The sequence below is a fragment of the Phoenix dactylifera genome, chromosome 11 (genome assembly GCF_009389715.1).
Source record: "Phoenix dactylifera cultivar Barhee BC4 chromosome 11, palm_55x_up_171113_PBpolish2nd_filt_p, whole genome shotgun sequence".
Lineage (NCBI taxonomy): Eukaryota > Viridiplantae > Streptophyta > Magnoliopsida > Arecales > Arecaceae > Phoenix > Phoenix dactylifera.
Genome location: NC_052402.1, coordinates 26,870,958 through 26,943,046, shown reverse-complemented (window position 1 = coordinate 26,943,046; position 72,089 = coordinate 26,870,958). Strand labels below are relative to the sequence as shown.

Here is a 72,089-nt window from a genome sequence, read left to right as displayed (position 1 = left end):
ATATAAATTTATTAAATGCATAGATTTATTTTGTGCTAGATTAGTGTTGACCCCCTAATGGATTTTGATGAATACAAAACACTAGAGTATAATTCCATTTATCTTAACAATTTAATTGAGAAATTCATGTGTTTTATTAAGAATATTGTTAAAAAATGTCTAGGCAAGTTCCCATAATTTTTATGAATTTATTGAAGAATTTTTTGAGATGAAAGAAAAAGTTCAGGGACAGCCGAGACGTCTCCTGATAGTCTCAGAGACGTCTCTGGCACAAACAGGAAGAACTTGCACACTTGGAGATGTCCCCGGCACCAGCAGAGTCGTCCCCACAAGTAAAAAGGAGACTTCCCGAGTCGTCCCCAAGATAGCGGAGACGGCTCTCTCAGGGTTTTCCAGAGAATGATTTTTTCGGTGATAAGGCAGCGGAGACGTCCCCTGAAAGAGCGGAGTCGGCTCTCTCAGGGAATTCCAGAGGACATGTTTTTCGGAGATAAAGAAGCGGAGTCGACCCCGAGACAGCGGAGTCGTCCCCATTCAAAAAAGTGCAAACAAGCAGAGTCGTCCCCGTAAAGTGCCGAGTCGACCCCAGACAACGTAAAAAGTAAAATCTTGTAGCCGAGACGTCTCTCGTTGAAGCGGAGACGTCCCCGGAGCGCCTAGGACGCGACTGACAACTTTTTCAGGTAGATTTGAATTTCAAACGGTCATATCTTTGTGTCTAACGGCTATATTTGCTTTTTGGGCTATAAAATGGACCTCTTAAGTGCTTCTCAACAACTTCTCACCAACCCAACACGAAATCATTCAAGAGAGAAGAAAGAAAAAGAGGTTCAAGGGAGTTAGAGCTTTCAAGAGGAGAAATCAAGTGCATTCAAGCTTTCCCATCTGATTTCGAGCTCATCTACTCACTCCCACTTGGCAATCAAAGCTCGCATTCAAGCCAATGTGATCCACATCAGAAGAACCACCATCATCCACGCTTCCAACGGCAAAAAGGGTTCTTCCGATTTTATTGTTTCTCATTGTTATATTTGCTTCTTAAGAGCTTTCAAATCTTTTGTAAAACGTTTGAATATTGAGCTTGTTTCAGTCAAGGGACTTGGAACAAGGGATAGGCGTCCCAAGCCTAAGTTAAAATTGGGGGATTGTAGGGTTCGTTGTTAGCCCGGGGTAAAACAACGAGTTGGGTAGTTCACTCGAAAAAGTACCGGATTGTAGGGTTCGTTGTTAGCCCGGGGTAAAACAACGAGTTGGGTAGTTCACTCGAAAAACTACCGGATTGTAGGGTTAGTTGTTAGCCTGGTGTAAAACAACGAGTTGGGTAGTGCACTCGCAAAACTACCGGACTGTAATCTGGAGGATTATAGTGAAATTCCCAAGAGGTCTTGGGGAGTGGATGTAGGTGCTGGGGTGCACCGAACTACTATATGTTTGTTGTGTTTGTGATGCTTTTTGTCATTGTCTAACTTGCTCACCTACTTACTTAGATAAATTGCTTGCTTAACTCTTATCCGTGCATCCTTTAGTTGCAAGCATATTTAATTTACTTAATCAAGTCTCATTCAATAAATTAAACTGTTGCTAAGTTTAAATTCCACTGTGCATCTATACAACTTAGCATAATTAATTGAAAAGTTTTGGAAGTAGTACAAAAGTTTTAAAAGACCCAATTCACTCCCCCTCTTGGGTTGTATCTACTGGGCAACAAGTGGTATCAGAGCAGGTGCTCTTCTATTGATTATAGTCTTAACCGACTAGAGCTAAAGATTATGACAACCCCACATAACATATTATTTGCCGAGGGACTTTCCATAAACAGACCTCCACTGTTTGATGGAACTTACTATATTCAATGGAAAGCTAGAATGAAAATTTTTGTTCAATCACAAAACTATAAAATGTGGAATATTATTATAAATGGACCTCACACACTTTCTCAAAATGTCAATGAAAAAGACTTAGTACAATTGAATGCTAATGCTATGAACTTTCTATATTGTGCTATCCATGAATCCATATTTCATAAGATTTCTGCATGCTTATCTGCTAAAGAAATCTGGGATACTTTAACAATTATTTATGACAAATCTCAAATTAGCTCACATGTGCTTCAATTGCGTACTAACAATGAGATTGCTGAATCCTCCACAATAGCCGAGTCGACTCCAACAAGGCCCGAGTCGACTCAGAGGCAGATTAGTTCAAAAAATAAAGAGTACGGTGATGGAAACAAGGATCCATTTCCGAACACCGAAAGATTCAAAAGCTTCCTAAAGACAAAGAAGAAGAGGAAGCAAGAAGAAAGGAAGAAAGAGATAAAAAGCAAGAAAGCCTTGATCAAGGAAGAGTCAAGCAAAAAATTGAAAGCTAGAAGCAACAATGAACTACAAGAGGTAACTAACTTATGTTTTATGGCATTAGAAGATAAAGTAGAATCTGAATCTAATTTTACACCAAATAAATTTTATGAAAAATATTCTTATGATGAACTATTAAATGCTCTTCATGATTTGTATGATGAATGTAGAAAATTAGCTATCAAAAATAAAAATCTTAAAAAGCTAAATCTGGAAATCTCAAAAGAAAGAAATTCTATTGCTAAAATATATGACAAACTGAATTCTGAAAATGAAAGCTTAAGGTTAAATTCAGAACAATTGATTCAGAAAAATCAGAATTTAATTAAAGAAAATCAAAACTTAAGTGAAGAAATTAACCAATCAAAATTTCTTATTAACAAATTCACTGTAAGTTCAGAACGATTAAAATTGATGTTTGAAAGCCAATATGTTGCTTATGATAAATCAAAACTTGGCTTGACTCCTTTACTTAATAATAAATCTCTAGAGAAAAAGGTTATCAATGCATCAAGCAAACCATTAAATAAGATAACTTATTTCAAACATGAAAAGAATGGGCATAACAACTTTTTCCATCGTTCTAACACAATTAAATCAAATGGTAAAGTTATTACTATTAAACAGATTTGTGTTCCAAAAGGAACCATATGTCCTAACTCTCAAGGACCCAAGCAAGCTTGGGTACCCAAAATGAAATTATGAGGATGTAGACATAGGTGTACCAAGATACCCATGGAACAAATAGAACTTTCATTCAAATGGGTGCTCTAGACACACGTCAAAAATGAAACTTAAAATATACTTATGAAAAGTAATTTTAAATAAAAAAAAAATAATAATAATGAAATCAGTAATCCTTGCATCTCATCATTATTTTGCTTTAGTATTTGATTAAAATCTGAATTGCAAGTATTGATCAATTTTGTGATATAAAAAATACTTTTGGAAATATAATCAAATCACTTCATTTTATAGTATGCTTTACTCACTATTGGATAAGTTGCTAAATGATTAATCAATTTATTAAGAATAACTCTATGAATTCTCTATATGCTTGATTGAGAGTTTTTATCCATGGCATTATTGTTTATTGATCATAGATATGATAATGTGTACTTGGTATGCTTTTGAATATATGCACTATGAATACCAAGATTAAAAAAACCATCTTTGGCATATAAAATCAACTCATGCTAGTATGTACTTAATCTCAAAAGACCTTGCCATTGCCTTACTTAGATTATCTTCTGAAAGGTCAAAGTTTGCTATGCATGTTAACTAAGGAAACAAACAAGAATCAATTTCTAAATCTAAAGATGTTATTTCCATCACTAAGTTTTCAAAAGCTTACATTGGATTTGTTCTTGGCAAATAAAATTGAAATATTTTCTGTATTTGCTAAATCTTGTAAAAGTGTTTCAAATGATAAAGGTTTCCAAACTGTGAAGATATCATGGCACAGTGTTGAAAACCAAAATCCTGATAAAGTTTATACAGAAATTAATTATTTCAGCACCAAGGACACCTTAAGTAAAATAGGGTTAATAGAATTCTTGAAGAAATGAAAAAGACAATTGTGTATGATAGTCATCTACTTAAATAATTTTTAAAAGCTATCATCACTGCTTGTCATACATATGATTTCTATTAGATCTATTTTCTTATGAAAACTCCTTTTGATCTTCTGAAAAATGGAAAATGAACCATTGCATATCTTTCATATTTTTCAGTCATACACGTTATGCTTGATATGTTCTTTTGAAAATAATGCCAAATCTAATAAAGATACTTCTATCTTTGGATATCATTCATCAAGCAATGCATATAGAATATTCAATGAAAAGATCCTAGTTGTAGAAATATCAATTCATTTTATTCTTTATGAGACTAATGATCTTTCATCAAGTCACTAAAATCAGATTATATGTGTATATGTTAATCTTTTTGCTTGCATATAACAATCTAAAACTAAAACACCTTAAGAAGAATGAGCAAGATTATAATTGGTCAAATTAAACTAAATCATTTTTTAAAAGAGAGAGAATTTGAAATCTTGCCGATAAAATCGGAAAACTTGTTAATAATTAGAACCAAATTGAGTTTTCAGAAATGCACTTAATGAAGAAAAATTGGTGACTACTAAAAGATTCAATCAAGAAAAGATAAATTAAATCTTGATGAAATCCTTGCATGATTAGAAGTAAAGATCACCATTATCATTTGTTTGCTTCATGAGCTTTATATTCTGTCAAATGAATGTGTAGAATGCACTCCTATGTGGTTATTTCATTAAAAAGGAGATCTATGTTAAATAACCACCATATTTGAAAACACTCATTACAAATATGTTAAAGCAATATATAATTTGGAACAAGCATCAAAAGCATGATATAAAAGCTTAAGTAACCTTTTTGATAGAAAGTAATAATGATAAATCTATACATCAAAAAGAAGAATTTGTGATATCTTATTTGCTCAAAGTATGCATTGATGACATCATTTTTGGTTCTACTAATGAAGAGTTATATGAAGATTTTACTTAGCTCATGTAAGGTGAGTTTGAAATATGTATGATGAATGAATTAACATCTTCTCTCAAACTCCAAATTAAGACAAATAAGAAAGGGGATCTCCATTGACCAAAGTTAGTCCACAAGAAAACTCTTATAGAAGATTAGCATAAAGAAGGTATGTCTATGACCCCATCTTGTAGAATTTGAAAAGGATGAGCAAAGTAGATCTATTATTTTAAAGCTGTATTGAAGCATGATAGAATAATTATTTTATCATACAGCTAGTAGACCAGATTGTATGCTCATTATGTGACCTTGTGCAAGACTTCAATCTAACTTTAATGAATCATATTTTATTGATAACAAATAAATCATAATCTGAATTTTGATAGAAACAACTGTTTAAGATAAGTTGATTAAAACTTAGCTAGCGTGTCTTATTGATAATTATCTTAAGCAAATAAAATCTAAACTAAATCGATTTTGAAAATAAGAAATTGATTTGACCTTGATAAATCTTCCTATTGCTTCACGTGCTTGTCCTTGAACCATCTTGGTTAATGAAACTATCTCTTTAGTTCTAGTGATATGTGCTTGCTTATAGTTAGGCAATCTCTTGAGTAAAGTGACTCAATATTCAACTATTGTCATATCTTATATTGAGTCATCTAGTTAAAAATATGTTGGATGAATGGTTTGTATCTTAAAGAAACTAAAGACTTTCTTTCAAGAAAGAAAAGGAATTTGTTAATAATGCAGGATCCTTGAGTAAGAAAATGAGAGATTTCAACTTGAAGGACACCTCCACATAAGATATAATAAACATTCACATGCAAACAAGAGAGAGGACCTTCTTCAGCCAAAAGTTCATACATAAGAAATCTAGTAGGTATTTGACTTGAAGAATGCAGAATGAATCGGTAATTTTAGATACCTCTCTCATAAATTAGCTAAGCAAAGTCAATAACTTAAATCTTATTGTGGCATGATTAAAATCTTTAAATATTAATTTCTAGACATCATGTCTATATATGCATTAATTGACTTATGCTTTTAGACAATAGTTTCATGGTTTGCTCAAACTAAAATATTTCATTGCCTATATCATAACCATGAAATACACAAGTAAATGATTAAAATTTTGATTTAAAATAACTTGTGAGAAGTTATGAATCCTTGAGCACAATGAAAATGTTGTTTGCATGATATACATCTATATGATACATAAGATTATTTCCTTATTCTGCTCTTTCATGCAAATTACTTGAGAATAACAAAAAGAGAGAGAGATAAAGAAAAGAAAATGGATATTATTCAAGAGAAGTAAAATCTAAGTAAAGGCAATTACTCCAATCTTAAGGAAAAGCAAAACAAGCATAATATATTCGGCACATTTGTGAGACTTGTGTGAGCATTCTTTTGGAAGGGATAAAATTCGTAATTAATTACACCTAAACAGGAAGAGTTTGAAGTAAACATTTTAACATTTCTATATTGCTCATCATAGGGATGGTGCCAATGGGGAGGCTAGTGGTAGTACCCGGCACTATTTGACCCAACTATTCGGTGTAGGGCATATTAGGGACGGCACAAGAGGGAGGCTAGTGGTAGTACCTCGTGCCCCTTTCCAACTCCACCGGATAGGGAGCAAATAGAGTATAGAGCATAAGAAAGTTAAAAATGAAAGACAAAGTAAATGAAAGTATATAAGAAGAATCAAGTCAAATTTTTAATCACTTGAAAACACACTTTAAGGATGAAATCAGTGCAAAATTATATAGGGGGAGTTTATTTAAAAAGAATTGATTTTGATCCTTGACATTCTTTTTCTTAATATTTTAATGCATGACTTAACACATAATATATTATGCATGTGGCATGATGTTTTGAATTATGGGTTCTCAATATTTTGTAATGCTTCATAGTTGGATAATTTGATTGAATGTTTGAAATACTGCATAAATTTTTTTTGGTATTATTGAAAAGAAATTTCAGATTTGTCGGTCACAATCATCTTTAAAATCTGAAAGTTGAATAAATCTGTAAAAAGAAGAAGAGAAAGATATCTCTATTTAGGCAAAATGAATTGATCTTGATCTATCTCTCAACTTGCCTAACTTTGATATATAATATCCTAATACTTGTTAAAATATCCTCCATTTTGTATCGAAACTCAATATTAAATACAAAGACTCTGAAAGTGATCTAATGTTATTGAAATATGTGTTTTCAATCTTGGTAATTTAAGATGAGCTACAATGTAGAAGATACATGTCTCAAATTATAATTTTGAGATTCTTCTTGGAAATTCTTATGAAAACTCAGAATCTGATTTTGTATAAAAGCTTAAACTTAACTTAAAAATGCTTATATCGTTACATCTTTGTAACCTTAGTCATATGCTTCAATGATCGTGTCATTTAGGAGAATAACTCAATATGACTTCTAAATGAAAACTTTAACATAAGAAAAACAGAATTAATTTTGATGCCTTGGTTGATTGCTCCGATACGCATCCGAAACATATCATTTCTTATCTTTAAAATGTACTAAAACTGGTTTAAGTGATGTATTTTTCAACGATCTTGATTGCGAACAAATGTTTCTAAATATATGATTTTATTTAGATATTAAAAAGATTTATTGTGTTTCATGTATACATTGATGAAAAACTATGATTAAGAAATTGAGTTCTATAAATATATATACCTCAATGATCATCTATATATTTTTCTCTCCTACATTCTTAAAGACTTCCATCAGAATTTATATATAGAGTGAATGATCTTAAAGCTAGAAATATTTCAGCTCACTCAAATGATTCTTAAAAGAAAGAAAATGTAAATGCTTTTGAAAGAAACTGAGCTTCAAATGAATCATTTTCTGATTAATATTTCTATACATTTTCTCTAAGATTAAGAGAAAGCATAACTTGTTCTTGAAGGATTAGAAAGAGTAATTGCTACAAATTTTGAATAATGCTAGATTACTCTACATTCTCGATATCATAGAATTTCAGTTTTATTCACGTTTATCATTAAAATCTGAAATTCAACAATAGAAAAGAATGATTAAAGAAGAATGCATCTTTTGAGGGGGAGCTTTAGATATTCAGTATCCTATCCTAAAGTTACTTTAATTTGAAGCATACCTTGATTTTTATGGATTGATTTTGATGAACCTCCTTATATTGCAAGACTTGCTTTAATTATATAATAAGTTTATACCTTGAGATGAGTTCTATAAAGGTTGTCTTATCTCAAACCTTGAGTCTTATGAAAATAAGCTGAAACTTATAGAAAATATATTTTTGAGATTGACAATTTTATTGAACATTATCTTCAAATTCTAAACTCTTAAATGGAATGATCAATTGAGGGGGAGAAAGAAAATTTCAGAAGGAGAGATCTTATGGAACTTAATCGCATAAATCTATAACTAAAGGAGAGAGAAAGAATACTAAATGAGAAGTGATCCTAATACTCTCCAATATGTATCATTTGAAATTTAAATCTGAAAATCTTTATGATACACCTTGAGGCTTGTTATTTGGTTAGTATATCTTATGCATCAATCATGAACCAAATTACAATTCAAACAGTTGATCTTAAGATCCTCTAGTTCAATGAAATAAGGGAAGAATAATGTGTTGAATTTTCTTGAGTGTCTCTCAGAAAATCTATTTTGGAATTCACTAATGAGTCCTAATTGGCTTGCTCTTTAGAACTTCAATTTAGTGCCAATTCATATTCTTATATATCAAATTGTGCTTATTTTTTAAGGAATAAAAGAAAGTCTTTAAAAGAACTCTAAAAGAACTTTCAAAGCCTTGCATTTTATGAATGCTCTAAGATATATCATAAATTTCATGAATTCATATTTTGATATGTATGCCACAATATTTTTGTTCTTATATTCTGAAAATTAGTTCAATTGCTCTCATGTTGCTAAAATACTTAATATATTGGGCAAAAGATCTTAAATGAACAAGCTTTCATACTCATTATTGAAGAAAAGTTAAATTTCCATTCGTGCTTTCCTTGAATATCATTTTTGGTACTTCTTGAATTAACTTGAGAAAGATTCCACCTACACTTGATTTGAAAACTATCTTTGGAACCACATTCGATGTGTTCTCATTATAATTGGCTCTGATCTATGCTCATTAATCTTTTTCTAATATTATTGCCTTGAGTTATATGATTCATATTCTTGCAATAATTTGACATACAATTTCTTTTGAAACCCTGTGTACATTTCTAACTCTGTGTATGTGATTGTGTATGTGATTTTGTGATGTGCCATAAAAATCTTATCACATACCTTGAGTGTTCAAATTTGATACAAAGAAACAATGCATATAAAACAGAGGGAGCACATCTTGTGATAACTATACTAAACAAAAAGATGAGTCTGAAATGAATTCCAAAACAAAGGGGGAGTGATATGAATGACTGAATTCATTAATAGAAATGACTTGGACAGGGGGAGCACAACTTGAATATTCTTAAGTGGTTCATGGAAATATGCTGAATCTTACTAGGAAGTATGCTTTAAGCACCTACAGATAATTTGTCCCCTTCATTGTTGATGACAAAAAGGGGGAGTAGAACCCATAGAACCAATATGGATAAGGGGAGTAGAACCAATATGGATACATTGGAATACAAAATACAAAATTCATGCTTAAAAGTTGAATTAGAAGAGATAAAATTGAAGAATATTGGCTTTAAGATAATTGCCCTTCTGAAAAAGAAAGGGGGAGTCAAAAAGAACTTAGCTTTCAATTATCTTTAGCATCAATATTTCATTTCACATTGTATCTAGTTCTAATCAAAATATTATACCTGTACATCTGAGCAAATACTGTGTATATGTTTAAATTTCGAATTTTGCATATACTCAGTGTTTTGTCATCATCAAAAAGGGGGAGATTGTTGACCCCCTAATGGATTTTGATGAATACAAAACACTAGAGTATAATTCCATTTATCTTAACAATTTAATTGAGAAATTCATGTGTTTTATTAAGAATATTGTTAAGAAATGTCTAGGCAAGTTTCCATAATTTTTATGAATTTATTGAAGAATTTTTTGAGATGAAAGAAAAAGTTCAGGGACAGCCGAGACGTCTCCTGATAGTCTCAGAGACGTCTCTGGCACAAACAGGAAGAACTGGCACACTTGGAGACGTCCCCGGCACCAGCAGAGTCGTCCCCACAAGTAAAAAGGAGACTTTCCGAGTCGTCCCCAAGATAGCGGAGACGGCTCTCTCAGGGTTTTCCACAGAATGATTTTTTCGGTGATAAGGCAGCGGAGACGTCCCCTGAAAGAGCGGAGTCGGCTCTCTCAGGGAATTCCAGAGGACATGTTTTTCGGAGATAAAGAAGCGGAGTCGACCCCGAGACAGCGGAGTCGTCCCCATTCAAAAAAGTGCAAACAAGCAGAGTCGTCCCCGTAAAGTGCCGAGTCGACCCCAGACAACGTAAAAAGTAAAATCTTGTAGCCGAGACGTCTCTCGTTGAAGCGGAGACGTCCCCGGAGCGCCTGGGACGCGACTGACAACTTTTTCAGGTAGATTTGAATTTCAAACGGTCATATCTTTGTGTCTAACGGCTATATTTGCTTTTTGGGCTATAAAAGGGACCTCTTAAGTGCTTCTCAACAACTTCTCACCAACCCAACACGAGATCATTCAAGAGAGAAGAAAGAAAAAGAGGTTCAAGGGAGTTAGAGCTTTCAAGAGGAGAAATCAAGTGCATTCAAGCTTTTCCATCTGATTTCGAGCTCATCTACTCACTCCCACTTGGCAATCAAAGCTCGCATTCAAGCCAACGTGATCCACATCAGAAGAACCACCATCATCCACGCTTCCAACGGCAAAAAGGGTTCTTCCGATTTTATTGTTTCTCATTGTTATATTTGCTTCTTAAGAGCTTTCAAATCTTTTGTAAAATGTTTGAATATTGAGCTTGTTTCAGTCAAGGAACTTGGAACAAGGGATAGGCGTCCCAAGCCTAAGTTAAAATTGGGGGATTGTAGGGTTCGTTGTTAGTCCGGGGTAAAACAACGAGTTGGGTAGTTCACTCGAAAAACTACCGGATTGTAGGGTTCGTTGTTAGCCCGGGGTAAAACAACGAGTTGGGTAGTTCACTCGAAAAACTACCGGATTGTAGGGTTAGTTGTTACCCCGGTGTAAAACAACGAGTTGGGTAGTGCACTCGCAAAACTACCGGACTGTAATCTGGAGGATTATAGTGAAATTTCCAAGAGGTCTTGGGGAGTGGATGTAGGTGCTGGGGTGCACCGAACCACTATATGTTTGTTGTGTTTGTGATGCTTTTTGTCATTGTCTAACTTGCTCACCTACTTACTTAGATAAATTGCTTGCTTAACTCTTATCCGTGCATCCTTTAGTTGCAAGCATATTTAATTTACTTAATCAAGTCTCATTCAATAAATTAAACTGTTGCTAAGTTTAAATTCCACTGTGCATCTATACAACTTAGCATAATTAATTGAAAAGTTTTAGAAGTAGTACAAAAGTTTTAAAAGACCCAATTCACCCCCCTCTTGGGTTGTATCTACTGGGCAACAATTAGATTTATTTTGCATTGAAATAAAATTATTTGGATGACGAATAATATGCATGTATATTATTCCCTTTAAGATTTTCCATTAATTGAATTAATAGATTTATTTGTTTATTTATATGATATATTGCTAACAGGTTGGATACATCGATCTTCGACCAAGAAATCTCTAAAAGCGAAGTGATTGGGAGAGTTCCCCAAAAACCACCAATCCCAATTTTCATGGGCCTGGCAAAAATGCCAAGTCATCGATCATAGACATAATGTCGAACGAGTCTCCCAAGTGGCCATCAACTGCACCATATTTATGTGGTGCAGGTTTGACGAGTTCCCCAAGAGGTCACCAATCTATTATCTCTGTGGGCCTAGAAAAATACCAAAACACTGATCACGGATGAAATGTTAGATGAGTCTAGCAACGACCACTGGCAGTGCCACACTTGAGTGCCACAGGTCAGGACGAGCCTCCTAAGAGGCCATTGGCCTTCTATCGGCCAAGAGTTGATGAAAGATCTAGCCAAAATTAGACTCGGATGGGAGGAAGCTCTTAAGTCCTGGTCCACTAAGCACTAGCTATCTAAAAACCCCAATTGACAGAAGACCTAGAGGGCCAAACGACTCGCTTATTCAGGAAAGGGGAACTAGGCACCATTTTGAAGAGCTGAGCTCCAATCAAATGGTAGAAAATATGGAGGGCCAAATCACCTGCCTTTCTAGGAAAGAGAAATCAGGCATCGGGATAAAGAACTGAGCTTCGAACAAACAACCAATGACCCAGAGGGCCAAACAATGAACATTTTAGGAATGGGGGATCAGACACTTGGATGAAGAGCCGAGCTCCAAGCAATGACCAAAGACCCGAAGGGTTAAACGACCCACCTTTTCAGGCAAGTAAAACCAAAGACCAAGATGAAAAGCTGAGCTCCAAACAAATGACCGATGATCTAGAGGATGACCTGCTTTTTCAAGAAAGGGAAACCAAACACCAAGATGACAAGCTGAGCTCCGATCAAACAATTAAAGATTCGGAGGGCTAGATAAGCTGCCTTGTCAAAAAGGGGAACAAAACACCAAGATTGGAAGGGGAGTTACAAAGGAAGGACAAATTGGGCACGACCCACCGACAGTATGGAGACACTGGAGCAATTGTGTCCACAGTGTCTTTGATGGACGAGTCTTGAGTCCACAGTGTGGAAACACTGGAGCAATTATACAAGTGCTTGTTAGAGAACAAGGATACTGAGCGTGACCATAGCAAGTAGTCACTTGAATGTCTATCCACTCGTCAGTGACTTACTTGATGCTGTAGTTGTATGACTGGTCCTTTGACCTGCGATACCTCGGCTATTCACAGTGAAGTTGCTGTAGTTGGACGAGCACATAAATATGGGCCCTATCCATTTGGATCCTTATGGTGCAGATTGGCTGGAATAGGTTCATTATAAGAGTAGGGGTGCATCTAAATGGAATCTATCGACTTTGATAGATTAGGAGAGATCCTATGTGATTTATAAGACTGAGTTCGTAAATCCTTGGCCAAGGTAGTTTTTAAAAAAAGAGTTTTCTAATCTTGAACTAGAGTCGAATAAATCTTGACATATGGCAGATAATGGGGTTTGACGAGTTATCCATGACCTCCATCCTTTTGGGATCCATGATAGAGGGATTGTATCATACACTAACTGCACCTAGAGGTTCATTTATTTCATTCTGCTGGATAGCCACTACATGCTGCTAGGTGTCACTGGTAGATTGTGAGACTCAAAGGCATTCACTTGATGATCAGTGAATCCGAATTAGAAAAGTTGAAATTGTTCCAACCCATTGAAAAGAGTTTCAATGATATTGTGATAGGGATCACAATATATCTCACTACCACACAGAATAGAACCTATGGAGTTACATATATTAGAGGTATTAACCGATTCCATGGTTGAATTGTGATTTGGAATCACAATAGATTAAGATTATCAATTTGATTGATAATTAGTTTAACCCACTAAGTATTAGTGAGTTGAAGAAGGAATAGTTGCAATTGGATTGCAATTTAATTGAATCATTGAACTTAATTAATTGGGCTTGATTTTATTAAATTAGAATCCTAATTGGATTAGGATTCCTAAAGTCCTAATTGGATTAGGACTAAAATTATATGAGTCCTAATTGGATTAGGATTCCTAGAGTCTAATTAATTTTGATCTAATAAATAAGATGACTTCTAATTGGATTAGGATTGAAGAGTTCAATCGAGTGATAATCTTAATGGGTCCTAATTAAATTAGGATGCTTATGATTGGGCCACCTAATCCTCCTTAGAGGATTAGGACTCACCACACAAGAGGAGGGGTGTGCGCCGCCCCTCCTTTTCTTTTTCTTTGCTGCGGCAAAGCGAGGGGTGTACGCCCCCCATAGGGATAAAGATGGAGCTCCTAATTTTTAGGAGCTCCACACGCCAAATAGAAGGGTGATAGGGGTGGCCACCAAAGGATTTTTTCTCTCCCTTTTCTGCCTAAACAAAAGAGAGAAAGTCCCTCTTTTGAGCCGTGAATAAGCCCTCTCCTCTCCCCTCTTGGAGCCGCAAGCAACAAGCAAAAATATAGGGTGGCGTGTGGCTCTTCTATGATTCTTTCTTCCACCAAAAATAGAAGGGCTGCAAGGGTGCTTCCTTTTTATTCTTTCCTCTGCTCTTCTTCTTCCTTAAGGGAGAGCAATCAAAATGTTGGTTGCTACAGAGGAGAGAGAGATTCGACCATCTCTACAAGGGAGCTAACATCCCGAAAAGATTCAGGCATTTAGATTGGTCCTCTGCCTCGTATGGATATCCGTAGAGACCGGACATGTATGCGGCTTCAAACGAATCTTCCTACAATACCACGATCATCAGATAGCGGTAAAGATCTACCCGGGGTTTGAATCTAAAAATTTTGATGGTTTGAATCCGAGTGTGCAGCAAAAAAGTAGTGATCTAAATTATTTTTCTAAGTTGGTCAGAAGTATTATCTCTTTGATTTGGCAAGTTTTAATAACAAAAGACTTGATCTATTTTCTTGTGTAATAAGATTTTCTTAATAAACAAAAGAAAAAATATTCTTTTTTTTTTTGTTGTTGCTGCACTATCTTAGGTTTTCCAATTTTATGTCACACTAAAAAAATTCTTAACATCTTGAGACTGGAATTAATGGATCATTGATTTTGATCTTAGATCCGAAATATTTTGGTGTAGACCTCTTTTCTCCTAAATGTGAAGCCTGAACTTCTTCAATTAATATCAACCCTCCATCTAATTAAATGAGAATGAGGTTATCAATCAACTTTGATGAATATTCTTCTAGGAGTGGATTAGGGTTGTTTGTGATCTAATCTTGTGATAGATCGGTTAATCAAGAGCAGTTAATATTTTGAGAAACAAACTTGATATTCTTATTTAGAATAAAGATGTTGTTTTTTATTTATAAGAGACAAGCCTGAAGAATCAAGTCTGGAGGTATTGGACCTTATTCTTATTATAAAAACTAATGATGAAGTTGTATTGATAAGTAGGATTATCGAAAACTTGATGGTGAGATTAGAACTATGTATCTTAACCTTTTGGAAAGCGCAAGAAAGAAAAATTTCGTGGACGAATTTTTTTTTAGGAGAAAGAATGTGAAACCTAGTGGACTAGGCCTAGTCTACTTGACCAGCCCAACCCAAAGACAATAGGGACGAAGACTCCGGCTGGAGTCTTCTTCCTCCTCTCCAGTTGCGATGAGGATTCCTCCCCAATTGTGATAAAAATGAGAGGTTCATAGCAATCGTGATACCACCAGATAAATCTAGAAAAACTCTATTTATAGAGCTCCTCCTCCCTCCTTTGAGTTCTCTAAGATCGAGTCACCGACTTCCAGCTTCTCCTTCAGTTGTTTTTCTCGACTTGTCATCGAAAGGAGCCACCGGACCACCTCACTAGACTGAGGTAAGTACTCTTCTTATTCCTCTCTCTTTCTAGCTATGTTTAGACGAGTTTAGGCCAGCAAATTGCCAAAAAACTATCTGAAACAAGGGTGCTCTATTTTGGTCCATTCTCCCTCGCCGCCGGCCACCGACTACCATTGATCGCCATCCACAGTGGGCGGCTGTGAGACCAAGGCACGAACACGGTCTTGTTCTCGCGCTAGCCGTGGGGAGAAGTTCTCCTGTTTCACCAAAGAAGAAAAAGAGAGAAAAGAAAGAAAGAAAGAAAAAAAGAAAAAGAAATAGAGAGAGGAAGCGAGAGTTCAGCTTCTCTCTCTCCTACTCTCTTTTCTCTCTCCTTCCCACTTTCTCTCTCTTGACTCATGCTAGACACGTTGATTGATCTAAGTTGACTTATGCCATTGACGACCAAACCCAGACACCTAAATAAATTCGGACTGAGATTCTCTCTCTTATCTATTCTTTCTCTCTATATTTTTTTTCTCTACCATACTTTCTCTCTCTACCGTAGTTTCTCTCTTTAGGACAATTGGATCTAGTAGAGACTCTTCACAGTGATTTTGAATTGACCCTGGTGAAGGGTTCTGATCCCAAGTCGTCGGGCGGTGTGTCAGCTCCCACCCTGGTTCTTGCCAACCTTGTTAGATTTGATCACCCTCGATCTTTGTTAAACCATCTATACTCTAGTCCGAACAGGATTCAATGAATTTCAATTTGATCGAATCGACAAAAGTGTCGAGCACTCTTGCCTGGTCAGCCTTGTGAAGGTATTCAAATTAGGGCTCTATTCTTGAAATAATCATGATAAATTCTGAATAAAAATATAATTTTTGAATACTAGGATCTGAGAAGGATTTTTGGGATTAATTGAATCTATTAGTTGGATTGCATTTGCAAGGTAAGTAATGATATGTCTTTTCAAGAATCTTTATTTATATAATATTATTTTTACATTGAATAAATTGTTAATAGATTTATATGAGATTTATGAATTTTACGAGATGGTGATTCAAATGAAAATTAGATATATAAATTGGAGTAATATTTTTTATACTATTGTTATATTTACTATTCTTGCACTGTATGTGCATATTATTTTATAAAAAGAACTTTGATGTGCATCAGATTTGGAACGCTCAACTTGACTATGTTCTGAACCCTGCCAATTGAAAGTTATGCATTGACAATTCTAGCCCCACCACAGGGTATAAATGTGGTATTCTGGCCCACTTCGCTGGTTATAAGTGTGGTATTCTGGCCTATTCCACAGGATATAAGGACGGTATTCTGGCCTACTCCGCAGAGTATACGTATGGTTTTGTTTCTAGCCTAGCCACAGGGTATAAGTGAAGTCGTAGTTAAAGGCTGTTGAGTTTTGAATCAGATTTATGCTTATGTATACAGATCTTTGAAAGATATGGCTTTTTGATTTGAAACGGAATTGCTTATGTTTTTATACCAATTCATCGTAACTTGTATTTATATTTTATGTTATTATATGAATTGTCTAGTTAAGGTATTCATTACTTACTGGGCTGTATAGCTCATTATACGGTTTTTTATTATTTTTACAGATCCGAAGAATTAGCTCGATCTAGAGTTTTTCAATTTGTGAGAATGACCAAAAGAACTGTGGCACAAGTTATCTTAGATTAGAGTTTATTTAAATTGACGCATTACCTTAAACTAATGTCAGAATTGCGAGGCATTGTAAGTTGAGTTAGTTAATGAAATAAATATCGTATATTATTAGTTTAAATTGTTTCGTTGCATATTGATGATATAGCGTTGAAACGTCTTGCATGCTCATGGAGAGAATTTTCTATAAGCGTGCAGCAGTTGCCATGCTCACAATCTCGGATTAGGAGCATGACAGAATATTTGAATCCTATAAAGTTTTCCCAAAGCTGCTTAAGACTACTGCAAGCCCATTGTGTATGGGGACTGAATTGAAACACTTTAAAATATTTTCAGGCATTAAGGCTGAAAGCCTGTTGTAGCTTTTTTTAGGCAAGTCCATACTTGGTTTCATTTTTGTCAGGATTGAGTTTTGCCTGCAGGCTACAAATCAAGCTGCACCTGGCCCATGGATATACGTTTACGTAGTTAAAGTGGGGTACTAGGATAAACCAACTTAAAATATACTTTGGATTGGGCTGGGCCAACATAGAATTCGTCGGGCATGGGTTAGAATTAAAGTTGATCATGGGCCAAGTCTAAGCATAGAAAATATCATCTATAAATAGACTCGGCCCAAAACTTGACTACAAGAATATAGTTTTAGGTGAGACATGATCAGCTCTAGTTAGAATATGTTAATTCAAGTAGGATTGGGTCCGTTCAGGTTGTAGGCTTAAGTAACTGAACTTAACCTAGGCCAACCTGGAACCAACCACAAGTTTTGGATGACAAGGCTGCCATCTTAAGATACCTGCATCCGTTTTAACCTCCCAATTCATCATAAATCAAATAAAAACCCCTGTAAGGTAAAATCCAACAAGACCCAACCTAGCCTGAACCAACTCTAAGTTGTGTTTTGGGTTGAGAACTCTGCAGTCTGGTTAGGTTTGGACTAAGGGTTGCATTAGGTTTGAATGTGCTTTTTATGAGGTTGGTCTTTGGGTTTTTTTTTTTTTTTGGCTAAACAAAAAGGGTAGGGGGAGGAAGAGACAAGCCCACCCCTGCGTAGCAGTTTTCACTGGACCTCCGCCGCGCTAGAGGAATGTTCGACGTGGGTAGACACCATTTTACTAATACCCTCTTCATCCGAAGGTGAATATGTCACATCTGACATTACCAAAACTACCAGTGGATCAATAAGCATTCTTAAACTCCAAGTCCAAATAGTGTCATCATATTTTAATCGACGCGCTGGACGAACCGAACTTGAAATTCTGCGGTTAGATGATTAGGTTCAGTTTCACCCGACTACCATCTTGGTGGGGTTGGTTTTTGGATTTGCTCGGCAAAAAGTAAGTACTCCAATTTCTTCTCAGCCATCATGCCATCAGTCGCATGATGGGTCAAGATGGATGTCCCCACCAAGCAGCCGAAAGTCAGAGCAAACTTACGGACTCGTAGCACCTCCTTCCCCAGTCCTAACCATCATCATGACTCCATTCAATTCCTCCTTTCCCTTTTTTTAATTTTTTTAATATGTAATCTCCGTCCACGTTCAAGGCTTAGCGCCGTCCTCATTTAAAGAAGCTTTTTGCCTTCCATTTTCTTTTGACAAGGGAGATCAGCGCCGAGATGTCAACAACGTAGACCGATAGAGGGAGGGCGGAGATTATGGTAGCCCAGAATTTTTATAGGTAAAATGTTTACTTAGATGAGCCCCACCAAATTTATCTTTTTTTTATTTATCTTTGTACATGTTAGTTTGAAGTTGAATCTGATCTATTCAATTATTTTTTTATAAAAAAATAAAAATTATTAATAAACTTTGGTTAAGAAAAAATATATATAACTATGTGGATGTGGACTGAGGTAAAGCTTACATCCGTAAGAGGAGACGGTGTAAAAATTATTTTCATACAACTTTTAGTAGCTTACGCACTCATCCATGTCTTCTTTTTTTTTTTATTCTACTCCTTAATAACCGAAGATGTAAGTTTTGGAGCTCAATCATGATAGCTCATTCTTCAATCAAATCAGTATAATTATATAACAAAGAGATATAAAAAAATTCGTGGCATCAAGGATACCAGTTATCTTCTTTTAGATGCTATATTATATGGAATAATTTCATAGGCCGTACATTTTGTATGCTAATAGATATTTTATAACAAGGAGATCATATGATTGGATACTAGATTTGATGCAACAAGAACGTATGGCTGCTACGTGAATATTTTGACACCAAATGGTGGCTTCTGGAATAGAACAAGCATATATTATAGTAATATCCATTTGAGCATATTTGATTGATGAATATTTCTAATATGGCTCGCATTTTCTATTTCTAGAATTTCGCCTACCAACTCAACCTACCAATCAGACGACGATATATGTCTAGCGAAATCAATGACTAATCACATCTCCAAACAATCACCATGATTGGTTACTGCTACAGGTCGACACAATCTTACATACTTAAATAGGATAATGTAACCAACCAAATTAGCAAATAAGAAAAGGGCCTGATCACAAGGCACCTGAAATATTATAACTGTTGTGATCAATGGATATATAGAAAGTGCTCAATGCTCATCTGCAAATAATGCGATCCTATTCATGTAGATTCACACCTTCTTCTCTATAAATGCTAGGCACAGGGACCCCCTAGGTATAGAAAAAAAATTCGAATACCATACTCTTATACTTTTATCTCTCTTGTTTTTTTCTCGAAACTTTGCCAAACTTCAGCATTGGAGGGTTCCCAATCGGGTCCATTCTGGCAACCTCCTAATTATTTTCTATGGTTGTAGTTCAACTCCAGCACCGTGCAACGCTCCTCCAATATAGCTGAGTAGAACGGCTTGCCTGTCAACTTATCCGTCCATTAGCATCCATCTCCATCCTTGAATGATGATCTCTCTCCTCATCCTAGCCCTTCACCCTCTCACTTCATCCTATTGATCCAAAGTAAAGAAACGCATCGTCCTTAAATCCTAGCCCTACACCTTCTTACCCCTATTTTCTCCCTCATATCAATTCTAGCCACTAGATCCAAAAAGCTATAATCCTAGCCCTTAGATAATGATTTTGTATCCTAATCCTTGAAATTTAGAGAAATACAACAAACACACTCTTACTCAATCCTATCCCTATGCCTCTTGAATCCCTTCTTCTCCCTCTCTAGCCCATGAAAACCCTTGATATGGTATCAGTTATAGCCACTGCATATAGAGAGCCTTAATCTTACCTCGTAAACTAAAATCTTCTATCCTATCCCCTGAAATCCAAACAAACACAATACACACATTCTTATTAAATCATAGCTCTTGAACCTATGCACTTGACCATTATTTACCCTTACATTTTATTCAATAGGATCAATCCATCTAGTACATAATATCAATCCATAGATCTAGGGCTTTCTCACCCCCTCCTAATTCCTAGCCCTTACGCCACCCTGCTCTCCTATAAATATTCTATCATTCTAACCCTAAACAATATTGTGATACTCATTTCCTCAATGTGTCTAGGTTTTCTTTCTGGTAAACCATTTGGTTCATAAATATGAGGACAAACCTCGTGTGGGGCTAATAGTTTTTATTTCCTATCTTATGCAAAACCTTTTTTTCCTTTGCTTGGCCCATCCCCTTCTAGGAGTATTTTAGTGATAAATTCTATAGAAATTGCACAATCCTTTTTAGTCAAATACCTCACGAGAAACTCCTATATTCCTTTCATTAAGGTATTTTCGTATAAGCTTTTGAATAATAGGCCTATAGGTTATCTAATTGATGATATTGATGATAGTAATGATATTGATGGTCACCTTGCAATAGAGCTGCAAACTATGATGAATGTACTAACATCGTATATGAACATGGAAATAGACAAACTTGATTTCGCCCTTCAATTCAAATTAGCAAAATCACTCACCTTGCGTAGTATGGATTATTTAGCACCATCACATTGAAAAATTTTAATTTTATTGCCTAATTAATTTCCAACCATATTTTGAAAATCTCTAAACAAGCAATGCTATCAGATTTGTGCTTCATAGGATAAATTCATGCAAATTTGCTAATATCATCAATAAATATATATAATAATGGAATCCAAATAGCCCTAAAATATCACAATGAACTGACTAAAGAGTATTAGAAATAGATCTATTTAATAAATTAACCAAAAGGCAAGTGTTTATATTTTCTAGTTTGAACAAGGCTTTTCCTATGTTATTCTGGGCACTAAAGTAGAACCACTATCACTGAATAAGGCTTTCTATCTGTATAGTTTTCTACTAATTAATTGCTCCACATCTTTAGCAAAAATCGATCCAGGAGGAACATCGACTTGATGTAGACCACTTTGGCTACTATGAGTAGGCCTGAATACAAACCAAGAGTAAGATTCACCACATCTAGTAATTCGAGTTGCGTGCCATTTTTGGAGGTCATAACTTGATAACTTTTCAAGATCTGCGACTTAGCGCTAATCTTTTAAAAGATTAAAATAGACCAAAATTCCATTATTTGGACCTCGAAATGGGATGGTCAAATCAAAAGTATCCTTTTTGAAAAAGATTTTGATGGAAAATATCTTTCAATCCATGAAAAATTAGATAGAGTGACAGGAGGCAAAGTTGATGTAGAAGTCAATATCTATCTTTTAGAGAAAAAGATTATCCAACTCATGAAGATCATGTCTCGATTGATAAGGCCTTCAACATAAGTACTAACAACTCCTGTAGTGAGACTAGCTCACATGTTTGGAAATGAGGATATATCCTCTAGGAAAGAGGATGAGCATCCTATAAGCACTTAGAATCCTCCTCTTCAACCTTTTAAAGTCAAAGGTCAAATTGATATCTTTGTATATGATGAAACCTTCGATGCAAAGAAGCTGGATAATTGGCTAGACCAGTTAGAGACCTACTTCACTATCTATGGATACTCTAGTATCCAGAAGATAGCTTTTACCTCCATCAATCTTTCCAAACACTCCCTCATCTGGTGGAATTTGTACATAATAAACAACGATGTCTCTAACCTAATATGGAGCAAATTCAGGGGTCTAATCAAGAAGTAGTTCTACTCAATCACCCATGAGGAGGACGGTGGATCAAGTAGTGGCAGTACCTGCAGTAGAAGTATGATCAATGTATTCAGGATTATACCATTGAGTTCGACAAGCAAGCAATCTCACTCAAAATCTCCATTAGTGATCATGCGGTCTTCATAAAGTATGTCGCAGGTCTCCATGAGAGTATTAAAAAGAATCTAAAGCTCTTCAAAGTTGAAGACATCAGCAAAGCCAGCATGAAGACCATAGGGATCAAAGAGAAAAATCATCCTAGGAAAGGCAAGAAGGGCGACAAGTTTAAAAAAGACAGTGGAAGATCAACCCAAAAGAAGCAGAGCTAAAAGCAAGCCAACATAACTTAGAAAAATTATTACAACCAAAATAACATCGGTGGGAACACAAAGAAGAAGTATTAGAAGCTTCACTCTAAGTTGCAGTCTAAGAGAAAGAAGTCAAAGGACAAAAATTTCAAAAACAAAGAAAAGGTGATCCTCAATATAATAGAGGTTGAGAAGCTGCCAAAACTCGAGCAAGCAGACTCAAAACTCAGCCTGATGGTGAGAAAATCCAAGACAACAACTGAAGCAGGCCTAGAGATGTGAGATGATCTCTTCCACTTGAAGATTTAGGTGAAGCAGAGCATCATCAGGGCTATCGTAGATCCTAGAAGCCAAAAAAATTCCATAACTGAAAGCTTGGTTCAGAAGCAAGAGATGAAGCCTCATCCACATTCTTACCCTTTCTGCTAGATTCAGAAAGATATCGAGTTGGAGATTACTAAGTAGTATACCTTCAAATTCGTAGTTACTAAGAGGTAATTGACTAGGTAATTTGCACAGTAGTTTTTTTGGATATTTGCTAGGTCATTCTTGGGAGCCTGTACTTTTAAGATCCAGATGTAGTCCTCTACAAGTGGCAGAGGAAGTATCATCCCATAAAGAACGAGAAAAAATTTATGATCACTGCCTTTAAAATACAAGCGATATAGATGGTTCATTAAGATCAGGAGCAAAAAAGAGCAAAGCTGGAAACCATCTTCAAGTAAAGCCAAGTAGTTCAATCGTGAGGCAAGGAAATAGGTATTTTCTACCTTCAATTCTAATTTAGTATGAGCTAAATTTTCTAAACAAGGAGAGCTTTGATCTAGTAGGACCACCAAACTTAAGGTGGACTAATTTAGCCACTATAAGTAAAGTTAGATATGGTATAGAAGCAAGATCCATCATATTGGAAAGTTGAATCATGAGCCAAATTTTTAGAGGACTTAATTTGGTTATATGACGCCAGACCGAGACGATCTTTTTTCAAAAAAAATCAAGTAACATTTCAAGATCTACGACTTAGCGCCAACCCCTTAAGGGTTAAAATGGGCTAAGATTCTATTTTTTGGATGTCAAAATAGGTCAACCAAATCAAAAAAAATTTATTCAGAAAAAATTTCATCGGACATATCTTTCAATCCGTGAAGAATTAGGTAGAGAGATAGAAGGCAAAGTTGATGTAGATGTCAAGATCTACCTCATATAGAATTTTAGTTTTTCTTCATGTTTATTTATAATAGTCACGTTTATTTTTGGAAAGCTAGTCCTATTCGAACTATTTAAATGCATATTAATTTTCAATATATAAAATTCATATAGCTATTCCAACACCAAATGCACGTCGAATAAACATTCCAAACTAACAACTATTTATATTGCAGCAATTAAAGCCAAAATGTATCCAATGCCTTTGCATGAATAAAATACATAAACAAATTAAAAATATACACAAACTCACATCTTCAAATAAAGTAGAAAAATAAGTTCTCGATCACATATGCCCAATTTGTAAAAGTAGTTTAGAAGAACCCATCAACTCATAGAACCTAAAAGGAAAATAAAAGTATGAAATAGATGAGTCATATATGATAATAAAAATATTATTTAAAAACATCAAATAGTAGTTGTTAATGTTACTATTAGGTCTAGTAGATGGAAGATCATCAAAATATGCAAGTGAGTGTAACCAGTGACCTATAAAGAGGGAATCATGATAGCAGCTAGCATCATGAGCTTAGCATATTAAAAAGATCAAGTAGAAATATTAGGTTCTACAATTGTCAAAACAAATATAGGTTATGATGGAAAAAGACTTAGAGAAAATTTAATGTACAAAATGGAAAGAAAAGAGTGTCTTTATGTTCCAAATCACATGCACATTGAAATATATAGTTAAAATCCATACCTTTGCTATAGCTAGATTGTTTGCAGTAGCCTCAAATCTAGAGACCAACTCCTATAGCTGGTCTATCTTAGTATTTATGCTTGAAACCTAATTGCAGAGTTGCTAGACATCATTCTCATAGGCTTGCTCCTTCTTGTTTATCTTTGCAATATTTACTTTCTAAAACATCTTTAGAGTTGGTCTAAATCTATTGTTTGTACACAGCCACATCTATTAGGTCCTATTATGTGAGAGAGTATATACCCTCCCAAGGTGCAAACCCACCTTTGGCATGAGAGTATGGATAAAAGTGGACCAAATAATATACATTTAGATCTATTTTTATATCCAAATCTATCCGAATATGAATAAAAATTTGAGCATCCGACTAATATCCATAAAAAAAATGGATAAGAACATGGATAGACAACTATCCGATCTGTATCAGAATATCTGATTTTATTTATAATCCTATTTAATTTTATATAGTACTAATAAACTTTTAAGTAAAATATATGGCCATATTAATATGTTATTAACTTGATTTTTATCCATTTAGTAATATCTTTGATTCTATAGTCATAAAAATTAATTATCTACTTATATATGTATTTATATCCATACTTCCACCATCTAATTTGTATCCATAGTTTTTAAAAATAAATATAGATATTAATTTTTTACATCTAACTAAAATCTATATCTATATAGGTGGACGTCAAATAAAATAAATATAGATATATTGATATCTAGTTTCCACACTATCTGAGAGCATTCATTGCGTGCATCCTGTGCACATGCTTCAAATATTTGACAACAAATACACACATTGGCTATTGACCATATTTTTTTGTGCAAGATTTATCACACATAATATCTCCTCTCTTATATACAATTAAAATTGTTTATTACTATTGAATCACATAAAGTGAATGACGCATGCTCACCAGACCTCCATCTCTTATGTAATCATATTTTTTTCTTACTCAGTCAGTAATTTATCAATTTAACATATTACCAATCATAGAAATGAGTCATTTATGCACCCTTGCCTCTTTCCTCTCTTGTTAGGATTCTCATCACCATACTTTCCAATATATTTATGAATGATCGTTAACCTTGAATTTTTCTTTTTTTAGGTTTTCTAGCTACGAAATAAAAAGCACATTCCTTCTCAACCTTTCTCGGTTGCTGCCAGGTCAGCTGCATCCATTAATTTCTGATGTCCTGATGATATACCCTTTGGAAAGATATCCGGTTAATATCCTCATTTGGATATCTCCAGAAAGATATCCCAACGTCATGACTCCAATATCCACGGTTCGATCACGATCCACCATCCCGGTCCCCCATCCATGGAAGGAAATTCTTGCGCGGAACGCTCGGAGATTTTACTCCCTTTCCGGAAATGTCCCTTTCTTGCCGTTGGACGTTTCTAGGAATCCCGCTTGGACAGCGATTGATGGATTCCTATAGGCCTAGTTTGGTAATTTCAACACCAACCCCATTGGCCCACAGACATGGCCGTTACTGCTAGGACAACTAGGAGTGCAGATTTAAACAAAGTAAAAAAGACAAGAAAAAAGCCGGCCATGGCTTCGGAGATCTCGACCCCCTCTGTCTCTTTCACCTCTTTCTTAACGTTTGAATATAGCTGATCATGCCACCAAGGTGGTAGCCTAGTGGTACTGGGCAGCAATTCTAACCATTAGGTTCCAAGTTCGAATCGCTGCGGCGACGATTAAATTGTGGACTAGAGCTCACTACTTTGGCCACTGCTTGGACTTGTGGTGTAGGACCGCTCTTGAACCGCTAGTAACCGGGGTGGTGCCGGGTGTGACGTACTCACACGTGGAACTCGAGCCAGAGCTCAGAGGAGTAGCTGAGCCGGGCCTACGGGTGGGGAGGGTATGAGTAAAACCGGTCGGGGTGCCCAACACACGGCCATTTCTGCCCGCATCGAACATTCTCCTGGCGGGGCGGGGGCCCAGTGGGGGCTGCTACGCGGGGGTGGGCTTGTCCCTTCCTCCCCCCTATCCCTTTTTCTTTAGCAAAAAAAAAAAAAATATATATATATATATATATATAGCTGATCATCCCAAGATGAAAGGTAGTATAGATAAAAATAAGAAAATTATTATATTTAGTTGTATTATGTTCCTATCTTTATAGGCATCTATAAATTTTCTTGGGAAGAGTTGACGTTTGAGAATAAAAATATCTTTCTATTTAATCAAAAAATAATTTATTAATATAAGATAAATATATATTATATTATATTATATTCATATTATCTATATATTATATTTATAATATACATTCTATTATAATATATTAAATATAATATTATTATTTAAAAATAATTTTAATTATGGTACAAATATAATATCGTATTTTATATAATTATTTAATATAGTACTTTTATTTTTCTTATTTTTGTAATCAAAATAAATCTTAGTATTGAAAATAATATATTTAAAGATAAATAAAATTATTAATTTTATGATAATAATAAATATATTTTGATAAATTTAATAATTCATAGAATTAATAAATAATTTTTTTATTTAATATATCGATAGATTTTGATATTACATGATAAGTAATTTTGGATACATATAAAATATCAAACAGATTATTCATAAATATTTTAAAATTTTAAAAATTAAAATTATTATACTAAATACGATGACCGTGTTACCCTACCGGTGATCTAAGGTGACTTATTTGGGTCACAAAACGCTACCGTTTGTGTAAATCCGTGTCTCCTTCCTCGTATATTCCCTTCTTCATCGCGTTTCCCCTTTTTTCTGTTTGGCTTCGACGGTCTTTCCCCCAGATCTTCGCCCCAAAACCTCCTGGCGATCTGCAACCATTTCTCCGCCGATTTCGCTGCGCAAACGCGGATTTCTTTAGATTTTTGGTCTCAATTTGGTGGAAATCTGGATTTCTTGAGGCGACTCGGTGTTTCTTAGTGGTGGTGGTGGCGGAGGGTTTAGGGTTCCGGCGGGGATGGTGGCGAGGATGATGAGGTGGCGGCCGTGGCCGCCGCTGATGACGAAGAAGTTCCAGGTGAGGATGGTGGTGCAGCGGATGGAGAGGGTGGCAGGGGTGGAGGAGGAGGAGGCGGCGGCCGTGAGGGTGACGGCGGAGGTGCGATGGAAGGGGCCGAAGGGGAAGCTGAGCTCGCTGCGGCGGTCGGTGAAGAGGAACTGCACGAGGGAAGAGGAGGTGAGGGATGGGGCGGTGGAGTGGAACGAGGAGTTCGAGAGCGTGTGCACGCTCACGGCCCACAGGGAGAACTCCTTCCATCCATGGGAGATCGCCTTTGCAGTCTTCAATGTGAGTTCTAATTTGAGCACTTTGACGTCTTCATTGATCTCTTTGTTAGATTTTACATATTTTCTGATCTCGTGTTTCGATTGTCTTTGCAATTGATCTTTCTGTCTTGAATGATCTCGTGCTTCGATTTTCTTTGTTATTGATCTTTCTGTTAGAGTGTAAGAGGTTTAGTTTCTCTGTCTATTTTGAGTATTATGATTAGTCTATTTGTTACCGCAACTATTTGATTTTGTTGAGAAGATGGTTGAATTTTCAATCTTACTCGCACTTTTGTTGGGGATAACTTTCTTTATGAATCTTTCTATTCGTCCAACCTTTTCTTGATTGAAAAATCTTGTTTTAAGATGTCTCTTCGTCTACATTAGCTATATTCTTTGTTTGGCTTTATCCATGTGAAACGGGTTTCTATCCTGATCTGTTTATAGGTGATATAATCCCTTTATAATGCTCTGATTTATTTGATACAGGTATTTATGAATATATGTTCCTTCATATAGAGCTTCTGTTTTGGTGCTAATCATTGTAAGGCCTTATAAATTATTCTCGATTGATATCTTTTTCAATAAATTTGAATCATCATCTGTATCTGGCTATGCATGTCCAAAGTTTTTTCCCTAAATTTTTGAGGCGTCCCAGTCCTAATTCCTATATGTTTAGATGTTTGGTTATTTAAAGAAAGGGGCTGAAAAATAGAAACTATATGTTTACAGTGAGGGAAAGAATCAAAGGGAAATTCGTAGTTCTGTCTTTTCAGGGATTAATTAATCTTTATTGTTAAAGGACATATCCGGCTACAAAAGCTTTTGCAATTGTAAAATAGAAATAATCACATAAGATCATAGTCTTGTAGTCAGCCCTCCAAAACCCATGCATGGCCGCTTATTTGCACGGACGTTTCTGCTGATTTAGCAGCAGCCGGCCTGGCTCCTGCATGGTCTGTGAATGTGATTTTTGGGATGCATGGCCAATCATGTGCAACCGTGTGGGCACATAAGTTTGCAAATGTTGATAGCAAATACTTTTTACTATTATAGATTGCACACTCATTTTTTGTTCACTATAATGTTCCACCTGTTTTCTTTTTTTTGTATTTCCTCATTATTATGTATTGTTCATGTTGGAGCTTCGAAAGGTTAGATGCCTAGTTGTATACAATTTGGGTTTTTGATGGTAATCTTCATCTAAAAATCAAGATATATCTTCCTCAAAAGAAATATGTGACGAAATTCTTATGATCCTTCTTGTTGTTGTTATTATGCATAAAACAGGATTACTTGAAACTGCATTGCAAATGGTCATGACTAAATCATGAAGGAAATCAAGATATGCTGAAGAAAGTAGTAAAATTTTTGTAGAACTAAAATGCTTAGCATTTAAATTTTATATTTCAAAGCCTAGGTTATATGATTTAGGATGTTTATTAGAGTCTAGTTGGAAAGTCAAGACATGCAGGTTAAAATTGTTCTCTATAAAGCGAAGATCTTTCGAGGCTCGTTTGACATTGTTATGGGTGGTAGTGCTTTTGTTTGTAGCAAGGTTTGCCGTACCAGTATCGGACCCCGTACCGGTGCCACTCTAGCATAGTGTCGGTACAGTAGGGTATGGAGTCCCTCGATACACCACCCGTATCGGTACCGAACCGGTACGGTATGCCCGGTATCGTTCGGTTCGGTACGGTAAGGTATACTATAGTTTTGTAGAGATTTTGGTAGTAGAGTTTTTGCTAGTAGAGCTTTTAATAAAAAGTTGTTTGCTATTTGGTAACTATATTTATGAAGAGCTGTAGAACTTTTAACGTGTGTTTGGTAATTAAACTAAGTAAGCACTTTTAGAATCAAGAAATTATAATAAAGGATATTTACATAATGCTTTCAATTGTCTAATTGTTGTACCATAAAAAATTATTATTATTAGGTATTCTTAATTTATATTTTTTTGATATTTAAACTAAATAATATATTAAATAATAATTTTTAAATTTATCATAAAAATATTTTTGTAATATTATTATATTACAATAATATTTTTATAATATACGTAATATGATATTTTTTTTAGTTTATTATAAACTTTGTTATTATATTTATTATATGATAGAAATATTATATTATTATAATTGTATATAATAATAATGATGATAATAATGAAATAGTATTATAAAATCATATAATATAATAAAATATAATTTTACATTATATTATATTATGTTTTATTATATTGTATTGTATTATTGTACTATCAAAAATTATTATTATAAAGTATATTCTAAATTAATTTAAAAATCGTCATTGGGACTCTAACATGGGTTTCTCGTCTAAAAAATATGCTTCTCAACACATCTCAATAATGCTTTTTCCAAAAAGCCCCAAATTGCAGTTTTTGTCTAGCAGACCTTGTTCAGCTTTTAGAAGAGTCAGAAGGCTGTTTCAATATTTTCACCAAATACTTCAAAAACATCCAAGGGCGCTTTTGGCCCTCCAAGGAGCATTTTTTGGCCCTCTAAAAGCAATGCCAAATGGGGCCAAATGGGGCTTAAACAACATTGATTTTAATTTACTTGGGGCTTTTCCATCCATTTTACCAACTTGACGAGGGAAATGCTGGTGACTCATTTTTGTATTAGAAATATGCTTATTATTTTATTCTTCGGCCTGATTGTCTGTGGGCGTGTATGTGGTGCATGCACATCTTGTCGATATAGAACATTGACCTCATTTTTCGTCTGATTTAGGGCTTGAACCAGGGATTGAAAAACAAGGCATCTGTTCTCGGAATGGCTTCCTTGAACCTGGCTGAGTTCACATCTTCAGCTGAACAAGAGATTGAGTTGAACCTTCCATTGTTGCTGCCTGGTGTTGCTAATGAGTCTCCTTCATCACTTAATGTATGTCACTTTATTTATTGTGCTGTTTCGCCTGATTATGTTATATGATATATGATATTTCTTAAGCATTCTTCTTATGTATCTGACCGAGATTGCTCATTTGATCGGTTAAGTTTACTGAAAAAGGCTAATGCTGCTTAACATAGTTGTGGTGATCATTCTTGTAGTTTGTAGCATTATTATATTTTCATTTTAACCCATTGGTCCTATTATGCTCATATTTAATTCCCATTTTTTACCAATCATAGATTTTGTGACATGGGAGCTATTTTTGTTGCAGCTGGTTCTTAGTGTTTTGGAATTGAGAGCATCCCAAGAATCGCCAGAGATGGTACAGAGGCCTATGGTGCCTGCTCCATTGTCACCTACTACCGGAGATGCTCTCTCTTCAGACAAAGATGAGCTTTCTGCTCTTAAAGCTGGATTGAGAAAGGTGAAAATTCTTACGGAGTTTGTGTCGACTCGGAAGTCTAGAAAGACAATCCAGGATGATGAAGGTAGTGAGGGCAAGTGCTCTGCTAGGAGTGATGATGCAGAATACACACACCCATTTGACACGGACTCTGTTGATGATGATCTTGATGAAGGAGAACTAGAAGATGACAAAGAGGACTCCAGTATTAGGAAGTCATTCAGTTATGGCACATTGGCATCTGCTAACCATGTTGGGAGTTCATTGTACCTTGACATGAGGACAGATGGAGAATATGAAGACTGGGTCTACTACAGTCATCGAAGATCTGATGTGGGTTATTCACATGCAGAGGAGCTGACATCATCTGTCCCTGAACAATCTATGTTGCAGGCTTCAAATTGGAGTATTCTCCCATGGAAAAAGAGGAAGCTAAGTTTTAGATCTCCCAAGGCCAAAGGGGAACCCTTGTTAAAGAAAACATATGGAGAAGAGGGAGGGGATGACATTGACTATGACCGTCGGCTGCTGAGCTCCTCTGATGAATCTCTTTCTGAAGGGGTATGCTTTCCTTGCTGCCATATATATATTTTTTTATTGCCTTTCGTCATAATCTATCTACATGATGATGGAAGAAGGATGTGCTTATCTGAACTTCATATCATTCTTCGATCTCAGATTTGATGTGCTCTCTCTCTTCTTTTTTTTTTGATATTAGTATGTTAAAACATGGCCTCTTAGATTGGATTTAGGTATTGAGAGGGTTGTTGAATATGCATTCATATTTATTGTTGTCTGGATTCTACCCGATTTATTTGTTGTCTCATTTGTCTATATACAGGAAGTAGTGAGGAGGAATCTTAAATATCTTGGTTGATTTTGTTTGCAGAGGCAAAAAGTGGACGAATATGGTGTTATGAGCTCATCAGTTTCTGATTTTGGTGATGACAATTTTGTGGTTGGTAGCTGGGAGTCAAAGGGCCTAGTGAGCCGTGATGGTCACATGAAGCTTTCCACCCAGGTCTTCTTTGCGTCTATCGACCAGAGGAGTGAGCAAGCGTCTGGTGAGAGTGCATGCACAGCTCTAGTTGCTGTAATTGCTGATTGGTTTCAAACCTACCAGGATACAATGCCTATCAGGTCTCAGTTCGACAGCCTCATTCGAGAAGGTTCTAGCGAGTGGAGGAACCTCTGTGAGAACCAGACATACCGGGAGTGCTTCCCTGACAAGCATTTTGATCTTGAAACAGTTATTCAGGCAAAGATCCGCCCGCTCTCTGTTGTTCCAAGGAAGTCTTTCATCGGGTTCTTTCATCCTGAAGGCAATGATGATACCAGTGGCTTTGATTTCCTGCATGGGGCCATGTCTTTTGACAGCATCTGGGACGAGATCAGCCAAGCTGGGTCAAATTTTCCCACTGTCGGTGGCCCTCATCTCTACATAGTGAGCTGGAACGATCACTTTTTTGTTCTAAAAGTTGAACATGATGCCTATTACATAATAGACACACTTGGTGAGAGGCTCTATGAAGGGTGTGACCAGGCTTACATCCTGAAATTTGATGGAAGCACAACAATTCGCAAAATTCCTGGTGAGAAGAAGACTGCTAACGGTGAGACCACAGGAGCTGGTAATGATGGTGTGGATGGTTCAACAGGAGAGCAGCAGAGTGTAAATGGTGCTTCAGAGGGGGAGCTTGTCTGCAAGGGGAAGGAGTCCTGCAAGGAGTACATCAAGAGCTTCTTAGCTGCAATTCCAATTAGGGAACTGCAGGCTGATATTAAGAAGGGGCTGATGTCTTCGACACCTCTCCATCATCGACTCCAGATTGAGTTCCACTACACGGAGCCATCCAAGGAGGTGAGTACAGCAGCATTGCCACTAGCAGCAGCAGAGGCAGTTCCTGAGTTTTCATGGCCATTGGAGCTGGTAGCAGCATTTAACATAACACCTGAAGTTGTAATTGTATAGAGAATGGATAGTGAGTGCTTGGAGGAGGGCTGGCTGTCCTTTGTTTAACTTGGATTAAAGTCACATAGCAGGTAGCTGCTTTATTTGAGATGGATGGGTTAAAGCGAGAGAGCCCATCAAAGAGTGGTCCTATCTTTTCTATTTTTCTTTTTCTTGAATTGTTTTTAGCTGATTCTGTGCTCTTGTTAAATTGTCTAACCCTAGTGTCCGACAAACTGTAGTGGTGTGTTAGTATCCTTTGTTAATGGACGGACTCAATGTTTACGACTTGTACAAGCTGTTGTTTCTTAAAGTTTCTTTACTGATACTGTTTGGAACCTAGGGAGTCATTCAGATCTTGGAGTTATGAATAGGCCCATAACAACTGGAAGATATAGAGCTTCTAATGGTTTTGTTATCTTAATGCCCATCTACAAAAAGCTAAATGCTTGTCATGAGGCCCGGTTTATTTACTAGAGGTGCTCTCTGTTCTACGTATTTCAACAGGCAAATTCCCCCAACTATATGTCAAAGAAGCAGCTGTAGATTACACATTTATATGTGATTTTCTTTTTTGTTGATACAAGAGAAAACTAGGTTTTTCTTGGAGTAGAAGCACCAACGCGGTCAGCATGCATGGGACCCCTAATATCATCCTGTAGTTATCATCCCATCACAAAGTTCTGGTTCATAGCAGTGGCTGTTCAAACAATCCATATGTGAAGCTTTGAGATCAGAGAGGCAGAAATCTGTAATATGTCATGAAGAATAGGATGATAAGGAGTTCAAATCAGAAAGAGACGAAGAAAGCTGCCATATCTCATGAAGGATGGGATGATAAAGCAATGGCCCCTACTACCTACTATTCTGTTCGGAAGCAATCCATGATATCCTTCAAGCCAAACATTTGGACACTGAAACTCCATAATAGTAGCCTTGATATTGTGCCGTGCACCCCTTAGTTCTGCGACAGGTACAGTAAAAGAATGACAAGGCTGGATGTCATGGCGGCTATTCAGCAGTTTTTCAGTTTGGCGGTGATATCCTCAGATTGGAAGAGAATCTTTGTTGCCCTGATTCCGAAGCGGTAGGATGCCTCGGAGCCGGGACACTTTTGGCCGATCAGCCTTTGCACCACATTGTATAAGGCTACGACCAAGATCATGGTAGTCAGATTGAAACAGATCCTCCTGAGACTTATCAGCCCAGAGCAAGGAGCGTTTGTAGGCGGACAAAACATTTTTGATAATGTCCTCATTGCTTAGGAATTCATGTTTGATCTCAGGAGAGCCCCGAACAGGAGGAGCTTGACAAGAATAAAGCAAGACATGGAGAGAGCCTACGACAGGATGAGCTAGGAATTTGTTTCTATGCTCTACAGGGCTTTGGTTTCTGTGACATGGATCAAATGGGTACTAGGCTGTGTCAGGTCTCCTTTCGCCATTCTGGTGAATGGCTCTCCTTCGAGTTCCTTTGAGTCCACTGGTGGGCTTCGACAAGGGTGCCCATTGAGTCCATTTCTCTTTATTATATGTGCAGATATGCTGTCTAGAGCTCTCCAGCACACTGTAGACACACAAACCTTGGAGGTGGACAGATCAGTACAGGAGTCTCCCCCAATCTCGCATCTATTTTTACTGACGATTGCCTATTGTTGGCTCGTGCGACGAGGTAGGCCATGCGGACTATTAGGAGGATCCTCTGGGATTATTGTGATGCCACTAGGTAGCGGGTCAACCTGGCAAAGTCAGCTGTGTGCTTTAGTTCGAAGACCAAACCTCGAGAGAAGGCCTCCATCATGGAGATCTTGAGGGTTGGTAAGCAGGAGGGGGTGTTGAGGTACCTAGAGGTCCCGATCTTGGGTCACCACATCCACAACAGGGATTGTTCTTCCATTGAGCTCAATATCAGACAGAGGCTAGAGGGGTGGCAGATGTATGCACTTTCCATGATGGGTAGGGTCATCCTGGTGCGGTCAGTACTCTCCTCCATTCTGATTTACCTACTATCGAACTCCATACTTCCGATGGCACCACTAAGGACTCTGGAGCAGATACTCAGGAACTTCATTTGGGGGAGGAGGGAGGGTAGAGGACGTATGCACTGATATCTTGGAAGGTTCTATGTCAGCCAACTAGGACTGGCGGATTGGGGGTGCCATCTCTACTTGCGATGAGGGAGGCCCTTGCGGCGAGACATGTTGCTAGATTTTTATTCGAGCCGGACAGCATATGGTCCTCACTTTTGAGGGCCAAGTATAGGGCCCTTTCGGCGTCGATGAGCTCCCAAGCTCGACGTCGCAGTTCACCTATTTGGAGGGAGATGTGTGCCAGAGCTTCACTTGTGCTACCGGCAACCAGATGGGCCATTGGTGACGGTCGGTCCGTCGATGTTCTTAACGACCATGGTGGACATGACCCATTTAGCTGGACTCAGGGTCAGTGATCTGCTTGTTACTGATGAGGATAGATGGAGAGAGAGGCTAGTCCGGGAGGCCTTTGGAGAGTACTTGGCGGAGCTGATCTTGGCCATCCCCGTTCCGCTCCGGGAGGAGTCTGACAGACTGGTATGGGTGCCGACAGGGCGATCTAGGGTGCGGACCAGAGACCTTCATGCACTGTTCAGGAGGGAGCCATCTCAGCAGATTGATGAAGGTTGGATTTGGAGAATGCGGATTCACCCAAAGGTGGCATTGTTCATATGGAAGATGGCTTGGGGTTGCCTACCAACCAGAAGGATGCTTGTGGGACGAGGTGTGCGGATCACTCCACACTGTGAGATGTGCCCGGACTCTGACGAGACCAGCTCCCATGTCATCCTCAGATGCCCCAGAGTTGTACAGATCTAGGAGTGATCCTCTACTCCTCTCCCTCAGGCACTGGAGTCAGCAGAGGACCACTACACTATTTGAGGGACTCCATGAGGACACCGGGCTCTGTTGAGGAGGGGATCCGGAGGGCATACCTGACCTATCATATTTGGCTGGACATGAATGCCTGAATCTTTGAGGGCAGTAGATCGGCGCCGAGGACGGTAGTGGACAGGGCGCTTCGTCATGCAACAGTGATCATCACGGCTACCACGTCGAGATCCTCTGAGATGGCCACAGACATCTGCGATACCCGTCACGCTGTCATAGTGCCCAGGTTTGTCCTCTGTTTTTGGATACCCCCACCGCTTGGTCATCTCAAAGTCAATTTCGATGGCGGCATGGCGGCGGACGGAGTGCATGAAGGAGTGGGATTTGTGATTAGAGACCATTATGGCAGGTTGGTTGCGGCGGAAGGTCGACGCATCCTCGGCTTGACCGTTATAGAAGTGGAGCTTCGGGCCACCTGCGAGGGCATATCCTATGTGAGGAGAGTTCTAGGAGCTGATAGGGTGTACCTCGAGGGTGACTCCTCTATGGTGATTGGATGGATACAGAGAGTCGACCGTTATAGGGATGGACATCCGTTGATTGGCGAGACTCGCAGACTGGTTAGAAAGATAGAGTCATTTCAGACAGCACACGTGTTTCGGGAGGCAAACAAAGCTGCAGATTGGATTGCCTCATTTGTTGCTCCGCATTCCGGAGAGTTCATCTGGACTAGAGCTGTCGATGTTCCTTTTTCCTTGTACCACTTTCTTTCTTCTGACTTGGCCAGCTATACCCATTTGAGAGTTATATGAAATGTCATTTTTACTTTAAAAAAAAAAAATGACAAGCATATCACAGTGGCTGGATTTTGCCCGTGCGGTCCATAATTACAAACCCTGCCCCACCTTTGCCTTGCCTTGCCTTGACCCCATCCAAGTCGACCTTCAAGAAACCATATTGGGACGGACACGGGAAAGTAAGAACGGTAAGTGGTAAGGTAGGGAAACGCAGGCACTCCAAGGATCCCCAGAGATAGGTGATGAAGGTACGTTAGTGGAGGTAGACAAGTGTTTTTAACCCACCAGATTCAATAGGAGACTAAAAAGATAGCTTCAAATTTTGACATGCTTAACCATTCCATGCCTCTTGTTCCAATAGAAGGTGGTGGCAAGCGGGTTAGCAAATTCACCTCATACTGCTTGGTGGGGACAATCAAGAAAGATGTGATATGGTTTCCACAGTAGGAAAACACCTGATGCAATTTTCAGAGGTGTTAAGACCACGGCCATCAAGAAGCTCAAACTCAAGAGGAGATTTACTAGGAGGAGGAAGTAAGCCATGGATGTTGGAGCTGATACCGAGAGTCCATTACCAATAGACCAATGAAAGGAACCCACAAGCATGCGTGCTACTTCACATATAGCCTTTCCAGCCCCGCGAGCAATGAGCTGGTCGTCTATGTAAATCCTAATCACGAGGGAAATTATATTTAGCTGACACCGAGATGAGAAATTATTAGTTGGTGCTAATAATAGTATTTAGCTGATACTAATAATTTCTCAACGCGTCGAGAATTAGAACCAGGGCAAGCCCAAAGAAGCGATGTAATATTTTGCTCGATAGCATCAAAAGCAGAGACTGGCACCCGAGCATTGATGATAGAAAATATGGCTAAATAACAACAGTTTTGAGAAGTGTCAGCCTACCTGCCATGGAGAGGGCACGCCACTTCCAGGAGGCAAAGCCGCCTGTCGACATGATCAGTAATTTTATTGAAGTCTCTTTTAAGATATTTCCAGGTTCCTGGTGACAGTGGAATTAACACCCAAACTTCTTGGTAGCAACCTCTCAAGCCACGTTAAGTAGGGAGAGAAGGTAACAGAGAAGTAGGTAGCATCAACTGGCTGTGCTGAGAGAGTATAGTACATCTCCGCTGCCTCAAGAAGACTGCCACGCTGCTCTACGTTGCTCCAAGTCAGCTTTCCAGAGGAGGAGATTGTCATTAGAATGAAGTAAATGAGGCGGTGCAGCGACATGGTGTTGTAGTTTTAAATTTATTAAAAGATTTAAATTTAAAAAGATAAATAAACCAGATTATTCTCTAAATTTTAGATGGTTTAAATATTTTAAAATATTTATTTTGTCCTTCGGACAATTCTTCCAGAAGAGCTACGATTTTTCAGAAAAAAATATTGGTTTCTATAGGAATACGTTGTTTTCGAAACATCGCATACCTAAAAAATGTCGCACTATATCAATCACCAGATAGAGTCTATAAATGGCTCAGTCTCAATCAATATTAATACTTTTATGCTTTCCGAGACGAGATAGAGAATTTTTCTCACTTTTTTTCTTTTTTCTTCCTCCCAGCTTCTTTCAAGTTTTTTCTTTTTTCAGTGCCTCAATTCATGCACTGGCCATATATTATTTGAGATCGATCTCGACACCAGAAAACCATTTTGTTCGGGTGCAATAAATTTTGCTAGCAATGGCTTGAACCTATTCGCAAGAACCTTTGCAATTACCTTGTAAGGAGTAGTACAGAGATTGATGGGTCCAAAATACGCAAACTTTGAAGGGTTGTACAACTTAAGTATAAGAAGAATGAGAGTAGTTTTTCGGTCAGGAGGCATAAAATCTCCAGGATCAAAGAAATGAAAATTGCTTATGCGGATATATATCGTACTTATTTATTTGCCAATAGGAGATGAAAAACTTAATAGAAAACCATCAAGGTGGTATTTGGGATGAGGTGATGACCGCAACATCAACAATGATATAGGTGGTGTTGATGAAATCACTGCATTTGGTTGCATCTTAGTGATCCTATGTGGTAGTTGATCCCAAGTCACTTCCACTCCTAAAATCACTACCCAACCCAGTGATGCTAAACCTGTCCTTGAGAATAGGTTTCCAAGATCATTCCAAGATAGTGATGTTGGGCTGAAATTTAGGGGCAGGAAGTATAGTTTTTTGAAAGTGCTAAACAAGAAATAAACTAATAGAATAGTAAAAGGAGAAGTGAAAAAGGCAAATGTAGAGAACATAAATTTTTATAAAGGTTCAGAGCAACCTGCGCTCCTACATCTACTCTCCAAGCCACTACTTGATAATTTCACTATGTAATGCTCACGATTACCCATCCAGCGAACTTTTGGATATGGCCAAAATCATTACACACAGTTTCCTCCCCAAAACTCTCAAGCACACCAACTAACTTATAGGCGTTAGCCAAGCCTACCCTTGAGATCCTTCCCTAGATTTCAAAAAATACAACCCAGTAAAAGAAAAACATCTACCATATGGTGAAACCACTCTAGAGGCCAGTTACATCAATAATATCTCAATAAATACTTCCTTTGTCAAAGAGGAGTTGAGATATGCAATAAATGTAGTTTTCTTCTTAGCATTTAGTGCTCTTGCGAGTATTTTTGTGCTCTTGAAATTTTCTCATTGTTCTCCCTTGTTTTTAAATTTCATTTCCTTGTTGGTTTAACCTGTGATAGCCATTTGTAACCATTGAAAGCCTCTAACTCCTCATTAAAGCAACCAACGTGGAGTGCAGGTTGCCATTTCTAGTTGTTACGATGCTTTATCTACCAGTGAGGAGGTGACTCTTTCCTAAGAGGGATCTGCTTTTGACTAAGAAGGGTCTTTAGTTTAGATCTTGAATGGCTGTGGATGACTCCTGATATCGGTAGTGTTCGCTCTTCATGTTGATCACTTTGCTTAGCCCCTAGGAAAAGACTCCTGGTGACTTCGAGGTGACTCCTGATCCTTTGGTTGAATGGCTCCTCTGTGCTTTAAGGTAACTCCTAAAATATTGAAGACGACTTCTTGCTTCCTAGAGATAACTCCTAAGACAAGGTTGGTACTGGAGACAACTCGCAATCTTTTGGAGGTAGCTCCTGTCCTTTATCAGTCAGCTCTTCAATATAGGGAGGCGACTCCTGATCATTTGAAGACAACTCCTCGGTCGACTCTTAGGAATAGGCGGCGGCTCCAGTTTTATAGCTCTTTTCTTGGAAGGGGATCCTCAAGCATGTCGGTTGGCTCCTAAACTTCAGAGACGACTCCTCCTGCAGCACTATGGACTCCTGCATTCTAGAGATGACTCCTTTTGTGTTAGAGATGACTCCTTGATGTAGTACTTTTGTTCAAGCCCCATGGAGGTGGCTCCTAAGATATCGAAGATGACTGCCTCTTTGATCTCTTAGTTCCCTTGCTTCGGAAGATGAGTCCTGCCAATGCAAAGATGACTCCTATCTTGATAGTTCAGCATTCAGATCAGGGTCGCTCTTTTTGAGTTGGAGTTGGTTTTTGTCCTCCTAAGCTCTGCTTCCCAATTAAGGGGTTGACGACTCCAGCAGAGGAGACGGTTCCTCATATATGTCGACTTGCAACTCATCTCATTTCTTTTCCAAGGCAAAGTTAACCAAGTTAGTAACTCTCAAGTATTTTATTATCATCAAAATTAACCCTATGTGACTTAATAATCTTTCTTTTTTGGATGATGGCAAAACTCTTGAGCATATGCAATAAAAACATGAATTGTCTTGAATAAATTAGATCTTGTTTTAACTGTATCAGAGTTTATTTTTGTTTCAATTATGAGAGCCTGTATTGACATGAACTAAAGTAAGTGATTCAAAGCATTAGAGCACAAATGTATGCAGTCCACCGAGAAAAAATTTCTAAAAGTGCCGATCTTTGGAGGAAAAAAAAAATCCTCTAACTGGGATAGGTTTGATAATCTCATTAAAAGAATTCTTCTTGTTGAAAAAAATTGATAATCTTCTAGAGTTCCTTTGATAGATTTGGATAGATTTTTGGTCTTGTCGAATTGGTTTAAAATGAAAGGTTTTGATAATTTGATTTATGTCCATATATGTCTTCTTATGATTTACATGGGTAGTTTTGGTACTATATGTGCCGTGATCTTGCATTGTATGATATATTACATAGATAAATCACGAAACCCAGAGAGAGGATCTTTAATCACTGGAACATAGCAAATCAAATGCAGTGATCATAGATCATTAGAGATTAGATTATTCCTGAATGAGGATCGCCGATGATTTAAGATCACCATAGCGATTCCTTGTGGGTCACCAAATACCACCTACAGTGGACTCTATCTCGAGCATACAAGGCCAGGCAAGCCGAGCATTTTCCTCATCGGTGATAGAATAATGAGCAGCTGCAGAATTAGAGGGAGAGAAGTATTCCAGCTAGCATTAAAATAGTTTTGAAACTGATTCCAAATGTCAGTATCAGAGCATAGAATCTCACTAGAGTCTAATCCTAAAGACAAGATTTGGTTAGATCGCCTTTCGTAGAAGGATGCATGTTTGGCAAGAAGAGATTGGAGCAAGTCATACATAGATCAGAAGGTGCAAGCCCACCAGAGATAGCCTCAAGCTTTTGTAACTACTCAATTTCCTTGCCAAACTCCTCTATTTGGGTAAAAATTATGAAACAAGAAAATCCAATCCCCAATAGAATTGGCTTTAGAAATGGCTCGATCAAGCCATTCCTGCACACATGTAAGGCCCTCTGGGTTGTTGGTCTATTGCACCATCTGTAGGTTGGGCCATCCAAGCCCAGATCTACAAGTCCTGAATAAACTTCTCTAAGTCCAACACTTGTTTTTTCTGAATTTAATAGTACTATATAATTTACCTTCTAATTAATATCTCGACGTAAATTGTTCACACTGTTATCTCAATCAAGCTTTCAATACATTTATTACTGGAATTCATTTGTTAAAACAATTTATTGAATAAATTTCTTAGTGTGGGTCTCTTTGATGATTCAGCTTGCAAAACTTTTGATGTTATATTATTGCATGCCTACTCAACAGTTGAGGAAATTTTGGATGGGTTTAAGATTCTGATGTGACCCACAAGATTGTTGGACGTTTAATACTCGGGATGGAACTTAAATAGTACGAAATGAGAGTTGAGGGCATCAAATATAAAGAGAACTCCCCCTAGCGGTTATAGATGCATGTAGATGCATGATTGAAAAGAAAAACAGATGCTTTAGATTCCCCAAGTCTCCAGAGTTGACTAGTAAAAGAATGGTAAATAATTTTATTGGAGCATTGCAGGGAATCAGGACAAAAAGTTAATTCAAAATATCAGCGATCAGATTCAATCCAAGAGTTAATATCTTATCAAGGCATCGAATTAAGAATTATTTGCACATTTGAGAATCTGATAACACAGAAATTATTTGGGGGTACTGATATCTAGTAAAAGATTTGAGTTTGGCAGACTACAGTAGCCTGGAGCAGAAACTTTTGAGGGGGTTAGAAAGGTGGAAGTGGAAAGCTCTCTCTATGATGGGTAGGATTACATTAATTAAATCTATTCTCTCTGCTCTTCTAACTATTTGATGTTTCATTGCATTATTTCTAAGAGTGTGCTTCTACAATCAGAAGGTTATAATCAGGAATTTCCTTTGGGGCTCCTCAGATTCATCTTGAAGAGTACATCTATTGTCTTGAGATTGTATTTACCAGCCAATTGGAACAGGAGGATTGGGTATTACTTCTCTAGTTTTTCAGAGTGAAGCTATGATAGCCAAACATGTGGTGAGATTTATGTTGACCCAGGAGGGGTTGTAGGTTTCTCTCATACGAGCAAAATATGGAGTCCATGTACCAATTTACCAATATGGAGGAAGTTGTGTTCATTTGCACCATTGATATTATCTAATCTCGCATAGATTGTGAGTAATGGGACATCTATGAATGTAATTCAGGATCCATGAATTTCAAATATTCCTATTGCATTTTGGCCTATGCTAGTGGATACTAGCCCTTTACGTCAAGAACAAGTAAAATTTGATGTAGACTTACATATCATCTCGCAAAATAGTTCATATGGAAGCCTAATTGCCAAGCAATTCAAGCCCGAAAATGGCTCTAATTTTGCTGTTTAGAAGCCACCTTAGGATGCACTCAAGGTAGCATGTGGTGGGCCTGGTGGCATGCAACCATCTGGTTTCATCTTCCTCTGCTACATAATCGAGACATGCCATGCTAATGTCATTTTTTTGCTTCACCTTTAAAGTTGGCCTGCATTTGACTTACTATGACTTCGGCGAAGCTGGAGAATTTGAAAACTTTGGGCTTATTCACGCCCTCAGCGAGTCAGTTTCAGGAAGTTTATCAAGGAGTGGATGGCTTAGTTGGTGGCGGGTTTTGAATTTGCTATGGCATTATTATAGCACATTATAATTTATCATTTTCTTCATGTAAATAAGTCTGAAGGCTGAAGTGTCGAGAGAGCTTGGATTTTGCTTCGTTATTTTACATGTTCTAGAGAGGATTTGATTCAGGGGCCATACACCAAGTGTGGTCGCGAATGGCAAAAAAAAAGACTAAAAATGATCTAACTTTTTCAACCTCAAGTTCTTTGTTGGTTTGTTGTTTAACTTTGGTAAACGAATCTGAACTTTTGAAGATCTTGAGTTTGGTTCCATATTTATATTGTAGGTGAGATCTTTAGGTTTAAAAAAGGAAATGATCCAATGAACTTATATAGAGTACAACCACTAGTAGGATGACTTCTTTTGTTTCATATCAAGCTTGCTATGGGTCAGCCTTTTACCTTTGGTGAATGGATCTAAAGCTTTGAGAGAGCTTGGATTTGGCTGCACATTAAAGTTATGGATGCGATTTCTAGGTACATTAGAGTGGACTTTTAAATTAAAAAAAAAAAAAGCTCGAGGATATAAAGAGATTGATGCTTTATACCATAAAGCAAACTTACCAGATATCAATGGGTCAATTCAAATACCAGAGAAATTTTAAAGAATAGGAAAGGAGGAGACTTTCACCCTGTTCTTTGAAGCAACTAATGTTCAAAGCAATAGAATTCCTTGGAAAAAATTACACACAATGATTTTAATGAACACCATGAAGTCTTAAGTATTATATTGTCATCCAGGGGACATACTTTCTGTAAGAAAGTTCTATAATCTAAGCTAGTTAGCAAACTGGGAAGACTACAAACATGTTCAAGCAGGCCAAAATGTGCACTTAAGGCACCGAAATCATTAATTGGGTGAACATAAGTGAGATACAAGCTCAACAACTCCCTTCATGGATGCGTCCTTCTGCATAAAGATGGAAAGGCATAAAAGGTGAAGGGAAATGAAGTGGAAGGATAAATTGCACTGTTGGTGATAAAAAATTGCATTATGCCTCGAAGTGGCTCACCAGATATACAACATCAAATGCTTCGCGATGACTCTCAAGAGACTCTTCTATATTGTCATTCCTGAAAAGGAAAAGGTCCATATCTCTCATTAGATCACACAGAGGCTGCTACCATACTACCATAAACTACCAAGCTATCCAAATAATATAATAAAATAGATAGATTCCTTGCCATTCGTACAACTGGGAGTTTCCTTTCTCCTCTACAAATTCTTCCCCAAGAAAAACATAAAAACAGTTAGCTCTATAATTCCCCTACAAAGATGGCCAAAACTCAATGTATTGTGGTACAGAGAACCAGCAAATTACATAAAGGAAAGCTGGAAATGTGTTTTCAGAAGGCAAATGGTCATTTTTCATTCCACACCATCTATCTCCTTTGCTCCTACACTATGTCTAGCATTTGGCATTTCTATGAAAGCTTGGTATTCAGAAGTCAGAACAAATCATAGACGAGGCCACTCAGATCCCTTAGCTACACGTTCCTCCTCCATATTCAAGTGAAATCAGTCTTCTACCACCTGGCTCAAGGTTCACTTTTATCTTTTAATTATGGCTTCACTTACGATCAATATGATTTTCAGATATGCCACTACAAATGTTTCAATAAGAATAAGCAATAATAGAGAATAGACATGTCAAATGGACATGATTTCCAGCTATAGTAGATGAACACAACTTCGAGAATATCAAATTGATGTCATATGACTTTGGAGTGATCCAATTAGAAATTGATGTATCATTTCAAATACCACAAGACTTAAAATTTCCCATGAGGATGCATTGAAATCTTAACAATACACTATAAGCCTTTGAAACTGCTATAAGAGCTGTTTATAGATTTCACAAAATTTAAAAAAAAATTAGGGCTTGAAAAGTAACGAGTGTTTTCAAAGTTAAAATACCTGGCATGGAAAAAGGCTCAAGAATTAATTTCTTCTTCGAAATCCAAATGCAAGGAATAATTTATTTCAAGGATCCATATGAGTTTTTCAAAGTAGCTAAGTTTTAGGATTTTAAGAAATCAGAGGCCTAAATTGACTTGCAGATTTGTAGGAATATAATTTAACTTAAATTCAAAATTATTCTAGAGTTAGAACACGAGAATTCAAAAAATCTAATATACTTCAATATCCCTTTTCCACATTCTTCTCATCCTTCCTCCTCTTCCTTCTCATTTTTTTCCTTTCCTCTCCTTAGTCCCTTGCCTCGAAATAGGCAAGGTAGGGCGGGTAAATAGGGCCCACTAGTTGACTCACCTACCTAGGGTAGTTCCCTTAGAAGGTCTGTTCCCAAGGTCACAAGATAGGTCGGTTGGGGTAAGGAAGTGAAGGAGGTGATGACATAGCAAGTGAAAATATCAATAATGGCCTCACAGGTAGCACTTTTTACTATTCATGTAAGTAAATGTCCTTGTTTCCATTTTATTTTCATTTCTATTTCCATTCACTTAAGACATCACTACATGTAAATAGGAAGTACACCTATCTGAGTTCAATAGAATTACTCAAAAAATCAAATTCCTTAAGAATTAAAAGTTGGTTTCTCAGTTTTAGTTCAAACTACAAATTTCTAGCATCAAGTTAAATTTTAACTTTAAAAAGCTAGGCTATTATTTAAATCTGAATATTTCAAAAATTCTATTATGATAAAACATTTTTAAAATCTAAAAATACAGTAGAAAAGGTCTTGCGAATTAGTTCCTAAAGTACATCACCTATTTCAGTACTATTCAGCACTTAGCGCATTGTTACGATGTTCATATTACAATTTTTGATATCCATACATATTTGTCTAAGTAAAATGGGCTATTATAGAACTGGAACTATATTACCCAGTACCACATTCACTATATTCTATAGTTCTCTTAACCCTCTCTTCAACCCGGTCACCACTCCCCCCATGGCTCACCTTCTCTCCTCTAGTGGCTCCAACACCCACCACCTTTACTTCCAATGTCAAACTGCCGTCTTTGAGCCAACCACAACTTGCTTATCTCTCCTTTGATGTGGAGATGCTAGAGACATCAAGCCCCTCCCTATCCACACCTTCAAGTCTGATGCCAAGCACCCCATAATTCATCCCAATCCCAGATTGCTGCCTTCAGCAACAAGATCCCGTGCACCTTCCCACCATTTGATGTCGCTTTCCCTTTGTCCAATATCCATCCTAGCTCACCAACATTCCATCCCTCCTCTCAATCTCAAGACGATCTGGCTTCTACCAGCAACCATGGAGATGGTGATGGTGACAACCCAAAGATTGAGAGAAAAGAGAAGGGCATGTGATTGAGAGAATAAGGATGGGAATGGATCACTTTTATTCTGTTTTTCTCTCATGCAGTGTTTAACCAGCAAGTCAATTAGTCATTTAACCTAGGCAGTTAGAACGGTTGAACTGCCCAAGTCACCGGTTTGGGCAGGTTTTGGGGAACTTTGGGTTTCAGCATGACCCATCCCGCAATACTCAGCAGGTGGTGGGTTGATCAGGCCAACCCAGACAGGTCAACAGGGTCTCAGAACACTGCACTAAACAACTGATAACCAAACTTCAAAGTTGCAGGAGTTCTATTATTAAGCAACCTATTCTTGCCACCAAGACAACAACATAAGAAAGTGTGATCTTTGATAGAATCACCAAAATATAATTCAAATTATTCTTTGATACAATAGAACCTTGACTTCTTTGCAAGTACATGTTTTATTTTCAAGATTGGACTAGATTGCACACCAACAAATTTTTGTGGAGATTCAAGAGCACAAATCAAGAAATCACAATCACCAATACAAGTTAAGCTTCTTGAGGTCATGAAGATTTTAAATACTGGTGGAACAGCGAGCATCCCACCATCCAGAGTGTCAGGACGAAATGAGTTGGAAAATGGGCAGGACAAGATGAGATATCCGCCACCCCGAGTATTGGACATGAGGCATCCACATGGAGCATCCCATTCCACAGAAAAAATAGGGCAGTCCCATCCTACAGTATTTAAGACCTTGCTTATGAAATCAATGTATCCATTTTATAAACTTGCAATCATCCATGTTCTTTAACAATATTAGCCTCAAGAAGATTGAACAGAATTTTTGTAACTTTCACAAGATGAATCACAGAAAGCTGGTCTTGGAACTCATTGATATTTGATAAGACTTCACCAAGCTATCAGCTACATACTTAGAACACATTCATTAAAAAAAATGAACTTTGATATGATCCTGGCTTCTCAACAAGTATGATGATGGATAGCTCAATAAAAAACAACCAAGTGAGTCTCCTAAATAGGGAATATGTATTGGTCGATATTTAATTATAGGGTATTTTGAGTGTATACCCTCCTAAATATACAAATTGCATAAATACCCTTATAAAATTGCTAATTGCATGTATACTCTCGTAAAACACTTGTTTTGCATGTATACTCTACTTTTTCTTTTTTGCATATCTACCCATGTCATCTAACACTGTCCAGACACTAGTGGTTTAAAATTAAAATGATTGAAATACCTTCAATAGGTAGATGTGCAGAAAGAAAAATTTATAAGGGTATACATGCAAACAGCAACTTTGCAAGAATATTCATACAATTTTGCATATTTAGGAGGATACAACACTCAAAAAAATAATTTAAAAATGATCAAAACTCGGTTGAGACTTTTCAAGCATTTCATAACTCAGTTGAATCGACAAGTCAAAAAAAAGAAAAAATGGCCAAGTCACATTCTTAATTTTTCTTAGTTTAAGATATTAACTCGATTAAGTTGAAATATTTGATAACCATTTTGATAATACTATTCTCTTATTTGATTTTGATGTAGTTATTATTATTAACTCTCTGCCATCTATATATTCTTTATTATCTTTAAAATATTAAAATATAATAAATTTAAATTAATTGTAGATATTCAGATTAGTTAAATATTTTTTATCGATTTATAAATGGTAAATTGTTGTTCATTTGTTGAGATGAGAATTTCACAAAGGTATCGCAATTTATTCCATAAGATTTGATGTCAATATAGGATCATGCGGCATGATAATATTGATCTTTTTTTGTCACCCTCCTCAATTAAGAGTGACCGAATTATCTTCTCTGCCATTTGAGCATGTGCCCAAAAGCCTATTAGATTAACATTGTGACTTCTTTAATTGAAAAATGTATGCGGATCTGGTCCTTGTATTCCAATTTCAAATTAAATTAAATAAGTCACAGGAATAATCTAAAAGGCATTGAGACACATGTTCAAATGGTAGAAATCAATTCCAGTGAAGATAGTCCGGTTGCTCTTAATTGAGGAGGGTGACTAAAAAATAACAATATTAACATGTCGCATGATCCGAGGTTGACATCAATTTTTATAGAATAAATCTTGATGCCTTTATGGAATTCTCACCTCAACAAACAAACAGTAGCTCACGATTTATAAATTACTAAAAAATATTTTATTGATCTAAAGATCTATAATTAATTTAAATTGAATATGTTTTAATCTTCTTAAAATAATGATTCATAGACTCAATAATGATAATTACATTAAAATCAAATGCGAGAATAACATTACCAAAATGGAGATTCAATATTCCAACTTGAACAAAGAAATATTTATAATGTGACCTAGCCATTTTTTCTTCTTTTAATTTGTTAATTCAACCGAGTCATGAAACACTTGGCAAATTTCGGCCGAGTTTTGATTATTTTTTAACGGGTTTTTTTAGTGTATTGCATGAATACGCTCGCAAGCTATTTGCATGTATACCCTTATAAAGTTTTCTTTTTGCACATCTAACCATTAAGAATATTTTAGTCATTTTAATTTTAAACTGCTCATTTCTTAATGGCATTAGATGGCATGGGCACATATGGAAAAAAAAAAGAAAAAGAAGGGTGTACATGCAATAAGTATTTTATGAGGGTATACATGACCATTAAGGATATTTCAGTCATTTTAATTTTAAACTGCTCATTTCTTAATGGTATTAGATAACATGGGTGCATATGCAAAAAAAGAAAGAAAAAGAAGGGTATACATGCAAAATAAGTATTTTATGATGGCATACATGCGAATAGCAACTTTGCAAGGGTATTTATGCAATTTTGTACATGTAGGAAGGTATACGTGCAAAAAACCCTCAATAATAAAACCATAGAAATGATATATATTTGGAATTCCCAGCAGTAACTGAGATATAAAAAAGAAAAATCTTTTGTTTTTGTCCAGGAAGATCAGCTTCAGTTTTCCACTTAAGGTGAGGGATCACAACTAATACTACTCCTTAGTTTTAGGGCCACGGATAAATTTGAAATGTGTCAAAACAAATTTTAGATACAGAAGGATCTAAAATACTCTTCTTTATAACTAGCAAAAACATCAAGAAGCAAGAGTTAAAAGAAGTAGACAGGGTTGGAGTAAAAAATAAAAAGAAGTAGAAAAAAAACAAGAAATGAGGAAAAAAGTCTCAAAATTAGCTAAAAAATTCAATATAACCCATAACCAAATATAATTCGCCACTCCTGACAGGCCCCTATTTATAGACATTTAAACTTAAACTAATGTTTTCTAACCTTGAAAGGACTCCCAACTTACAAGTAACCTAGAACTTTGGCTTTGTTACTTGACTCCAAATAGAAATCCTAAACAACCCGAAACTCCACCACAAACTACCCAGATTCTCAAGTGAAGATAACTAAAATCTTTTCAAAAATAGTAAAATTCTTACTCCTTTGGAATCCTCCATAGAAAGTGACACCACTATAAAACACAATAAAATGTCACGAAAACCTTCTTTAAAATTGATTGGAGAAAAAAATTAATGAAGTACCTGTATGATTATGTTTGTTCTCAAAATAACAAAGGTGTAAGATGCAACATGAAATGATTCTTGCATACATTACATCAGCACCAATCAGTCATCAGTATAAATGCATTCCAAATATTGAATGCCTGCTGTATGTAAAATCTTAAATCCACAATCACGAAGTCAAAATCAAAGCAATGTCATTAAGCTCGCCATGAGAATGAATGTATCATATTTAATCTTTAAGGGATAATAATATGTTGATATTTTTCAGGATATATCTGGTAGCAAAAACTGAAGTAATCTCTAATGCCATCTGTGCCAAACAAGAAAGAGCTGACCAGAGTGCCAACACAAAATGTCGCCGATCAAATGGGAGGGTCCTAGCAGAAGATGTCATGGTAGTGAACCATGGTAGTAAGCTAAGAATATCTAGATGACATGAAGTGAAGGAAAGTATAGGTGCCAGATTACAGGTTGTAAGCTGCATGCACCTTGACAAAGATTTTAGCACTGGTTGTCTCAAATCTATCCACCTTGAAAGCAAGATATCGTGTTTAGACAGATCTAGACTATATGGCTCCAGAATTTTCTTAAGCTGCAATTTATGCCCATATACCGAATGATGCAGTCTGTTTTGCAGCACCACAAATATCAAGCAGAAATCTTTGTAAGTCATTGTCAAGACTCAAGACGATAACAAGGATTCTAGGTTTGCCAATGGTGTCATGCCTCAAGTCTTACTCGAGCAATTAGTAGTTTGACAGTCCATGTCTAACAGAAAACTCAATGATTATCTATCTAGTTTATCGTTTTCAACTGATGCAAAATTGACAGTCCAACTAGTTATCAAGAAAATTACAGATCAGAGAACAGAGATCAAAATAATCGTGCTGAACTGTTAAGCATGACATGCAAGCATCCTTGTTTCAATAACAATATATCCCGTAATATTTTAAAGGGGGGAACACATAAAGGAAATTATTTACTCACAGGAATCCAACAGAAATCCGGTTTTCATAGTTCACACCCTCAGACATGCCAAGATCTCCAATGTGATCACCAAGCAACAGTACATTGGTCCTGTTCTTTAACAAGATGCTATCGCTATCCACTCCATTAGGATCTCCCAATTTGTCATGAATAGGGGCAGCCATATCCAAGGCATGCTCATTTTTGTTTAAAACATGAATCGTCTTCCCTGTGATCGGTATTTTAAAGAGTATAAAAAAACAGATTAGAATATAAATCAATAAAAAGCACAGCATAGGTGCCACTCCTCAGTGTCGAAAAGAAGTTATGGTAGAAAATAAATAAGTTGCTACGCTTTGCGAACCCTACAGAAAGAACCAACATATGTTCAAAAAGGTCACAAAATTCTCCACTTAGTAGCAGGAATATTCCATTTAAGATGCCACACCTGCTTCCGAATCTCCTTGGAAACTCCTCCCCACACCCACTTCCCGAGCGCTTTCTTACTAATTTTTTCCAAGAGACCCACTTGGGTGTACCTGACCTAGCACAAGAATCTTGAAATACTAATAAGTTATTGATTTTTCTGTTTTTTTTTGTGTGTGAAATAGGCTTTCTTGATCATATCTCGTCTTAATTTAAAAAAAAAAAATCAGTTTTTGGTAACTTTCAGAAGTAGTTTAAATTGTTTTTTTATACATCTCCAATAATCTAAAATTCTCCGCACTTAGTTATATTCTACCTATTCATCAAAGATTTATCATGATAGTTCTAATAACTGACACTTTCTCGAAATCCTTCTTTGTCAGATTGCATGTTTTCCCCTTGCAAATAGTTTAACTATGTAACCTTTATTGAAACTGTAAAATTGAGTTGCCATAAGAAATCGATGAAGTAAACGCATTCAAGTATCTATAATTTGTCAAAACAAGTTCAAGAAATGCAAACCCAGACAGTAAATTTCTGCATGCCAAAAACCTGAGGATTGTAAAACTACTTGAATTAAAAAGAGATATCAGAGAGCTCAAGAACACCTCTAAAGGCCATAAGACGGCCATTTTCATCAAACACCATTCTGTTAGAAACGATCTTGATGTTTTTAAAAGATCTATGAAGTTTCTGTCTGAAGACCTGGTTAGATACAAGAAGAAATAACTGACAATCATTTTCGCTTTCAAAAATTTGAACCCAGTTTTATGCAAATATAATAAGATCAGAAGGTTATGAACTGACCTCTTCTATAATGTCTGCAAGACCTGCAGAAAAAATTAAGATAGGCACACCTTTCTCCTGCATTTTATTGATAAAAGCACATTAGATTTTTTTTAAGAAAGAATTAGCATGAATTATTCTCCATTTTACAATTCAGAAATTCTCTTCTTATCTAAGCGAAAATTTTTTGCAAGAATAGGCTTTAGCAACAGAGCATGGAAAATTGTTGAAGAAAAAACAACATAGCATTAGGCATTTAGGCATAAGATGGATGAGAATTGGTCAATTTATTAAATTAGCCTATGAAATTTTAATTAATGTGATACAAATTCAGGACTCTCTTTTACTTGAATCAAGAAAAGCTTACTTTTTGAGGAAAGTCACAGGAATGAACAATTGTCTGCAGTCTATGCTGTAGGTTGAAAACAACATGTAATCTTAATCACATCATGATAGTGAAGGTGGATGCCACGGAAATAATTTAAGTTTTGTTAGAGCATAGATTACCTCAAAAATGGATCTGATCTTTGAAGTAGAATGTTTCATAGAAAAGTAGTAATAAAAACTCATTAAAAGATGAAGAAACTCAGTTGAATCATGATAGTAGCACGTGGACTCCAGGATTTTGGAGAACTACAAAGGCATGAGCGACAATGTGGTCTCCAACACTTGACAAAATTTGGGCTCATGAAGCAGTAGGCTCTGTCAAATCTGCACACATAATCTCCAAAAAATTGCCTTCCATTCAGCAAGGAAAGCAAATAAACACAGGGCTAGGTACCTTCAAGACCTCTGCGCAAGTGATGCACTCAACCTTATCATGGATTTCATGCAAGTTGTAACCAATTAGAACATTCTCTGGAAGGGTGTGACAGGGACACACTAGCTTAAATATTTAATTATTGGATGGTTAAGTCTGAAAGTTTCCTAATTAGTAAGAATTTACTGGGAGAAACCCAAATAAACATGTGGATCACAATACATGTATCATACCAGAACTGGAAAAACAATGAATACCAAAATATTTTGAATCATTTTCTTCATAAGACAGATAACCATTTGGGCACCATATGAATTGGTATTCTAGAATATGGTAGCAAGTATGAAGATCTTTGGAAAATAATTTAAATTCCATTGTTTTGGCGGTGCCATCTTCAGCTTCAACAGTCAAAACAAAGAAGATCAGTTAAAACTAGGAAAATATTCAAAAATAACAAAAACGGTAAACTAATCAAAGAAAATAATATTTAAAAAGAATGTAATGTTGTTTCGGACATTTAGCTGTATCATTTTGTTCAGGCCGCATTAGACAGTCAAAAATTTAATTCTTCTAAAAGATTACTATTAGAAAATCATCCTCAAAGTATGAATATCATTTTTATAGTACAATGAAACATGCAACAACATAGATGCATAGGAAATTTGAATTTTAGAATAGCCAAATCTATGTGGAAAATTATTCTCTTAATTTCTTTTGAGATGTAATGTTGCAGTCTTCTATATCTTCTCAAACCTGCAAAATCAATGCTTAATCCAGAGAAAATGCATCCAGGATTAAAAGAAATGAAGAGATGACAAAAAAATGGCCTACATAGTTCATATGTACAATGATGTTTCTATAGGTTATTTTTTGCTGAAATGCCAAAGTTAGCCTGGTTTGATATCGGTTTTGGCCAAAGCTGAAGCATTTGGGTTTCAGTTTGAGAGCTATGGATGACACTTCAAGGTGACAACCAGCTGCACCAAACCTGTTGACATAACTGTATACTTAAGCAAGGTTAAGTACCAGATTCCGTACAGGTACCAACCCATTATAGTGTTGGTACGCGGTATGCTATGAGATGGCGAAGCGTATCAAGTGTCAGTATGGTATGAGACTGTGTACTGGTTAGGTATCGGTATAGTATGGTACACTCAGTACTGCAAACCTTGGTTAAAAGTACTAATAAGCTGCTTAACAATTTAAAATTGATCTAGTGATATGAACTGAAATTTATTATGCATGCAATTTTTTGTTATAAATTAGCTATAAATATATTAGATACATCATGAAGTAGTTAGATTGTGTTTTTATAATTCAAACATTCCATAACCATAATATAATATGCTAAAAACAATTGGAGTATTCTTTCTTCCTAGCATCAACCAAGTATATTTTCTCATGGTTAACAACCCATTCAATAGCCAGTTTGGTGAAGAAAGATCACCCCCACCAAAAAAAAGAAAAGAAAAGAAAAACAGCTCCGTTGCTTGGTGGCGGACAGTCTTTTTCTCCTTTAGGCTCCTCAGTAATCAAATATAACATCTTCGTCCCATCCTAACTTTTAAAGTTTGAATCACTAATCATATACTATACAACAAGGCTTCAGTTATAAGGATGAAAGATTTAACAACGGAAAAGAATTTGATGACCATTTAACCCAGGGCTGTCAAACAAACTGAGCAAGCCAAGCTTGCCACGAGCTCAACTTCAGAAAAACTCAAATCCAGCTCAGTTCAGAGCTAAAAAATGAAGCTTGAACCAGCAAAACAGGCTTGAAATTAGCTTGAAATTAATTTCAAGCCAAGCCAAAAATCTACCCGCTCCAATCAGGCTAATTAAGAACCAAATATTTTTGTATTTTATATGTACACATACATAGATTCATACATACATATGTATTTGTATTAAAGCTTTAACTAGTGTACTTTTTTATTCTTTGAAACAAAAAAAATTATTCAGGCTTGAACCAAGCATGCTTCAAGCTTGAATTGATTTCAGCTCTATTTAGGATTATCAAGCAGGCTAATTAGGCTCATATTCAGCTTGGCTGGAAATTAAGCCAAATTGAGGTTGAAATTAATTTCAAAGCAAGCTTGCTCAGACCTAAGATCGGCTCAGTTACTTCCCTAATTTAAACATTTTTGATAATCGTACTTGTTACATACTGATCCTTAAGGTATAGGAGGGGTTTAAAAGATCACATAAGAGAAGCTATGAATGTCGGTCTTAAAGTTAACATGGTTACAAATTTATTACATTTAAGGCAAAGTTGACACGAGTATTCTTGCACGACTCTTTAGGATTACCTTGAAAAGTCATACTCATCATGATCAGAGCAAGGAAAATTCTTTATAATGGGAGGTTTATAATCACCCATGTGATTTAAGTAATTCTGATACAAGTGAATGTGATGCTATTTTCATATGGCCCCTAGTAATCCATGTCCGTGGCCTATAACCTTTTTTATGTTTTAAATAAATTAATTAAATTGAAAATTCACAACCAACTGTTATACAGAGAGGGAGAGCTAACAGTAAGTTTAGGGTAGCTAAGAGTTCTTAGCAGGTAGAGTTAAAGACATCCTCAGGTTAAAATATCTTTGATGAGAATAATGTGTCAGCAAATCAGTCAAAAGGAGGTGAAGGAAACCAAAATGGATAATATTATTATTGTATTAGACACCTGATGGAGCTAACTCACAAAAATCACCTTGATAGTTGGTATGATAAAAGAGATTTAAATAGCCCTCTGTCAGACAGACAACAAAATCCTGCTGATTGCTATGACAAATACGGAAGTCCAATACTATATGCTGTTATCTTCAGTTTTGAGAACAAGGGATGATGCCAAAGCCTTAAATGAACAAGTTCATACAAATGATAAGTTAAAGTTTTAAAAGCTAGTACTGGGGTGCATGCTGGTCACTCTGATGACAAGATACATCCATACCATATCATGCTATGAGAGCATATGTGCTGAGCTATTCCAAAAAGATAAAAAAGAATTCCAAAAATAATCAAAAAAATGTTAACAAAGGATTATATTGGTGCCATGCCAACTAGTGCTAAATGTCAGTACTAGACTGGCACAGTACGTGCCAAGCAGCAAGGACTAGCATGACTAAAATATAGATTCTAGTCACAAATGATGATGAAACATATAAGGTAATGCATATCAAAGGATTGAGGAAATGGAAGAAAGAAATCCACCCTATGGGGAGCGGAGCAGGTTTATCAATTCGACCACAAGAACAACTTCATAGCCAATATATTCTAACTAGATGCCATATCTATCTCGCATTCCACAAATTCACTGACTAATTATATGACTACTATTATGTACTTTTGCATAGCCATTGCATTGATTTGATATAATTGTTCTGTTGGCACTTGCCAGGCCATCAAGTTGGGCACATGAAAAACCTTAGAACCAACTTTTTTGTAGTTTGTTAGTTTCACCATAAGAGTCCTAAACTTCTAGGAGTAGTACAGAAGTTAGTCTAATTAGTTGTCTAATGAAAACACCCTGTTCATGTTAGATTTGAAGATGTTGCTAATTTATGGGTACATTTACATAGTTAAATGGTTAAAACTTAAAAGCATAGAGAAGCAGTTCACAAAGTGCAATCCAATTTGCTTTCTTGTTTCATAGACTGTTAAAAAAAAAAGGTTTTATAATGAAAAACTATTATTTTCCTAGCAAACAGAAAAATCCATTATGTATTATTTTGGTTTATGACTTAGTTCATTCTCTTTACTGTCTCTTCTTTATATCTTTTTTGCAACACTGTTGGCGAGAGTCTAGGTCCATCAAAATCAGTTATTAGGGATTATTTAGCTGCAAATTTATTTCAAATTTTTAACAAAGGCACTGCACAAGGACTTCCATCTACTTCATTTTTTTTGGCAACAGCTTCCACAAATTATGTTTAATATAAGATGCTTTGATTAACTAAAACAGGAAATCAAGAACTGGATATGCTCTTTTTGACCTTGCTTATCAATATTTTGTTGAAGGAAACACTGAATAAAGATTGCAGATGGGTGGAAAGGACTCTTAGTCATTTAGTGTTATCACTGTATTTTCTTAGAATGTGGTTTCCAGGTTAAATCTACTAGATGAAGTTATAATATTCAGACCATAATAAATGCTTTGACTTCATTTCTACAATATTTATTAATAAGATCCTCAGTTATGACCATTTTGCAAAGTCAAAGATGGAGGTAGCATCTGCTTCTTATCAATTCAAGGAATTAATATCCCATAAATTCATTCATTACCATAATATCAAAAATTTCTCTAGTGTTTCCTCTCTCTATTAAACTAACCAAATTGATCATGCTTGATATTAATCCTAAACAATAGAGCCTGATTTTTTTTCTCTTAAGAAGTACAAGATCATGACTGATTACATGCTAAACTTTTGGCTGGTAGAGAGCGAAAATTTTCTGCAATGTAAAAAAAGGTTGCAGATACTTCCTAAGTGCACCGGAATAAATGTCCCTGGATGAAACAAAACTATGGCTCATAAGCATCTCGAAATATTCCTTAGGTCACACTAGGGAATAACTTCTGAATAGCTGTTGATTGTTCTGTAAAGGAATTAAATTTCTACCTGTTCCATGATTTCTATGTGATGCAAATTGTACCCATTTCATAAAGAGGGCCCCTCCATATTTAACCCTTCTCCTACCAAGACACCTACTAGCAAACTTAATTTTAGTTTCAAACACCAACTACAGAAACTAGCACCGCTAAAGTTTTACTGAACATGGCAGCAGATGTGTCCAAATATATAAGTACCCAGATTATAAACAAAAAAAAACTACCTCCAAGAACTCAAACAGCTCAGTGACACCATCTCTAAAAGCAATTCTAGCTCCAGCTACAGATTTCTCTATTGCATCATAGGTAAGACCCCCCTCAATAAGAAGACCATGTGTCTTCTCCCACCTGCAGTGAAGAAAACAGCATACTCACTAAGGACAAGAAATTTAGGTGCTTAAGCATATATTTCACTTGGAAATAGCATTTAACTGAGAGTCAAAGGAGAAAATGACATGATTCGCTTACATACGTAGGATCTTAGGAAAAAAACCAAATACGCAATAATTTATAGAGAATATTGAGCAAACTTTCTAATGCCTTCAGAAGCTTAAAGAGTCAAGCTATGCACACAGGAAATAAGTTAATTTTTGTAATGGTACTACAAAAACATAACAACAATCAAATATCAAAAGAAATAATTGTTACTTATATTGGACTGAGATCACAATATCTGTAAGATGGTAAAAGTAATCATGGCAACAAACTTCAGTAAATGTGATTTTTATAAGTACAAGACTGAGAAAAGAATGAGTCCTACATTTGTGTGACTAGGTTCCGACTCAGTCGGGACAGGTTGAAGCTTTAAGAAGAACCATTTCATGATGTTTAGTTCATAATTTGACTGGGACTGAATTACCAAATCAAAGGCATACCATGAACTCCTTTTTCATGGACAAGGAAAGAGGAAAAGGTATTCTGTAATTCATTCATGAAGAGAAGATTAATGAAGATGGAAGTAGGAGAGTGGAAAAAACACAGTAATAGGATAGAAAGTTTGTAGGTATCAAATAAGATTTCTGAGGAAGTGGGAAAGCAAAAAATGTCAATTATGGTAGAAATATGTTTTAAGAGAAAGAAAAGCAGGGGATTGTTAAATAGGATGGAGATATTATGGGTACAGACTACAGAGTATCTGTATACTGACCAAAATATGCTCTAAAGAAGATATCAATGATGTTACTTAGATAAGATTTAAACACAAGAATTTCCATTTAAATAAATAAGAACCTATTTGATTTATGTCACCTACCAGTTACAGCCAATCGAGTTTTTTAACCCCATCTAACCCATCCATCGACCTTCAGTGAAAATCATCCACCCAACTGCTTATTCTCCTACATTCTCCTGATCCAATGCTAGAACACATTAAACATAACTATCATATACATCCTACTGCTACATGGAATTACACCCATTCCAGCAATCAAATGGGCTCTCTCTCTCTCTCTCTCTCCGTGTGCATGTGTACATTCGTGCATACATATAGACATGCACACATGTATATGCATAAATGCATGCATAGATAACAGCATGTTATTTCTTATGGCTGTTACATAGAAGAGCTACCAATGCAGTTGAGGTTACTTGATCAGGTGTGGGAAGCCATGTGTTCACCAGACTTTTGTTGAAATTAAATCTAGTGCCTTGTGAAGCCACTATATCCAAAGCCAGTTAAACTTAACATGCTCCCCTCTTTACCTCTCCTTCCTTTTGTCTTTTTTCTTCAACCAAAAAGAATCCTATCTGGTTTACTTTTTCCCCTAATTCTTCGGCATACACTATCTCCTATTCCTTCCACTTTCGCACCTTTTTTACATAGATAAATTGTGAGATTCAACTTTATTTGGGAAAATATACTAGGTTGTCAAGGTGTAATGGTTGAAGGGCTCAGTGCGAAACCAAAAGCACTAATCAGTTCAGGACAAAGGAGATAACAAAAAAAGGTTATGATTGCAACAAATCGTCTAAGGTGCATCTTCTTTTTCAAAAAATACTGCTTCAGCCTTAAGCATATCAAGTGGTAAAAACTAGCATGACTTCTCATAGATGAATGGACATTCACGTTTTAACACGAAAAGTATCTCCTTATATGAATACAACTGACTAGCAAAGAACATGAGTCAAAAAAATTATGCATTACATACACTACTAAAATTTTTAAAAAAGAAACATGGAGAACACCAGTTGTTGTCGATAATTTCCTTAGCTATCACAACAGGCAGCCAATCTAGTCACATAGCATTCTTCTACTTTCTCCAGTAACAGTATATATTAACTTTCTGCAGTTTCAATTAAAGAAAAGGGAAGGAGTCTGGCAGCCAAACAGGAGAAAGAACAGAAAGAGATATCACAAAATATAGAGAGAGTTTGATCTCTTTGGCTTGCAGCAAACAAAAAGAAAAGCTGATAGGAATCACCACCTTACTAAAAATTGAAATTGTTACTAATGAGTCTGCACAAGACCACAACCACCACAACTAAATCCAAGTCCATCTATACAATAATTAAACATCATACATTAAAAGAAGAAATAACATTTTTACAACACTGTGTAACGACTATAGCTACAGCATCTAAAAACACAGTTTTATAACTGTCCCATTTTCCTCATAATCCAGCAACCAAACAAATCAAAAGGTAATTGAAGGGTCTATGAACTTTCAGGAAGAAATTCTTATAATAGATCAAACTAAATATTGCATTATTCTATATAAAAGTTTACAGCCTTTACACACTAATAATAAGCATGCAGAACTTGCTGAGAGGCCAACAGTTGATACTGTCCGAATACAAATTTACTTGTTGCTTCAAGCCCACAGTATCAAAGTCCTGCAAACCAATTGTTTTTGAATTATAAATTTGGTTAAATGGCAGGAGAGGATATTCTTTTGATAATATTATGTAAAGCTCAAAATATGGTGATCTTTACTGCGCAAGAAGCATCAGTCATGAGACCAAAAGAAAAAAATAAGGTGCATCAGTTATGTCACCTCACATCAGAACTTTTTATATGCATAACAGTTATCTACATTTACCCTATAATATTGGTCTGAACATGAAACAAAACTGGGCCATTCTGGATTTAGCCAGAAGAAATAGGCATACTCCAGACTTGATCCTGGACCAATTTGAACATGACCACAAATCTGATAATGTACATGCATTCTCTCCACTTGACCTCAGTTTGTATGAGCCTTTTTGCACCTCACATTGTTCCTTCTCTCCATTTCAATCTAGTTTTTGTGAGAGAGTTTTGGGCCTTGATTATGAAAAGGCACACAACTAATCTTAGGTTGGCCAATCAAAAGAGTGTGGAGAGGAAGGGTGGAGGCAGGGGTAGGAGAGGGGGGATGGAGGGGGGGTGATGCGGGACAGGTGGTTTAGGGAAAAAAAATAAGAAGGGAAAGGAGGAAGAGGGCTTCTGGAGTCTACCAATTGATGCGGGACAAGTGATTTAGGAAAAAAAATAAGAAGGGAAAGGAGGAAGAGGGGTTCTGGAGTCCACCAGATGCCAAAGACAAGTCTTTTTCATTAAAAATACTCTACCCACAACAGAATACATGGGGGTTCCATATATAGCCCCCTAAGCAACTACCCATGATCCCCACAAATGATCATGTAACTACCCATGATCCAACAACATCATGGTTCACTACAATAGCTAAATACAGTCATAACAAGCCAACAACTAACAAAAGACGAAAATACATAATAAATAATGAAAATACACAAGAAAATAAAACTAGGGCAGCCAAAGTGCTATGCACGCCGGCGACGCCTATACACATGCTGGAAACGGTGGTCTGTGTCCCCACCAACTCCCCTCGGCTGAGAAGAGTTCGCCTCTGGCGAAACGGATGTCTGGTAATGCTCCAACAGGTCTGAAGCAAGTCGTTGAAGCTCATCTCTGCTGATCCAGGTATTATCTGATCGAGGTCGACCATGCCATCTGACCAGATATCGCTGATAACCACCGTTCTGCGTACTAACAATCTGATCGTCCAAAATCTGTTCCACTATGTCTGTGATCTGCGGAGAAAAAGGTACAGGAGGCAAGGCAGGAGCAGGAGATATATTCTCAAAATTGGATGTGGGGTCAGTGTCAGGCTCATTGAATAGATCTGCAGGAATAGTTGTCGGACCTCGGTAGGCAACTAAGTCTTCTACATTAAAAACTGGATTAATCCCAAAATCACTTGGAATATCCACCACATATGTATTAGGTCCAACCCGTTTCAGAATTTTGTATGGACCCATACTTCGGGCGTGCAATTTCCTAACGGCTCCTGGTGGAAACCGTTCAGGTCTGATTCTGATCATTACATCATCACCCACTCGAAATTCTTGATAACGTTGACGTAAGTCAACAGCCATTTTATATCTCGCATTATTGTTTTCAATTTTCTTATTAATCTCTTTATGTAAATTTTGCATGTATTGCGCAAAAGACTCAGCGGTCTTAGAGATTCGATTGTTAGGTGCTACTGGGATAAGATCAACAGGTTTTCGCGGAACATAGCCTAAGACAATTTCGAAAGGGCTCAAACCAGAGGTCCTATTCACAGAACTATTGTGGGCAAATTCAGTTGTGGATAGGAGAAGATCCCAATTACCCGAGTGGTCACCCACTAAACATCGTAGAAGGTTTCCTAGACTGCGGTTGACCACCTCAGTTTGTTCATCTGTCTGAGGGTGATAGGTTGTAAAATATTTAAGCTTTGTACCCATAAAATTTCAGAGGGTCTTCCAAAAATAACTAACAAATTTGACATCTCTATCAGTCACTATCGATTTTGGAAGCCCATGGAGCCTAACGACCTCATCAAAGATGATCCTCGCAACTTTGGAGGCATCAGAAGTCTTGGAAGTGGGCAGAAAATGTGCCATCTTAGAGAACCGATCCACTACCACGAGAATGGAATCATGCTTACTTCTAGTCTTTGGCAGCCCTAGCACGAATCCATACTAATGTCCTGCCAAGGACGGTCTGGGACAGGAAGGGGGGTATATAAGCCAGTGTTTTGTTTGCGTTGTTTGGATAAGTGACAAGTACGACACTGACTAACAATTTTCGCGACATCCCATTTTAAACTAGGCCAATAAAATTTTTGTTCGACCATATCAATGGTCTTATTTCTACCAAAATGGCCAGCTATTCCTCCCGCATGGAGTTCCCAAACAAGAAAATCTCTAAAGGATGTTTGAGGGATACACAGCTTGTTTCCTCGGAACAGGAAAGCTTCAACCACAAGGTAGTCACTATTGTCCCTGGTGTGACCTTCTAACACACTAGCATAGATCTCAGCGAAGTCCGGACAAGTTGCATAATCAGCAATCATACGATCAAATCCAGTAACCTTTATGCTGACTAACAAGAGTAATGCTACACGTCGGCTTAAGGCATCAGCTGCCTTGTTGTCAATTCCCGCTTTATGACATAACACGAAGGTGTATTCTTGAAGAAATTCAGCCCACTTTCCATGTCGTGAACTCAATCGTTTCTGGAAATTCAAGTACCTCAAAGTTTCATGATCGGAATATAATACGAACTCTTGAGGTAACAAATAATGACGCCAGTGACGCAGCGCTTGGACAACTGCGTAAAATTCTTTGTCATTGGTGGAATATTTCGTTTGGCATCATTTAGCTTCTCACTGAAGTATGCGATAGGATATTTTTCTTGGCTTAAGACACCACCTATACCTATACCAGATGCATCACAAGAGATTTCAAAAACTTTAGTGAAATCGGGGAGGCGCATTACTGGGGCTTCTGTCATTCTAGTCTTGATCTTACGGAATGCCTTTGAAGCCGCAACGGTCCAATGAAATTCACCTTTCCGGATACAATCCGTAATCGGGGCAGTGATCCTACTAAATTTTTGATAAACCTCCTATAAAAGGTGGCTAGGCCGTGGAAGCTTCGCACCTCAAATAATGTAGTAGGCTCGGGCCATTCAAGAATAGCTTGGACTTTCTGTGGGTCTGCTGAAACACCCTCAGAAGACACAACAAACCCTAAGAAGATTACACGATCAGTCATAAATGAACACTTCTTAAGGTTCGCATATAGGCTTTCTTTTCTTAGTGAATTGCAGACCAAACATAGGTGTTCAAGGTGTTGTTCCTTGTTTTTGCTATAAATTAAGATATCATCAAAATAGACTACAAGAAATTTTTCCATGAAAGGTCTTAGCACTTGGGTCATAATTCGCATAAATGTGCTAGGTGCATTTGTCAACCCAAAAGGCATGACTAGCCACTCGTATAATCCATCCTTGGTTTTGAAAGCTGTTTTCCATTCATCACCAGGGAGGATACGGATTTGGTGGTAACCACTCTTAAGGTCAATTTTGAAGAAGATAGTGGCACCTGCCATCATGTCAAGCATGTCATCCAATCGTGGCATTGAAAATCGATATTTAACCATTATCTTATTGATTGCCCTGCTATCTACACACATTCTTCAAGTGCCGTCTTTTTTGGGCGTTAGAAGTGCAGGCACTGCACGCGGGCTAAGACTCTCTCGGATGAACCCCTTTTGGAGTAGTTCATCAACTTGCCGTTTCAATTCAGCGTGTTCAATCGGATTGAGTCTATAATGAGGCAAGTTCGGGAGAGTCGCCCCTGGGACCAAGTCTATGGCGTGCTGAATGTCACGCATGGGGGGAAGTTCATCAGGAAGATCCTCAGAAAAGAGATCCTTAAATTCTTCTAGAACATGATGAACTTCCTTCGGAAAATCTATTTGAAAATCAGGAACAACTTCTTTGGACACTAACACAATGAATATGGATTCTTGGGCTGCTGCCTTCTCAAATTCCTTAGGACTAATGATATGAAGGCGCTTTTCAACCTTCACATCCTTCTTTCCAGCAATAGAAGGCCGAGGAGGCAAAGGGTTTAGTCGAATTTTCTTTTCTTGGTGAACAAACGAACAGGAATTGGATTTGCCATAAATGGTCACATCCAAATCATAAAACCACGGTCTACCAAGAATGATGTGTCCAACGTCCATGGAAATAACATCACACCAGACCTTATCATTATATTCAGAAAAGTTGATTTGGACTAGACAATGCTCAGTGACTGGTATAGCGGTTTTATCCACCCAAGATACATTATAAGGGTTAAGATGAGGCACTGTCTTTAACTGTAGCTTCTTGACAGTTCTTGTGGATACAACATTGACACTACTTCCACTGTCGATGATAACCTTGCAGCTATGCTCGCCACATTTGATATAAGTGTAAAATATGGATCGACGCCTCCAGTCATCATCTTCTTGCTTAGGTTGTGTAAGGACACACCTAACTACGCCTAAAGGAGTGGAACCCTCAAGTGAGCCGTGTTCCTCACCTTCATCTGACTCTTCAGGGTCTATCTTTGGTTCATAGACCAACTCATCCTCTTCATCATTTCTATCTTCTTCGATGACCAGTGTTTTCTTAGTAGGACATTGACTAGCTCTATGCCCAAAACCAAAACATCTGTAACACTGATCTCGAGAAATTTTGGGTGGTTCACTTAAAATTCCCTTATTCTTTTGATCATTAATTTTTGGAGACTCTATCGCTTGATTTCTAATATTAGGCTTACTCCAAGTGTTAGTTTGACTATCGTCGGTGAACTTATGATTGGCCTCCTTAAGATCAAATCGCCTAAAGGTTGTCTTATTAGTATAAGCATGTTCTAATGAATTGACCTCGCGTAGAATAAGCTCTTTTTGTAAGTCATCTCGCAATCCGGACCTAAACCTAGAAAGGGTCAATTCCACACTCTCGCGTGCATGGCATCGCATGAAGAATTCATCAAAGCGAGCGATGTACTCAGACACAGGTTTGTTTCCTTGAATCAGTCTTTGCCACTGATCTAACAGGCGACTCTTATAGGATGTTGGGAGATATTTTTCTTTTAACTTCTCCTTCATTTCATCCCATTGTACCACAGGGGGTTGCCTAGCTCTAGCAAGCATATTTTCTATTGTGTTCCAATGCAACTTTGCGAGACCAGTGAGCTTTATTTTTGCAAAACGAACTCTGCGATCTTCAGATAGATTATACCATTCAAAGTAATGGTCCATATCAGCGAGCCAGTCAATGAAGATTTTTGGGTCGAGACGACCATCATAACTTGGTGCATCGATCTTAATACTGTGCATTACATGCTCATCTGGTGTCTCACGCGCTCTTAGATAGTCCCTTTGGTGTTGTTGCCCAAGGCCTCTGGGGCGGGGCGGTTTAAACTCACCAAGTTCAGACGCTCCATCGTTGTGAGTAACTTGGAGGTTGGTGATTGAATTTTCAGCCAAAGTCAAGCGGGTGTTCAGCCTAGTTTCAAGGTCAGTGATCCTTGCCCCTAATCTGGTTTCTAATGCTGCTATGGCATCTAACACCTGTTGATTTGGGTTAGTAGACATCTCATGTGAGTAAGATGTACCGCTGCGAGTTGTCATGCTCTAGAATACAAAAATTCCTAGATATAAAAATAGCATTCAGATTAAAATCAACAATTTTGACTAAAAGGCTTATGTCAGAGTCTTGGTGGCTCTCAAATTTGCGTAAGTGATAACTAAATATCAGGACCTTAGATACTGCCAACCTTGGTCTGGGTCATGCAAAATTCTTCGCAGGGTAATCTAATAAAAGTGGGGTTCTTCAAATCGATTAAGGTTTCACCAGATTCAAGTAAAATTTCCTAGTTGCCTTTTGAGGATTTGAAGATAATTTGTAAGGCTCAATATGTGTTTTCAAGGGGCACAGGCTCTTATAAAGTTAAGGTCCTATCTCAAACCGACAACATGAAGTGAAAGCAATAACAATCTAAAGATAAACTAGTTTATAGGGAAAGGCTGAAAAATTATTTAAAGAAAAGATACGACCTTTTTCTTACAGATCTGAGTTAGTGGAAGAGTTTGGACGTCAAAGTGCAGGATGCAGAACCGAAACCCGACGATTTGTAGAAGAAGTTGCTGGAAGACGGCTGACTGCGGGTATTGTTGTGGAAGCCCAACACGCTGCAGGGTCTAGATCCAACTGTAGAAGCCTGAAAGCCTGGTCTGCGAGGCAATGGGCCAAGGACTCACTTGAGCCCAAGTGAAAATGGGCCAATGGCTGATAAGTCGGCCCACTCGCCCGAGCAGAATACTATAGAAAGGACCCGAAGCTTCTGGAGTGGCTTCGGATCCCTTAGGGCAGTGGGAAAAAAACACTCTGAGGGAGGAGACACCGGGCGAGAGAAAGAGAAGACGAAGTCCGTTGAGGGAGGAGATCTTCGTTTGGGGGTGATGGAAGTGACGAAACGACGTGGGCGGAGGCGGCGACGGAAATCGGGGGTGGCAGCACAGAGGAAGAAGGGGTCTCGGTGAGATGAGAGGGAGAAGAAGAAAGGGGATTAGGGTTTTTAGGGATGAGGTATGGGAGGGAGAAGATCTCAGTGAGCTGGGAGGGAGAAGAACAGGGTGGACTCGAAGGTTGGTGGAGGGTGGAGGCAGCGGAGAAGATGAAGGGGGAGGTGGCGGTGTGACCGAAACAGCGGTAAGAAAGAGGTGGCGGGGTGGGGTGAAGCTGCGACGCAGCGGCGCGGCGAGGACTGAAGCGGCACAGCGTGCAGAGGAGCTCGGCAGCGTTGTTCGTCGGCAAGGAGGCGGTGCTGCGGCTTGCCGGCGGCGGCTCTGCGATGGAGTTCTCGGGGAAGAAAGGTACACAGTTTTTTTTTTTTTGACTAACTAGTGCAACTCACGTGCGATGGAGCACGTGTGCCTCACGTGGGTTGGGGCACGTGCAACTCACGTGCTTTTTTTTCTTTTTTTTCTCTTTTTTTCTCTTTTTTTTCTTTTTTTTTTTAGAGTGGATCCGGGCTAAGAAACTGGGTAACAGGTGAGGGACTTACCCGTTAACCAGTGCTCCTTCAACCTCCCGACAGTTTCGGGAGGTGGTTCCGGACTCTGTGGCTACTGCTGCAGAGTGGATCCCGTGGCCTGCAGTGGTGGACGGCGGCCGGCCTCCCGCTCCAAGCAACGTTTCTCTCCCCGGATCTCTTCTCTGTGAGTGGGGTCTGCGGCTGCTACGGCGGAACTGAGAGACAGAGATGAAAAAAAGGAGGCGAGGCTCCTTCCTTTTTTGGTCACACGAGTTATGCGTGGTCCTTCAAGGCGCTCCGGCGTCCGTGGTGGTCGGGGTACAGCGTAAATCTCGTGCGCCCACCTGAATCCAGAAATCCGGCGCTGCTCCGCCATACGCAGGGTGAAACTTCTGTGGGAGTTTTCGGAAACAAGGAGATAGCAAAGGGATTTTTTTTTTGTAGTCTGTCCCACTGCAGCCAAGAAAATGGTAGAGAAAGGGAAGGGGAGGGAAATAGACAGACAGGATCAGGGCGTTGGCATAGAGGCAAAGCCCTTGTTTGCTCTGATACCAAACTGATGCGGGACAGATGGTTTAGGAAAAAAATAAGAAGGGAAAGGAGGAAGAGGGCTTCTGGAGTCTACCAATTGATGCGGGACAGGTGATTTAGGAAAAAAAATAAGAAGGGAAAGGAGGAAGAGGGGTTCTGGAGTCCACCAGATGCCAAAGACAAGTCTTTTTCATTAAAAATACTCTACCCACAACAGAAGACATGGGGGTTCCATATATAGCCCCCTAAGCAACTACCCATGATCCCCACAAATGATCATGTAACTACCCATGATCCAACAACATCATGGTTCACTACAATAGCTAAATACAGTCATAACAAGCCAACAACTAACAAAAGACGAAAATACATAATAAATAAATGAAAATACACAAGAAAATAAAACTAGGGCAGCCAAAATGCTATGCACACCGGCGACGCCTATACACATGCTGGAAACGGTGGTCTGTGTCCCCACCAAGGGGCTTTGGAGGGGTGTGCCCATTTATCTTAATTTCTAATATTTTTTTATCCACAGTCTACATGGCCAGAATTTGCTGAAGTCTCAGTAATTTCCTGTTCCCTATCTTGCATGTAATTTATAACCAGCTGATGAGACAAGCCTAGGCCTTACTGGGATCACAATGAAGCTCTTGGATTAGAAGATTCTGCCCTTCACAAAAGTTGAAGATCACTCCTCATGATATTTGACTGAGAATTCAGATTCACTTCAAGTATTACTACAAGAAACATAAGAAGTGTGCAGTAAAAAATGAGTTTGGAAACTTGTAAGTTGCACAAACACAAGGCTTTTTAGGATATATCTGTAGTGAAGACTGCACATGGAAAGAATGACAAGATGGTTCTTGATCAACATCCAAGAATGAGGGAAGATGTACGTGATGACATGACGTCATTCCATATACAATGAAACCAATTACTGGGCATTATGCTGAAAAACTGGGAAGCACCATCCTGAAATATGACAGCTATTCATCCTTGAGTTAATATGATCAACTTGAAAATCATATAGACAACTACTGTTTGTGAGGCCCTTGCATTGGAGTTCAATGTTTGATACTATTGAGAAGCTTTGAGTGCTCCTGTGCTCATGTTGCTTTTCACCTCATATGGAAAGACAGACACTGATGTCTTTTGGCACTTTCAAGCCATATAGTGGACTCAAAGCATCCAAACAGATAGAAAATGCTAGCTTTACCAAATTTTCTAAGAATGAGACTTTCTTATCCAAACATAATATGAAAGAGCTGTCAAAGGTGATATATAATCACATTATTGGGAGCTTTTAACTTTTATAAAGCATACGTCTTCAAAAAAAAATATCATGCCTCTTCTATTAAGCGCAGGAATGGTAGCACAAATGCATGTGGCAAGAATAATAATGAAAAAACTTGATTAGAAGAGCAAGTGTCAAAAACTTGGCATTGAACAGTCACATATTCCTATCATTCTTTGAACACATTGGAGATCATGAATTCTTAAGGAAGATAACAAGTGAACATTGCGACGATGCAAGGATATGCATAGACATGGTGAATTAAATATTGCGAACACAACTAAAATGCATGTGGCAAGAATAATAACATTGAAAAAACTTGATTAAAAGAGCAAGTCACAAAAACTTGACATTGAACAGTCACATATTCCTATCATTCTATGAGCACATTGGAAATCATGAATTCTGAAAGAAGATAACAAGTGAACAATGTGATGATGCAAGGATATGCATAGACATGGTGAACTAAATATTGCAAACACAACTAAAATGCATGTGGCAAGAATAACAATATTGAAAAAACTTGATTAGAAGAACAAGTCACAAAAAATTGGCATTGAACAGTCAGATATTCCTATCATTCTATGAACACATTGAAAATCATGAATTCTGAAAGAAGATAACAAGTGAACAATGCGACGATGCAAGGATATGCATAGACATGGTGAACTAAATATTGCAAACACAACTATTTGCTCTTTTATAGAACTATGGCCAGAACCACTACTGTTTTGAGGTTACCTAAATTGGAGAAGAAAAATATTGTGGCAAACCAAGGATTAAGGTCAAGTTTTGTAAACTTAGACTTCGACTATGAAATATTCTGTTGGATGCATTTGATATCATGATTTGTGAAAGAATAAGTGAATGGTGTCAAAATTTAAAGATATGAAGATTTACATAGACATGGCGAACTGAATATTGCACCCAAGAATTTGCTTTTCTTTATATAGACCTATAGCCAGACCTTCTTTATATAGACCTATAGCCAGACCAACTATAGTTCTGAAGGTATGTAATTAAAATGATGATTATAGTTTCAATTATCCAAAAAATTAGTCACCAGACTCCAAATTAAGAGAAACTAGAAAATGACTCAAACAAGTTCCTACATTGTGAGGTGTGGCTTCCTTCTTCAAAAAAATTGGAGACAGAGACACAAAGCATATGAGTAAATTATGTTCTTCAGGGAAGAAAAGTTAGCATGAAATTAGTTTAATATTATTCATATAACAATAGGGGTTGTGCATGCTAGTTGAGAAAACGACAAAAATAGTCATAATCCTACATGGATGCTCCCTACATGTATAATATGGGGCATGATCCTAAATATTGGTAGATCTTTTAGTACAAGCCAATGACACTTAGTTAACATATGCACACACGCATAAAAACTACAAGTCAACATGCACACAAATTTAAATAAGGGTTAGTCACCCGAGCTCTTTGAGGTACACTTGTAGCAGAAGTACCAACTACATTAATGCATGTGATGTCAAATCTATTTTATCCATAAAACAATTGATGGCCATCCATATTTAAGGAAATTGAAAACAGGCAAGAAGAACTTCAACCGTGCGAAAGTTAATCTAGCCGATCTAGTCCATAACCAATTGGCAGATTTCCTCTCATTGATAGAAAATCGAACTATTAATACGATAGGGAAGATAATCAATCTAAGGGTATGTGAAGCAAGTTTGCATCTACCACTCCTCCATTAGCTTTGTTTTCTCCTCAATGGGTATTGTGGGTGAGTACTCCAATGGGTGATAGTATTCATACAATGCTTGCCTCTTGGCATCATATTCCGGGTTCCCCTGCTGCAACAAGCCATGGCTGCCTACTCCAAAACACAAAAGAATAATCAAAACCAAACCCGTTAAACTCTGAACACATTTTTTCACTGAATGGAGAAGAGACATACTCTGGCCGCGGCAACCATCGATCCAATACCGTGTAAGCGTACCATCAAAATCAGCAATCACCTAAAACAAGTCAAAAAGAAACCAAAGATCAGATAACTTGATACTGAAATGATTACAAAAAGGATTACCAGAACAAAACAAAACGGAAAAAAGCACCTGGAGCTTGCTCGTGCCGGCATTCCGGATCGCGGCCTTCTTCTTCTCCAATGATTCTGGATCTTGGATCACGACCTCCGAAGACATGGCAGTGGGATCTCTGGATCCTTCTCTCGGTCTAAGAGTTTTGGAACAGGAGCACCGGTGCCGACAAGAGCAAACCCTAGAGGAAGCAGGGGGGGAGGGAATGGGGGAAAGATGAGCGAAAGTTTGATGCGGAAATGCGTGAGAGAGGAGACGAGGGAATAAGGGCCGAGGGAAGGCTTTGGCACGAGAGTGGAGACTGGCTCGGAGGGGACGGTGGAGGAGAAGGCCGCCTTCGAGGAGGATGAAGCCTACCGTACCGTTGATGGAACGCAATCCTCCGGGCCGCCTCATGAGATGGGCCGGGCGGATAGATAAGGCAAAATGGTATCATACCAGGAGTGTAGTTATTTGTATTTTTCAGTTTTTTGATTCACAAAATGGTATTGTTGTACGGCAGAAACAGTACGAAATGGAATCAGACTGACAATAACAAACAAATTATACTGCCCACCGCAGAGCTCTCCCGCCGCTAAAAGCATTTCAAAAGAAAAAAGAAAAAAAAAATTGGGACAGAATAAATTTTTGTTGGATGCAAGCACTATTTGTTTATCCTTGTGAATGAACAAGGAGAAATAATATGTTAATATAAAGCTTGTGAAAATATCATCATCGTATGGCTTCAGATTTCTTCCATTTAGTTTGGGTTTCTTCTTGTTGTCTAGTTACCGATTTATGTTCTTTTCTACATGTACTGATATAAGTAGTTTAGTACTAGAGGTATGTGGTAAGAGATATGTATACGATGTCTCAAAATTGATGTGATGCAACTAAAAGAATATTACTGCTGCATTTAGTTGACAGGAACGAAGAAGCATCAAAGTTAAGAACAAAATCAAAATCGAGACAAGACAGCTCTTAGCAAACTCTGGATGTAATCGAGCC

At 37.3% G+C, this 72,089-nt stretch overlaps 2 protein-coding genes across 3 annotated transcripts; one reads left to right on the top strand and one right to left on the bottom strand.

Annotated features, from left to right (window-relative positions):
• Positions 1–27,064: 27,064 nt before the first annotated feature.
• Positions 27,065–33,251, top strand: LOC103718962. The gene is made up of 4 exons (XM_008807986.4): positions 27,065–27,666; positions 30,398–30,550; positions 30,831–31,523; positions 31,852–33,251. Exons 1-4 carry the CDS (start codon positions 27,337–27,339, stop codon positions 32,932–32,934), a joined length of 2,259 nt encoding a protein of 752 aa, XP_008806208.2. The 5' UTR covers positions 27,065–27,336; the 3' UTR covers positions 32,935–33,251.
• Positions 33,252–43,592: 10,341 nt separating this feature from the next.
• On the bottom strand, positions 43,593–71,681 carry LOC103718964 (7-methylguanosine phosphate-specific 5'-nucleotidase A). 2 transcript variants are annotated; one of them, XM_008807988.4, is made up of 9 exons: positions 71,121–71,648; positions 70,964–71,024; positions 70,747–70,879; positions 57,573–57,696; positions 52,002–52,058; positions 51,803–51,899; positions 50,790–50,997; positions 44,004–44,064; positions 43,593–43,900 (listed from the first exon to the last, which is right to left on the bottom strand). In XM_008807988.4, exons 1-9 carry the CDS (start codon positions 71,496–71,498, stop codon positions 43,841–43,843), a joined length of 1,179 nt encoding a protein of 392 aa, XP_008806210.2. In that variant the 5' UTR covers positions 71,499–71,648; the 3' UTR covers positions 43,593–43,840. The 2 variants fall into 2 exon arrangements, with proteins under 2 accessions (XP_008806210.2, XP_038987917.1); XM_039131989.1 differs by lacking the exons at positions 43,593–43,900; positions 44,004–44,064 and adding an exon at positions 46,612–46,982 and having other exon boundaries at positions 71,121–71,681.
• Between the last annotated feature and the right edge of the window lie 408 nt (positions 71,682–72,089).

Bases quoted from the DNA above. Each gene is read 5' to 3' on its own strand.
- LOC103718962 (XM_008807986.4), top strand. From the start codon at position 27,337: ATGGTGGCGAGGATGATGAGGTGGCGGCCGTGGCCGCCGCTGATGACG. The intron at 27,667-30,397 runs GTGAGTTCTAAT...CGTCTGATTTAG, and splicing joins TCGCCTTTGCAGTCTTCAAT to GGCTTGAACCAGGGATTGAA. The intron at 31,524-31,851 runs GTATGCTTTCCT...TTTTGTTTGCAG, and splicing joins ATGAATCTCTTTCTGAAGGG to AGGCAAAAAGTGGACGAATA.
- LOC103718964 (XM_039131989.1), bottom strand. From the start codon at position 71,498: ATGAGGCGGCCCGGAGGATTGCGTTCCATCAACGGTACGGTAGGCTTC. The intron at 71,025-71,120 runs GTGCTTTTTTCC...GACTTGTTTTAG, and splicing joins CCGGCACGAGCAAGCTCCAG to GTGATTGCTGATTTTGATGG. The intron at 50,998-51,802 runs GTGTTCTTGAGC...TACCGATCACAG, and splicing joins CCGTCTTATGGCCTTTAGAG to GGAAGACGATTCATGTTTTA.